The sequence below is a fragment of the Schistocerca nitens genome, chromosome 4 (genome assembly GCF_023898315.1).
Source record: "Schistocerca nitens isolate TAMUIC-IGC-003100 chromosome 4, iqSchNite1.1, whole genome shotgun sequence".
In the NCBI taxonomy this organism is placed as follows: Eukaryota; Metazoa; Arthropoda; class Insecta; order Orthoptera; family Acrididae; genus Schistocerca; species Schistocerca nitens.
The window spans coordinates 921,783,839-921,849,305 of record NC_064617.1 but is presented as its reverse complement, the minus strand read 5'-3'; the positions used below and the strand labels follow the sequence as shown (position 1 = coordinate 921,849,305).

The following is a 65,467-nucleotide window of genomic DNA, read 5'->3' as shown; positions in this document are numbered from 1 at the left end:
CTAAAACCAGTCTCTCTGCAGCAATAGGGATGAACTGCTAGTAATCAGGGACACACAGAAGCCAGAAGCGGCCAAAACATCCAAAAACGTCGTCTGCTTAGACGACCAACCGACCAACCACCGGTCGTTGTGGTGTCACCTGGAAGCCTACCTAACTGACGTGAATGTAATGTAAACAGAGAAAATAATGCCTGTAGTATTATGAGTCATTTTGTCGAGTCTGATAATATTCTGTGACAAATATTGTAAATATTTTCCATTCATCTCAAAGATAAGGAATACGATATTTCAGTAAGTTCCACGAAAGCATGGAGCTTCAAGTGTAATATATACAAACGTCAAAAAAAGTTTTGCATCATCTCAGTTCCGAGAGTTCCGGAACCTGTACAGAAAATTCGAATAGAGGTAAACATAAACATCATTTCCGCCCTTTTTATTGTTAATGAAAATCACACATTGCATGTTGTACTACCATACAGCGTGACCTTTAGTGGCGGTGGTCCAGACTTCTGTACACACCGGTACCTCTAATACCCAGTAGCACGTCCTTTTGCACTGATGCATAACTGTATTCGTCGTGGCATCCTGTCCACAAGTTCGTCAAGGCACTGTTGGGCCAGATTGTCCCACTCCTCGACGGCGATTCGGCTTGCTTAGATCCCTCAGAGTGGTTGGTGGGTCACGTCGCCCATAAATAGCCCTTTTCAACCTATCTTAGACATGTTCGATATGGTTCATATCTGGAGAGCATGCTGGCCTCTAGTCGAGCGATGTCGTTATTCCTGAAGGAAGTCATTCACATGATGTGCACTACGGGGGCGCGAATTGTCATCCATGAAGATGAATGCTTCGCTGATATGGTTGCACTATCGTACAGCCGTTACGGCGCCTTCCATGTCCTTCCCACATAATACCACCGAAAAACGGCAGGGAACCTCCACCTTGTTGCATTCGCTGGACAGTGTGTTTAAGGCGTTCACCCTGATCGGGTTGCCTCCAGAAACGTCTCCGACGATTGTCTGGTTGAAGGCATATGCGACACTCATCGGTGAAGAGAACGTGATGTCAATCCTGATCGGTCCATTCGGCATGTTATTGGGCCCATTTGTACCGCGCTGCATGTGGCGTGGTTGCAAAGATGGACCTCACCGTGGACTCGGGAGTGAACTTGCTCATCATGCAGCCTGTTGCGCTCAGTTTGAGACGTAACACGACGTTCTGTGGCTACACGAAAAGCATTATTCAACATGTTGGCGTTGCTGTCAGGGTTCCTCCGAGCCATAATCCGTAGGTAGCGGTCATCCACTACAGTAGTAGCCCTTGGGCGGCCTGAGCAACGCATGTTATCGACAGTTCCTGTCTCTCTGCATCTCCTCCATGTCCGTGCAACATCTCTTTGGTTTACTCCGAGACGCCTGGACACTTCCCTTGTTGAGAGCCCTTCCTGGCACAAAGTAACAATGCGGACGCTATCGAACCGCGGTATCGACCGTCTAGGCATGGTTGAACTACAGACAACACGAGCCGTGTACCTCCTTCCTGGTGGATGAATGGAAGTGATCGGCTGTCGGACCCCCTCCGTTTAATAGGCGCTGCTCATGCATGGTTGTTTATATCTTTGGGCGGCTTTAGTGACATCTCTGAACAGTCAAAGGGACTGTGTCTGTGATACAATATCCACAGTCAACATCTGTCTTCAGGAGTTTTGGGAAGAGGGGTGATGCAAAACTTTTTTTAATGTGTGTGTATACATAAGATTCATGTTGCTCCCCCTGTTTGTTGTCTGTTTTCCGCCTGGTTGTTCTCTCTCGCCTGTGGGTCGATGTATGTATAACTCGCTGCCTGTATTATTTTATGAACTTCAAAGTTACTATATATTGTTATCTGGAAATATCGTATGTTTCTTTTAAAAATATTTCTCTCTCGACGTGACATTTATTTAAAAATAATAATATTGCTGTCGATTGCCCATCTGGCTTCGACTGTTTCGATGGTGCTGAGTACGCGATTACGTATACTAAAGAATATATCAGTTTCTGCGAGATTCGCTCGCAAGGGAAAATAATCCTGAGTGCTTTTATGAATTTTGACAGTCGGTTTCCAATATTAAAGTCACTTCATATTTCTGATTACGAAACTTACTCAGAGATTTAACAGCACAAGGCTTAGGTGATGCTTTACCTTTGGTTTAAAATATTTTAGTTAATTTATAGGAAAAAAAGTTAACTCAGTTCAGAAAGAGATAAAGTTAAAGCAATTCTTTGCAATTATTTCAACAATACGCAGATGTTTGTACCATTTTTTCTTTCTGTGTAACATTAGATTAATTTGCTGGGAAAAGAAATCATTTCATGCTCTATATTATCGCTGGGTTAGTTGCAGTTTACGTTGGCATCCACTGAAAGAGAGCGTAACATTTGCATTAATAATAAATAACTTTTCGCCAGCGTATTGAGATTTTAAGTTCACACTACATTTATTTAAGACGCTTTCACTCGCGCTCAAAATATACGTGGCAACCCCAAAAGAATAATAAGAATTTAAACATGCAGGTTGCGACTGACACCTGCGCGCGTATTTCAAACCGCACGTAGCAGTCTGCATGGACTTATACGAAATAACTAAATTAATTCAACATCGCAATAATTACGCAGAAAGGAGGTAATGGTACATTGTTCCTGATGAAAAATCAGATACAAAGAAAAAGGTTGCAAGTGAATCGCCAATTGACAGCTTGTTTCTAAGAGGTCAGTTCGGCTGACGGCAACACAATGGGCGGCGGCGGCAACACACTTTCGATGGAAAACCAGCAGCCATCAGCCTCCCGCGGAATGGGGCTTTGGTCACTTCCCGTACAATCAGCCAACCGCAGTCCCGACCGCTTCAGCTCGGAGCCAACTTCTTCACAGCGCTGCGTCGCGGCAGCAGAGCCTCCAGACGACTGGAGGAGAAACCAAACAGAAGAAGTCGCAAGGAAGAGAAGTCGATACAAGCCGACGCGGCTCAATAATATATGCCATCTACATCTATATCTACATGATTACTCTGCAATTCACATTTAAGTGCTTGCCAGAGGGTTCATCGAACCACAATCATACTTTCTCTCTACCATTCCACTCCCGAACAGCGCGCGGGTAAAACAAACACCTAAACCTTTCTGTTAGAGCTCTGATTTCTCTTATTTTATTTTGATGATCATTCCTACCTATGTGGGTTGGGCTCAACAAAATATTTTCGCATTCGGAAGAGAAAGTTGGTGACTGAAATTTCGTAAATAGATCTCACCGCGACGAAAAACGTCTTTGCTTTAATGACTTCCATCCCAACTCGCGTATCATATCTGCCACACTCTTACCCCTACTACGTCATAATACAAAACGAGCTGCCCTTTTTTGCACCCTTTCGATGTCCTCTGTCAATCCCACCTGGTAAGGATCCCACACCGCGCAGCAATATTCTAACAGAGGACGAACGAGTGTAGTGTAAGTTGTCTCTTTAGTGGACTTGTTGCATCTTCTAAGTGTCCTGCCAATGAAACGCAACCTTTGGCTCGCCTTCCCCACAACATTATCTATGTGGTCTTTCAAACTGAAGTTGTTCGTAATTTTAATACCCAGGTACTTAGTTGAATTGACAGCCTTGAGAATTGTACTATTTATCGAGTAATCGAATTCCAACGGATTTGTTTTGGAACTCATGTGGATCACCTCACATTTTTCGTTATTTAGCGTCAACTGCCACCTGCCACACCATACAGCAATCTTTTCTAAATCCATTTGCAACTGATACTGGTCTTCGGATGACCTTACTAGACGGTAAATTACAGCATCATCTGCGAACGACCTAAGAGAACTGCTCAGATTGTCACCCAGGTCATTTATACAGACCAGGAACAGCAGAGGTCCCAGGACGCTTCCCTGGGGAACACCTGATATCACTTCAATTTTACTCGATGATTTGCCGTCTATTACTACGAACTGCGACCTTCCTGACAGGAAATCACGAATCCAGTCGCACAACTGGCCCTCAGCTTGATTAGAAGTCGCTAGTGAGGAACGGTGTCGAAAGCTTTCCGGAAATCTAGAAATACGGAATCAACTTGAGATCCCCTGTCGATAGCGGCCATTACTTCGTGTGAATAAAGAGCTAGCTGCGTTGCACAAGAACGATGTTTTCTGAAACCATGCTGATTACGTATCAATAGATCGTTCCAAAAGGTTCAAATGGCTCTGAGTAGTATGGGACTTAACATCAGTGGTCATCAGTCCCTTGAACTTAGAACTACTTAAACCTAACTAACCTAAGGACATCACACACATCCATGCCCGAAGCAGGATTCGAACCTGCGACCGTAGCAGTCGTACGGTTCCGGACTGCGCGCCTAGAACCGCTAGACCACCATGGCCGGCAATAGATCGTTCCCTTCGAGGTGATTCATAATGTTTGAATACAATATATGCTCCAAAACCCTAGTAAAAACCGACATAAATGATATAAGTCTGTAGTTCGATGAATTACTCCTACTACCCTTCTTAAACACTGGTGCGACCTGCGCAATTTTCCAATCTGTAGGTACAGATCTATCGGTGAGCGAGCGGTTGTATATGATTGCTAAGTAGGGAGCTATTGTATCAGCGTAATCTGAAAGGAACCTAATCGGTATATAATCTGGACCTGAAGACTTGCCCGTATCAAGCGATTTGAGTTGCTTCGCAACCCCTAACGTATCTACGTCTAAGAAACTCATGCTAGGAGCTGTTCATGTTTCAAATTCTGGAATATTCCATTCGTCTTCCCTGGTGAAGGAATTTCGGAAAACTGCGTTCAATAACTCCGCTTTAGCGGCACAGTCGTCAGTAACAGTACCATCGGCACTGCGCAGCGAAGGTATTGACTGCGTCTTGCCGCTTGTGTACTTTACATACGACCAGAATTTCTTCGGATTTTCTACCAAATTTCGAGACAATGTTTCGTTGTGGAACCTATTAAAGGCATCTCGCATTGAAGTCCATGCCAAATTTCGCGCGTCTGTAAATTTTAGCCAATCTTCGGGATTTCGCGTTCTTCTGAACTTCGCATGCTTTTTCCGTTGCCTCTGCAACAGCGTTCGGACCTGTTTTGTATACCATGGGGGATCAGTTCCGTCTCTTACCAATTTATGAGGTATGAATCTCTCAATTGCTGTTGCTACTATATCTTTGAATTTAAGCCACATCTCGTCTACATTTGCATAGTCAGTTCGGAAGGAATGGAGATTGTCTCTTAGGAAGGCCTCCAGTGACACTTTATCCAATTTTTTAAATAAAATTATCTTGCGTTTGTTTCTGGTGGATTTGGAAGAAACGGTATTGAGCCTAGCTACAACGACCTTGTGATCACTAACCCCTGTATCAGTCATGATGCTCTCTATTAGCTATGGATTGTTTGTGGCTAAGAGGTCAAGTGTGTTTTCGCAACCATTTACAATTCGCTTGGGTTCGTGGACTAACTGCTCGAAATAATTTTCGGAGAAAGTATTTAGGACATTCTCGGAAGATGTTTTCTGCCTACCACCGGTTTTGAACAAGTATTTTTGCCAACATATCGAGGGAAGGTTGAAGTCCCCACCAACTATAACCAGTGAGTGGGGTATTTATTTGTTACGAGACTCAAATTTTCTCTGAACTGTTCAGCAACTATATCATCGGAGTCTGGGGGTCGGTAGAAGTAGCCAATTATTAACTTAGTTCGGCTGTTAAGTATAACCTCCACCCATACCAATTCGCACGGAGTATCTGCTTCGACTTCACTACAAGATAAACCACTACTGACAGACACAAACACTCCAACACCAATTCTGCCTAATCTATCTTTCCTGAGCACCGTCTGAGACTTCGTAAAAATTTCTGCAGAACTTATTTCAGGCTTTAGCCAGCTTTCTGTACCTATAACGATTTCAGCTTCTGTGCTTTCCCAAAACATTTCAGCCCCTTAGACTTAATCGCTATTTTCCACAATTGCGTAACGTGGCAGAAAATGTAATACTAAAAAACTCCAGTTCAGATCTCCTATTTGGTCTCTCATTCACTTCAGTGTCTCCTAAATCGTTCCCATGCATCGTCTTATGAGGAATCCTGTTCGTCGTCTTCTCTCATCTGTTTGTGGTACCCACTTGTTGTTCTGATCACTTTTTTACCTTTGACGAGTTAATTCTGATCTTAGCCAACCTCAGACTACGTACCTGCTTACTGTTCTCTCTTTCAACAAATCACAGCAGCTATCTAACTTAGTATCAGTTGAAACAATAATTATCTTTTCCCCCGTTTTCCCTTGTTACGCATAGGATCCTGTATATCGCCTTCATTGCTTCTAGTATTCATATGAAAGGGATCTATGATGTTCGTATGCTTGGACGGGTGTAATGAGGGAAAACGGCCTGTAATTGTTTTTTTTTTTTGTACACAATGTACGTATTTTTAATATGAAAATCGCTAAATTACATATTTTTGACGCCCGTTGATTTACAAATTGTCTCTACATCGCTCTCTTTTACTCACTAGATCGTGTAACATTACATTAGAACCTCACTCGAGATGTGCCATCTGGAGAGGACGGACATTCCAGCGGAGACGTAGCCAGGGCCTTGCAGATTACCAGAGAAGGAGTAAGTGGGTGCTTTTAGTGACCACAATAGTATTTTGGCCGGCTAAGAGGTGCAACGTTGTGTACTGTGAGGAGTACAGGCTGTGCGCTGAGTGTAACAAATGATCAGTAATACTACCCATGTGGTTACAGTATGGCGTGTTATGGTTATTGTGTGAAGGAACGGTGTGTATGCGGAAGTTTTCTCTAAAAGTGAAAGGCATATTGATTTTGATGTTTTTATACTGTAAGCGTGATTGATTTTACGAGAGGCGTTCGAAAAGTAATGCAGCATTTATTTTGAAAGCAGGTTGGTTTTATTCAGGGTTCCAATACACCATATTATTCACCACTCTTTCAGCCACTAAACGCTATATCTTAACATAATCTCTGTTCAGTATGACTGCCTTACGCCTACTTACTGGGAGGCCCTATATGGCTGCATGGTACCACTCTATTGGCCGACGTCGGAGCCAGCCTCCCTCATCATCCATATACTGCTTCTGACAAAGTGCATCCTTCATTGGGCGACACAGATGGAAGCCGCAAGGTGCGAGATCCGGAACGTAGCGAGGATGAGGAAGAACAGTCCAGGGAAGTTTTGTGAGCTCCTCTTGTGTGCGCAGACTTGTGTGAACCCTTGTGCTGTCATGGACAACGAGAAGTTCATTTGTATTTTCTCACAAGGTTCACTCGTGTTTGTATCTTCTTGGCCAAGTTGGAAAGGTGCTTTTTGTATGTTAATGTTCTGTCCAGAGTGACTCCCAGGTATTTTGGGCTTTCGTTGTATCTGACTGTGCCAAGAGGGCCGAACTGTGGACTGATCTTTGCTGATGAAAGGCCATTAGAGAGGTGGAACAGGCTTACATTGGTTTTACATCCATTTGGTCTCAGTCGCCATGTCTCAAAATATTCATAAAGTTTAGTAAGGCTGTTCGTTAGGTGTTCTTCACATTCAGAAAGGTCTTCACTCTGATATGAAATTGCCAGGTCATCTGCATATTGAAGTTTTCGGCAGGTCAAATTCGGCACGTCAGCTGTGTAGAGGTTGAATAACACTGGAACAAGAACAGAGCCATGAGGTAATACGTTATTGAGTGCATACCATCTGCTTTTCTCTTTTCTTGAAGACCAGCATATGAAATGCTATCCACAGGATTCGACCAGGACGCAGAGCGGAAACGTGAGTGGCAAGCTACAAGAACCTGAAACCACGAACTTGTAGACAGTCTGACAGTTTCAGCTCCAGGCTTCCACCAACCGAGGGAGGTTTAGGTGCAGTTAAACAGATATCGGACCGAAGAGGGTAGGTGCAAATACAACATTCACCAGCGGGGCATTTCAAGTAACAGTGTGTGTGACTGTGGTGACACCCAAACAATGAGCCACATTATGAATGACTGTCCGATCAGACGCTTCCCAGGTGGCATTGAGAAGCTCCATCAAGCATCCCACGAGACACTCCGCTGGATCGAGTCCATCAACATCCAAGTGTAGTCTGAGCCATTTTAAAACTTGTGTACTATATATAATTTCATATGTTCATTTTTATATATTTTTCTTTGTTTTGCTAAATGTGTATTACTGTCATTAATGCATACGATAATAATAAATAATAATAATAATTTGTATTTTTGTGACGACGAACACGCTGAAGCCGTTTCTTCAACTACCCGAGGGTAGCACAATACACTTCTGAGTTTATCGTTGCACCTTGAGGGAGGACATCAAGCAAAAGGATCCCTTCAGAGTCCCTGAAGACTGTCGTCATGACTTTACCGGCTGAGGATGCGGCTTTGAACTATTTATCGAGAGTGTGGCGCCATCCACAGACTGCCGTTTTGTTTACCATTTGAAGTGATGAACCACGTTTCATAGCGTGTGATGATGCTCAATAAAAAAATTGTCAACGCCAGCCTCGTAGATCGCAAGCAGTTCCGCACAATTTGTCCTTCATTGCTCTTTGTGGTGTTCTGTTAGGCTGCGAGGAACCTAGAAAGCACACACTTTTGAGTACCCAAACTGGTGGACGAGTGTGTCAGCACTGTAAATAGAGACGTCCTGTTGGGCAGCTATGTGTTCGATTGTGATCTGTCAATCAGCTCGAATGAGAGTGTCCACACGTTCCAACGTTGCATCAGTCACAGCTGGGTGTGGCTGGCCGGCACACAAGAGATCGGACACGTTCGCGCGACTTTGTTGAGATGATGACAGGCTCACAGCACTTTTTTGGACAACATGGTTGTGGAGATGAAGCAGCGATTAGTATGATTAATCAATTATTCAAAAACAGTCTTAATCGCATTTATTATTAGTATACCGCCAACCGGTTTCAACCCGACGTAGGGGTCATCTTCATGGCGTTTACACCACCAGCAGTCGACCAATGGTGTAAACGCCAAGAAGATGACCCCTACGTCGGGTTGAAACCGGTTGGCGGTATAATAATAACAAATGCGAGTAAGACTGTTTTTGAATAACTGATCACCGCACTTTTGTTCACTGCCAGGTCTCTGTAAACATTCAGCAAACACCTATGAATATCTGCAAGACTATGGTTTTCCGCCAAAGGAAACTCAATGACAGATCTCTGCTTGGAACGTTTCTGTGTTACAGACGCCACTTTTAAGGATACGTGTAATACCGCCACCTATCGGCACCTCATGAAAGTAGAGGGGCTGAAGCGGGAATATTACAAGATGCCCCACAACAAATTTCGCATATTTTCAACCGAAAATAGAGAGAAAAAAATGAGTTTCAGTACTTATTAAACGCCTATCGTGTATGTCAATAAGTTTTGAATTCATGCTACAGTCAGCAGCGATCTGTATTATTCTGTTGGAAATAGTCAATCGTGATTGCAAATGGTGTTTTATTTCGCCAGTGGTCACTGCTTTCAGTCTCAGGAGTCCATTGTCAGACCAGTGGGTGACACCACTGGTGACACGTGTAGACGATGAGCAGAGCTTGCCAGAAGGCAACAGTCATCAACTGCAGTTACTAACTTCTAGCACTTATACCGTGTCTTACGTTTCCGTTACCCATATCGCGGGTCAGAATCAAGCACGCGCTGATGTATGTACTTACCTACTCAAGGTTCTCTTCGTTGTGTCCTACTAGATCAGCGACAAAACAGGCTGTAATATACTGGATCAAGGGAGTTAACGGTACCTTTGATCCTTGTCGAGACTTTCCGACAATGCCACGACTTTTACCTTCAGAGACTGTAAGGAGTTTGTTTTTGGATTGGGAATCGGGCCTTCTGCGACCACGGCTTGTTCGATGAAAGAGTGAGCCATAACGTGAAATTGGGCGTTGTTGCTCATCACCGACGACACTACATTGGACGAAACTCTACAATTGTTAACGCATACCTTTGACACAGTTACGTATTAGATGTATAAGGATATACTGGTGTATTAAGTTTGCGTCTAGAACTAACTTCCCAATGGCTTATCTGTGTCAGTCCAGGATTTGGTGCCCAGCAAATCTCCTTAGGAGATAGGGAAGAGAAGTCGTAATGCACGAAAAACTATAGTGGCGACCTATTAGCAAGAAGCACAGACTTACGACCACGGAAGACGTCTGAATCCGACTAGATCTACCTAACGAGATGATATACATAATGTTCCATCTGAATTTCTAAAATTGGTGCAGGAAGTGACAACAAAACGACTATTCACATTTGTGTATGGAATGTATGAGACCTCAGACGAACTATCATCCACACAGCTCCGAAGATTGAAACGACAGATACATGCGAGAATTATTCTACAATCAGCTTAACAGCTCACGTATCCAAGTTACTGACAAGAATAGTTTACAGAAGAATGGAAAAGAAAATTGGGGATGTGTTGGATGCGGTCAGATGGCTTTAGGAAAGGTAAAGGTACCGGAGAGGCAGTTCTGACGTTGATGTTGATAATGAAAACAAAACTGAAAAAAATCAGTACACTTTCATAAGATTTGTCAACCTGGGAAAAACGTTGAAAATATAAGATGGTGTAAAATGTTCAAAATATTGAGAAAAATATGGGTAAGCTAAAGAGAAAGAACGATAGCATACAAACCGAGAGGGAATAACATGAGTGGAAGACCAAGAACGAAGTGCTCGGATTAAAAAGGGTGTAGGACAGGAATGTGGTCTTTCGCCCCTACTATTCAGTCTGTACTTCGAAGAGAGAATGATGGAAATGAAAGGAAGGTTCAAACGTGGGATTAAAATTAAAGGTGAAAGTATATGAATGATAAGATTCGCTGATGATATTGCTCTCGTTATTGAAAATGATGGAGAATTACAGGATCTGTTGAATAGAATGAACAGTCCAGTGAGTTAGGATGTCTGTTGAGAGTAAATCGAAAAAAGACCAAAGTAATGCGAAGTAGCAAGAAACACAAGAACAATAAACTTAACATTGGAATTGGTGATCACGTAGTAGATAAAGTTAAGGAACTCTGCTACCTAGGTAGCAAAATAACCCATAGCGGACGCAGCAAAAGAAACATCAAAAGCAGACAAGCATAGGCAAAATGGGCATTCCTGGCCAAGAGATGCCTACAGATATGAAATATTGGTCTTAACTTGCGGAGGACGTTCTGAGATTGTACATTTGAGGCATAGCATTGAATGGTAGTGCGAATGGTGTGTGGGAAATCTAGAATGTGAAAGAAAGGAATCATTTGAGATGTGGTGCTATAGAAGGGTGTTGAATACCAGGTGGTCTGGTAAGATTCTCCGCAGGATTGGAGAGGAAAGGAACGTATGGAAATCACTGACAAGAAGAAGGGATAGGATGTATGAGCGAATAACTTCCATGGTACTGCTGTGAGCAGTAGAGGGTAAAAACGCTAGAGGAATAGCTACTCTGAGATGAAGAGGTTGGCTCAGGAGAGAAATTCGTGGCTAGAACGGAGGGCAAGCTGATGGAAGAGGTGCTGCCATGTTTTAAGGGGCCTTTTAGGTTGTTTAGTTTGTGATCCCAGTCACGCATGTCCCTCAACGTAAACGAGCATATGGTGAATTAGTGTGTTGGTACATGAGCGTTGTTGGACATTGCCACAAGTTGTTTGTGTAATTTATTTTATTATGGTTTTTGGAACCTTCTTCAGTCAGCTGTTGTGGTGGGAGGACGCAGTGAGTCTGGGGGTGGAGATCATGCTGTGTCGAGCAAACGGCACATTTGCTTCACCTGTGGCAGGTTATGATTTTCAGCTTGGGGCCCTGAACTGACGCATTTCCCATATCTGTGACTGACTGGGACCAAGACGGAAGGGGCTGTGGACGATTGCAGTCAGTTGGTGAAGAACCTAGAACAGGAGGTCTTCTTCAAACTGGTTAGCCAAGGATCCGTCAGTGGTCTCACCAACGGTCAGTGTGGCCCGTATTCGATTTGTGCACGAAGACGACACGTTGGAATGGCTGGTGTCTTGTTCCGGGCGAGAGGATGTCGATTCCAGTGGAGACGCAGGCAGGATCTTCCAGATTACAAGAGAAGGGACGGTGCTTTTAGTGAGCGACAGCAGAACTTTAAGTCGGACGATTGATGCAACATAGCCTACCGAAATAATCATAGACTGTGCACTGTGTGTACCGGGTGATCAGTATAACTAAACGTGAAAGGTCCCTAGGTATATGTTACGTTTAAGTGGTGGCGTGGTGGGTGATTGGATGTTTCCTCTAAAAATCATTGTAAACTATTATTGGCCGGATTCTACTTTATATTGTTGTTTTCTTGCTGAGACCCTCTTTCACGAATGGTATAGAGCTGTAAATTAAGTTTTGTTTTGTTATTTTATTCATAGTTGTAATTTGCAGCAACTGTAGAATATATTTCAGAATAAAAATTCAGTCATCAGGTGCAAATATATTTTTATATCGAATTTCGGATTTCCACAAATTTCTTTGTGATCTTCGGAAGCCTACGAAATTAAGGATAATATAAATGTTTATACCTTAGCTATACACTCACGTGAATTATGAGAACTGCGCTACAAAAACTCACTTAGTATTGGTTTAGCAGTTGTCAATATCTTCTTCATAGAAGCAAAATTGCAATTTACTTACCAATGTACCGATATAAGCAGATGAAATCACAGCGTCGTTTGCGAGAATGAATTAATTTCCACAAGTTTCCTGATGTAAATGCTAAGAGGTAACGTAGAGAAATTTCCACTTTTTTGTAAAATTCCATAATCCATAATCGTTCATACAACAGTAAGCGCTTTTTCAACATTTACACTGCTGTTGTTGTTGTGGTTTTCAGTCCTGAGACTGGTTTGATGCAGCTCTCCATGCTACTCTATCCTGTGCAAGCTTCTTCATCTTCCAGTACCTACTGCAACCTACATCCTTCTGAATCTGCTTAGTGTATTCATCTCTTGGTCTCCCTCTACGATTTTTACCCTCCACGCTGCCCTCCAATACTAAACTGGTGATCCCTTGATGCCTCAGAACATGTCCTACCAACGGATCCCGTCTTCTGGTCAAGTTGTGCCACAAACTTCTCTTCTCCCCAATCCTATTCAATACTTCGTCATTAGTTATGTGATCTACCCATCTAATCTTCAACATTCTTCTGTAGCACCACATTTCGAAAGCTACTATTCTCTTTTTTTCTAAACCATTTATCGTCCATGTTTCACTTCCATACATGACTACACTCAATACATATACTTTCAGAAACAACTTCCCGACACTTAAATCTATACTCGATGTTAACAAACTTCTCTTCTTCAGGAACGCTTTCCTTGCCATTGCCAGTCTACATTTTATATCCTCTCTACTTCGACCATCATCAGTTATTTTGCTCCCAAATAGCAAAACTCCTTTACTACTTTAAGTGTCTCATTTACTAATCTAATTCCCTCAGCATCACCCGACTTAATTCGACTACATTCCATTATCCTCGTTTTGCTTATGTTGATGTTCATCTTATATCCTCCTTTCAAGACACTGTCCATTCCATTAAACTGCTCTTCCAAGTCCTCTGCTGTCTCTGACAAAATTACAATGTCATCGGCGAACCTCAAAGTTTTTATTTCTTCTCCATGGATTTTAATACCTACACCGAATTTTTCTTTTGTTTCCTTTACTGCTTGCTCAATATACAGATTGAACAACATCGGGGAGAGGCTACAACCCTGTCTTACTCCCTTCCCAACCACTGCTTCCCTTTCATGTCCCTCGACTCATAACTGCCATTTGGTTTCTGTACAAATTGTAAATAGCCTTTCGCTCCCTGTATTTTACCCTTGCCACCTTAGAATTTGAAACAGAGTATTCCAGTCAACATTGTCAAAAGCTTTCTCTAAGTCTACAAATGCTAGAAACGTAGGTTTGCCTTTCCTTAATCTTTCTTCTAAGATAAGTCGTAAGGTAAGTATTGCCTCACGTGTTCCAGTGTTTCTACGGAATCCAAACTGATCTTCCCCGAGGTTGGCTTCTATTAGTTTTTCCATTCGTCTGTAAAGAATTCGTGTTAGTATTTTGCAGCTGTGACTTATTAAACTGATAGTTCGGTAATTTTCACATCTGTCAACACCTGCTTTCTTTGGGATTGGAATTATTATATTCTTCTTGAAGACTGAGGGTATTTCGCCTGTTTCATACATCTTGCTCACCAGATGGGAGAGTTTTGTCAGGACTGGCTCTCCCAAGTCCGTCAGTAGTTCCAATGGAATGTTGTCTACTCCGGGGACCTTGTTTCGACTCAGGTCTTTCAGTGCTCTGTCAAACTCTTCACGCAGTATCGTATCTCCCATTTCATCTTCATCTACATCCTCTTTCATTTCCATAATATTGTCCTCAAGTACATCGCCCTTGTATAGACCCTCTATATACTCCTTCCATCTTTCTGCTTTCCCTTCTTTGCTTAGAACTGGATTGCCATCTGAGCTCTTGATATTCATACAAGTCGTTCTCTTATCTCCAAAGGTCTCTTTAATTTTCCTGTAGGCAGTATGTATCTTACCCCTAGTGAGACAAGCCTCTACATCCTTACATTTGTCCTCTAGCCATCTCTGCTTAGCCATTTTGCACTTCCTGTCGATCTCATTTTTGAGACGTTTGTATTCCTTTTTGCCTGCTTCATTCACTGCATTTTTATATTTTCTCCTTTCATCAATTAAATTCAATATTTCTTCTGTTACCCAAGGATTTCTACTAGCCCTCGTCTTTTTACCTACTTGATCCTCTGCTGCCTTCACTACTTCATCCCTCAAAGCTACCCATTCTTCTTCTACTGTATTTCTTTCCCCCATTCCTGTCAATTGTTCCCTTATGCTCTCCCTGAAACTGTGTACAACCTCTGGCTCTTTCAGTTTATCCAGGTCCCATCTCATTAAATTCCCACCTTTTTACAGTTTCTTCAGTTTTAATCTACAGGTCATAACCAATAGATTGTGGTCAGAGACCACATCTGCCCCTGGAAATGTCTTACAATTTAAAACCTGGTTCCTAAATCTCTGTCTTACCATTATATAATCTATCTGATACCTTTTAGTATCTCTAGGGTTCTTTCATGTATACAACCTTCTTTCATGATTCTTAAACCAAGTGTTAGCTATGATTATGTTGTGCTCTGTGCAAAATTCTACCAGGCGGCTTCCTCTTTGATTTCTTAGCCCCAATCCATATTCACCTACTATGTTTCCTTCTCTCCCTTTTCCTACTGACGAATTCCAGTCACCCATGACTATTAAATTTTCGTCTCCCTTCACTATCTGAATAATTTCTTTTATCATACATTTCTTCAATTTGTTCGTCATCTGCAGAGCTAGTTGGCATATAAACTTGTATTACTGTAGTAGGTGTGGGCTTCGTATCTATCTTGGCCACAATAATGCGTTCACTATGCTGTTTGTAGTAGCTTACCCGCATTCCTATTTTCCTATTCATTATTAAACATACTCCTGCATTACCCCTATTTGATTTTGTGTTTATAACCCTGTAGTCACCTGACCAGAAGTCTTGTTCCTCCTGCCACCGAACTTCACCAATTCCCACTATATCTAACTTTAACCTATCCATTTCCCTTTTTAAATTTTCTAACCTACCTGCCCGATTAAGGGATCTGACATTCCATGCTCCGATCCGTAGAACGCCAGTTTTCTTTCTCCTGATAACGACATCCTCTTGAGTAGTCCCCGCCCGGAGATCCGAATGGGGGACTATTTTACCTCCGGAATATTTTACCCAAGAGGACGCCATCATCATTTATATCATACAGTAAAGCTGCATGCCCTCGGGAAAAATTACGGCCGTAGTTTCCCCTTGCTTTCAGCCGTTTGCAGTACCAGCACAGCAAGGCCGTTTTGGTTATTGTTACAAGGCCAGATCAGTCAATCATCCAGACTACTACCCTTGCAACTACTGAAAAGGCTGCTGCCCCTCTTCAGGAACCACACGCTTGGCTGGCCTCTCAACAGATACCCCTCCGTTGTGGTTGCACCTACGGTACGGCTATCTGTATCGCTGAGGCACGCAAGCCTCCCCACCAATGGCAAGGTCCATGGTTCATGGGGGGGCTGCTACCTTTCGTAAAACTGACTTTCTTTTAGTAATAATCCCGGGAGCCCTTAAACTGAATTGGGACTGTTTTTAATATTACACATTCTTTTTAAATTCGTATTTACTAAATTCCCTTCAGGATGAAATGCTGCCTTGGGTGCTAAATTACGTAGATAATACTCCACACTTATACTTGCCTTATTTCGTCAGGCTTTTAATATCTCGAAGTATTAAAAGAACGAATTTTGCGTCAAGGACACTTAAAACGATACGAGATAATAGAGTGATAAGTTGCTTTTAAAAGATGTCGATCCACTTGAGTGTGCCTTCAAGTGTTTGTGCCAGAAGTACGGGTGAAGTACAACAAAACTAGTTTTTCCGGTGCTGTTGACAATGACTAATTAAGTGCAAGTGAATCTCGCGCTTGCATCAGAAAAGCTGCGAGGTGTGTAATGACGTTGGAGGCACTCGATGTTACACCAGGCCAACAAAAATGTGTTTTTAACTCCACCTTACTCTCTATCAACAGCCTGTTAATTTGGCTCCAGAGATCTTATTGGATGTATTCAAATGAGTCTTCTCCAACAGGTTAAACGCTGCAGCTCCGTCTAGCAACAGAGAAGTTATTCCCTGAAGTCTTCATACATGTCCTGTTATACTGTTTCTTCTTCTTTGGAATCATTTCCACCCGTTCTTATCCGCGCCTCAGTTCTTATCTAATCACTCCGCATAATTTTAAACATACTTCTATAGCGCCATGTATCTAACACTTCAATCACTTCTTTTTTTTAGGAGACGGGGTACTGGCAGAGATGAAGCTGCGTGGACGGGTTGTGAGTCGTGCTTCGGTAGCTCTGTTCGTAGAGCACTTGCCCGCGAAAGAGAAATGTCCCCAGTTCGAGTCTCGGTCCGGCACACAGTTTTAATCTGCCACGAAGGTTTTTCTTCTTGTCTTTACCACAGTTCAGGTTTCACTTCCGTAGAACCAAGTTGCATTCATTCTCAGAATTTTTTTCCTCAAATTAAGGACTGAGCGTGGTAATAGAAAGCCTGTTGTAACGAGATTATAAGTTTATCCCTAGTCTCATTTCTGCAATTCCTCAAATCTCGACTTCCTTTGCTTTACTCTCAGTCCATATTCCTTGCTCATTATACTGATCATTCCACCCACCAGGTGCTGTAATTCTTCGTCACTGTCATTGAGGATAAAGTGTTATTAACGGATCTTATGTTTGAAATCCTTTCACCCTGAATTTTAATCCCACCCAAGAAACTTTCTTTTACTTCCGACGTTGCTTCCCCCATGCATATGTTTAACAGCAGGGCAGGACTGCTTCCCTGCCTTGTGCTCTTCTTTATCCGAACTCTTCTGTCTTGGTCTTCCTTTCTTGTTGTTTCTCCTTGGTTCTTTTACATATATGTTATTCGTCGTTCCTTACTGCTTGTATGTGAATTTCTGAGAATTTCAGTGATCGATCTCTTTATCTAGATCAAAAAATCTAATTCCTTGCCACCTTTATCAAATGCAGTCTCGCTACTACCTCTCCACTTCATTTACCTTTCTTAAAGCTAAACTGATGGTTGCATAAGACATCCGAAAATTTCTTTACCAGTCAACTGAATATTATTCCTATCAGTAACTTTAATGCATGATCCAGTAAACTGATCGCGAAATAGTTCTCGCATTTAGCAGCCCTTTCTATCTCTGGGAATGTGTGGATGATGTTTTTACAAAAGTCTAAACTCCAAACTTATAGATCCCCCTACTTAACTTGAGTACTCCTTTGGTTGTCACCTCCTCCAAATATTTTATAAATTACGACGGAATGTTGTCTACCCCATCTGTCTTATTTGATCGCATGTCATCCAAAGCTATATCAAACTCTGCATCTTTATGTCTTCCAAAATGACTTCCAGTTCTTCTTATATCATGTAATCAGACAGTTTCTCTCCTTTGTATAGGCCTATACCGTACTCCTTTCACGTATCCCTCCTATCTACATTAAACATAGGAAATTCCTTTGGATTCTTAATATTTACGCCTAAGCTTTTCCTTTACACCGCAGGTTATTCTGATTTTTCTGTATCCTGAGTCTATACTTTCAATGAGCGTTTCCTTTTGTTTCTTCACATTTTGCAGCAACCATTTCCCTTTAATCCCTCTGCACTTGCTATTTATTTCTGATTGGCTTATATTCGTCTATTTCTGTCTGTTTTTGGATGTTTTTGTATTTTCTTCTTTCGTCGATCAACTGCAGTATTTCGTCTCTTACTTAAGGTACAAATACAGAGATATGTAAACAGGGAGAATACGGCGCGGCGATCGGCAACGCCTATACAGGACAACAAGTGCCTGGCGCAGATGTTAGATCGATTACTGCTGCTATAATGGAGGATCACATGATTTAAATGAGTTTGAACGCGGTGTTACAGTCGGTGCACGAGCGCTGGGACACAGCATCTCCGAGGTGGCTATGAAGTGGGGATTTTCCCTTACGACCATTTTCCGAGTGTGCCCTGAATATCAGGAAACCGATAAAACATCAAATCTCCGACGTCGCTGCCCCCGGAAAAAGATCCTGCAAGATTGGGACCAAGGACGACTGAAGAGAATCGTTGAACGTTATAGAAGTGCAACCCTTCCTCAAATTGCTGCAGATTTCAATGCTAGGCCATCAACATGTGTCAGCGTGCGAATCATTCAACGTAACATCATTGATATGAGCTTTCGGATCCGGAGGCCCACTCGTGTACCCTTGATGACTGCACAACACAAAGCTTTACGCCTCACCTGGGACTGTCAACACAGAGATTGGACTGTTGATGACTATAAACTTGTTGCCTAGTCGGACAAATCTCGTTTCAAATTGTATCGAGCAGATGGACGTGTGCGGGTATGGAGACAACCTCACGAATCTATGGACCCTGCACGTCAGCAGGGACTGTTCAAGCTGATAGAAGCTCTGTAATGGTGTGGGCGTGAGCAGTCGGAGTCATATGGGTCCCCTAATACGTCTAGATACGACTCTGACAGGTGACACTACGTAAGAACCCTGTCTGATCATCTGCATCCATTCATGTCCACTGTGCAATTCGACGGACTTAGGCAATTCCAGCAGGAAAATGCGACATCCCACACGTCCAGAATTGCTACAGAGCGTCTCCAGGAAAACTCTTCTGAGTTTAAACACTTCCGCTTGATATCAAACTCCCCAGACATGAACATTATTGAGCGTATCTGGGATGCGTTGCAACGTGCTGTTTGGAAGAGATCTATACCTCCTTGTACTCTTGCGGATTTATGGACAGCACTGCAGGAATCATGGTGTCAGTTCCCTCCAGTACTACTTCAGAAAGTAGTCGAATCCATGCCACGTCGTGTTGCTGCACTTTTGCGTACTCGCGGGGGCCCTAAACGATATTAGGCAGGTGTATCAGTTTCTTTAGCTCTTCAGTGTATATTTGTTTGGACACACCGGTGACTTGTCTTTTTAGAGATGTCCATTCCTCTTCAACTAAACTGTGTACTCTGGCTTCGTTACCGTAGTAGCGACAGCCTTGGGATAGCTCAAATACATCTTATCAGTATCCCACTTGTTTACATGTTGATTTTCCCTGGATATTCTCTTAAACTTCAGCTTACTCTTCGTGATTAATAAATTTTGAACACTGTATCTGCCTCTGGGTTCGCCTTACAATAAAGTATCTGGTTTTGAAATCTGTCTCACCGTGTTGTCATCCAACTGGTTTTATTCTATATTTTTGAGCCTGTTTCAAACATAAATCGTCCTCTTATGAGTCGTGGGATTACTGTGACCTGCAGAAAATTTTTTACAGATACCTTCTCTCATGCCTATTACTGAGCCATTTTCTCCCGTAACCTTGTATGCCATTACATCGTCGACCACAACAATCGAATCACTCACGGTTACTAGATTTTCGTTGAAATGGTTCAAATGGCTCTGAGCACTATGTGACTTAATATCTGAGGTCATCAGTCCCCTGGAACTTAGAACTACTTAAACGTAATTAACCTAAGGACATCACACACATCCAAGCCCGAGGCAGGATTCGACCCTGCGACCGTAGCGATCTCGCGCTTCCAGACTGAAGCGCCTAGAACCGCTCGGCCACAGCTGCCGGCTTGATTTTCGCCTCCTTTAACATACTGAATTACATGTTCAGGATCCTCATAAATTTCCTCTCTCGTGTTTGCTTGCAATTTTGGCATGTATAACTGAACTATTGTTATCGGTGTTGGTTAGTTGTCGATTCTAATGAGAATAATTCTATCACTGAAGTATTCACAATGACTTAGTCTCTGCCATACCTCCCTACTCCTGATGAATCCTACTCTCAATATAGTGTTTTCTACCACTTCATATTGCCCTTTATTCATCTGACCAAACTTCCTTTCCTTCTTTCCAGTTCACTTCATGCAACCGCACTTCACCTAGACTGTGTCTGTGTATGGTCCTTTTCAGATTTTCTAGCGTCCCTACAATATTTAGACTTTGATAATCCACGTACCGGCTCGTAAAATCTTTCTCGTGGTTATTCAGTCTCTTTATTATGTTCACATCTCCCCTGACAGTCCACTTGCGGTGACCAGTGTCTAGGATTGAGCGGGATATGCATCTTTCCGGCGACCTGGATTCGCGCGTCACTTGCCGGCGCCGGATTTTGGGTTCGCTGATCTGCAGCTAGCCGCAAGGCAGTAACGTGAGCGCCCTCTCTGGCGGACATGTGCTGAAGGCGAGGAGCACCAGTCGGCTCTGTGACTTGGTGCCCGTTGGACCAGCTGGTGTGAAATTCTGCTTGGGTCATCTAAGTTATCAGCCTGAAAGGGCTGTGTTACAATAGCGTGCGGGTACCCAGTTACTGAATGGACACCGTTCCTTTAAGCTAAGTCGGTTTGGTTCGGAGTTATAGCTTAGGTTTTCTATTAAGTTTTTAGTTAGGGTCGTTGACGTAGTTGGTTGTAGTCCTGTTCAGGCACGCTCTTGTGGGCACAATTGTGAGTGGTGTGCAATTGGTTTTTATTCCGTCGTTGCTGTTACCATGAGCTCTTTGTTTTATTATTTTGCAAAGTGTTCACCATTGACTCAGAGAAAGAATCTTGTCATAATGAGACGCACTATTGTGTGTGCAACGATCAGGATTAGAATTTGTGGAAGAAGTCTGACAGCAGACTTCAGCAGAAACTAACTACGGACTTTGTGCGGTGGGTGATGAGCACCATGTACAGACGCGAAACAATGCCAGCGTTGTCTGAGTAGATGTGAAGTGTTTGCACGGAGTGCGGTCCACGTCAGAAGTTCCATCGTTGTAGTAGAGTAATGCTGCCTCTAGGAAGTTGCGGGCTGTTCATTCTCCCTTTCTACGCTGATTTGTTACGTTCCATTTTATCCAAACGCCAGTTTTTCATCTCAACATTTTTGTTGTCACGTTTCTTGAACTATGTGACGTACAATGATATTATATCCAAGGAAAATTCAGTGGTATATACAATCTTCAGAATATATTGCGAATAGAGTTAGATGTAAAGAAATAATAAATTTAAACCTCCATTTTTAAGCAAAAGCTAGTTTTCACGCATCTCAATGTTTATGACGTCATATTTCGTGAACTGTGCGTTGTACAATGATAGAATTTTGCAGGTACATTTAACGATAGGTGTGGATAACGTCTGTGTATTGTGTTGCGAGTAGAGGTAGTAGTAAAAAAGCAATAAATTCAAACGTCATGCATGATGTTCGAGTTTTACTGAGCACCATTTTATACAGACATTAGTTTTTCTCGCATCTAAATGTCTATGACGTCGTATGTCCCAGAAGTATATATTACGAATAGAATCAGTAGTAAGGAAATAATAAATTAAAACCTCATGTCTGACGCTTTAATTTTACTGCATGAACAGGGAAAATTCAGTATGAAAGAAAGTTTTCTCGTTTCGTAGTTTGTGTTTGCGCGTGTCTCTGTGTATGTGTGTGTTTGTGGAAGGTTCTTGGGCTGTTGGCAAGAACTAGTGTCGTAAAGGTTTGACATTATGTGTAAAGTTTATTGGAAGTCGCTAAATGCTCGCATTCTCAAATAATGGATGAATAAAGTCCGCATATCCGCTAGCTGTCAGTTACACAACTTCAAGACAAAATACACAGTTTATAACTGATATACTTATTGTATCAAAGCTTTAAGATAAGGTTATACCTCTTAATGAGTGGATTATGACAGTATTATAAATTTTAAAATCACCAAGCTTAGCCCGGTGATCATGGACGATGAGGTGTTGGGTGAACTGAACTCCCATCCCGACCTGGAAATTCGCTTTGCCTGCCGTTTCTGCAATGCCTCCGGTCCCACCTGTCTTTTCGGGGTATACACCCTCCATTGACCACCTCCTCACCCAGTGTGCCCTGATTTTCCACTGCCGCCACCCTCCAAATGTCCTCCCCAATTCTAATGCTTCCAGTGCCACCTCATGAACAATGATCACCTGACCCCCAGTTTCCCAACACCCCCCCCCCCACCACCTGTCCCCATTGCATGGCTTCCCACTTTCCCAAAAACTACCCTGACCTCGCCACCCTTCCTTCCTGTAACACCTGCAATGGCCACCATTCCCCTACTCCCACAAGTGTAAAGCTAAGCTCCCTCCTGCCACCCCTGAGCTTACTGTCCCTGTCTATCCTATTGATCCCCCTGTGCACCCCAACAACTCCTTCCAACCACCCCAATGGCTGAAGACATAATCCGTTTCCTCACCATAGTCCTCCAAAACATTCACCCTTTCCAACGCCCCTCGTTGCTGATCTTTCACCTCAACACCTTAACCACCTACTCCCACAACCAAGCCCTCCTCATCTTCACCCACCACAACACCCTAGTTTAAGCCTCTTCCCTCCCCTCTCTTCACCATCGTGGCGCAGCATAAGTGTTGTATCCTCTTCCAGAACATCTGCTCCTTTTACACCAACAAATACCTACTCATGAACTCCCTCTCCTACCAGCAGGTCGACACCTTCCTCTTGAACGAAAGCTTTCTCCAGCCCCACCATTCTATCCACACCTCTCCCTATATCCTCCACCAAACTGATGCTCCTGATCCTCAAGCACAGTGTGGAGTCGCTATCAGCCATCTTAAGCACATCCCTGTCTGGCCACAACCCTTCCTCAGTGACTCCACACCTTATCCTTAGCGACTTCTTCCCCTCCTTGTTCCCTTTACCCAGCACACCCATCCTGAAAGTAATACCACCCCCAATGTTTTCATTGCATACACCAACCTCCTTAGGGTATCGCTGTTGACATCCTTGATCCCATAGGTAGCAACCACCTCCCCATTCTTCTCACCATGCCATCTGCTCACCAACACCCTCTGGCTCCCCACCCTGCACCCCCTCCCCAGGCAGTCTATTACTACCATCGCACCAACTGGAGTGCCTACTGGGAATCCATCACCACCCATATCGAAAGCCACCCTCTTACCTATCGCCATCCTTACAACATTGTTCATGACTCGTCCTTCCTTCAGAAGGCCGCTACTGACGCCATGGAGACCCATGTTCAAACTAAAACCACCCACCCCCACCGTCCCACTCTCCGTCCACTGGCTGTCCTCCTCCTCTGCGAATCCCACCACCTCTATCGCTCTTTCCTGCACACTCGTGACAGGGATACACTCCAACGCCACTGGCAAATACAGCGACACAGACAGAACCTCATCACAGCAAAGAAACGCTGGGACTGACGGCAGACCTGTCCTTTTGTTCCCTGGTCCCCCTTCAGCGTGCCCCCCACGTCATCCACGCTTTCTCTCCCCTCTTTCTCGCCACCTTCCCCTTCTCCCTCATGTTCCTCCCCTGGCAGATCCTCCCAGGTTTTTATTCATTATCAAGTGTGCTTTATTAGTGCTGTGTCCAGTGCCGTTCTATAGTGTCATCAGTGATGTGGTTTTAATTGTGTGCTCGCCCTGTATATAGTCCATGATTGTTCTGTGTTACGCCATCTGTCACTTGGCTGTTTTACTCGTTCTGCGACTTTTAATGCTACAGCTGTACTTTGCCTGGTGCCTTTTAATCCTTAGAGTGGGTGTTTTTGTGTGTACAATACTTTTTTTAGATTTTTACCTCCGATTTAGAGTCGCCGCTTTTTGTACACTTTTTGCTCTTACATTCCTCCTTTTTTGTTTCTATGTTCTTTTTATTCATGATATTGTTTTAAATCTCTTCCTGGCTATCTGTAATGTCTTTCAGCTGAAGAGCAGTCAGTGCATATGCTACTGCTGGCCCAGCCCTATATGGGGAACTGGAAATACAGCAAGGAAAAAAATATTACTGTACCTCGAGGGTTGGATCCCCTCACTTCCAAATCGGAGGATTACGCTGCCTGGGCTGTTCTCAGGGTGCAGTCGACTCCTTTGGTAGCGCCCCCTGCTGCCGCCACTGTCGCCGCCACCGCCACCGGCCTGGTGGGGCTCTGCCCCATCCCATTTGCTGCCATCGTCACCGTCCCTTGCTGGGGATACCAAGTCTCCCCTTTGCTGTCACTTCCAGCTGCTGACCAGGGGATTCACCGGACCACCTTCACCACTTGCTAGAAGGACTGCCATCTCGCCTTGGTCGAACTGTCATACCCCCCCTCCCCTCACTGAGGGCTACCTTGTCTCCACTGCTGCTACCACCATTGCTGCTGTCATTGTTGCCGCCGCCTTTTCTCGCCCCTGCCACCATCAACACTGCTGCCGCTGTCACCACCATCGCCATCTTTACCTCCCACTTACTCACCACCAACATGGCCCATTCTACCACATCAATAATTTTCACCTCCCCTTCCACTGCTCCAACCACATCACATGGAGTTCATCAGCAGACCTGATCCTTGTTAGCCCTTCCCTCCTTGTCCGTCCTATTCCTGTGCTGGTTTCAGCCATCACTTCACCTGACTCACCCCCACCCTTTGCTGCTACCACATTGTCATCTCCAGAATTCCCACCAGTCTCTGCACCACCTACATCAGGCTCCCAGCACAAATCTCAGTACACTGCACCACAGTCTCTGCCACACCCACAAACCCACCCCCTGAATCACCTGCTCCTTCCACCTACCCCCAACCCATCCTCCAGGCCACTTCCCACCCTGTCCTATTCAAGAACCCTACCAAACGCCCTAATGTTGGCCCACATTGACTGCACCTTCTCCACTTATGTTATTGCTGCAGACCTCAATATCCACAGCCATGCTCCCACCAACCTCCAGCAGTGGCATCGATTTATCACCACCCTCCAGGGAGACTTCGTTCCCCTCCCCCCCCCCCCACAACTTTGACCTGAATCCAATACCACTGCTGACGTTATCCTAGCCTCTCCCTACCTCCCTGGGTACTTCACTGCGGAAGTCCTTGACCTCATTGGCAGCGACCACGCCCCTGTCCTCCTCACTATCTCTGAGGGACGCCATCCCCACCCTGTGCATCAGTTTGACGTTCCCCTAAACTTGTCCACGATTACTCCCCTGCCAACTGGGATGCCTACCACGACTCCATACACACCCAGATCAAACGCCACAACCTGGCCCTCCAATCTCCCAATTATATCTTCCATACTGCTACCTTCCTTCATAGGCCTTGACTGACGCTGTAGACACTCATATTCCTACCAAGGCCATCCACCCTCACCGTCCAACCGTGCCCCATCGCCTCTACCGATCCTTCCTCCGCACTTGTGACTGGAACACACTCACTCGCCACTGGCAATTACAATGACACATTCACAACGTGCTTACTGCGAAGAAACGCCGTGCCTGGCGACATACATGCACACAACTCAACATCATGTTCCCAATAAACTCTTCCAGCCAGAGGTTGAAAATACGGCTACAGTTGTAAAGTTCTTTTGTTATCACACGACCGTTTTCGGGCTATTATACGTGCATCTTTAGGTGCGCAACTTGGTGCTGTGACACCCGAGTGCCGTGGTGGACATGTACAAGGAATGGTGTGCTACTTATGAGCGCAGAGCATGGAGTATTGGTCTGCTTTCCACCACTTTACTGGAAACCATCCTGCCCCACAATAGCCTCTCCTCCATGATAACCATCACTTTCCTGATAACCTCAGTAAGGCCAACTACTTCGCCTTCCACCTATCTGAAGCCTTTTCCATTCCAAAAGATCCCCAATTTAAGTATTCCCCTTAACCGACATCATCAAATGTACAGATACCTCTGCTCCTCCCCTTGCTCCTAGCTTCCAGTACTTGAGCCACACACCACAATCACAACTTAACACTCCCATCATTACACAGGGCATTACCCTCACACTCCACACTAAATGCAACACTGCCCCACAGCCATGACTGCATTATCTGCTGCCACCTCAAACACTGGCCTCGCTCCTTCCTTGCCGCCCTCTATAATCCAATCCTTTCCATGGGCTTCTACCTCTACCTGTGGAAAACCTCCCATATCCTGATGTTCCCCAAACCTAACAAGCTTCCGTCTGATGTCCCTTCATTTCGCCCTATATGTCTCATCTTGGCGTTCAGCAAGCTCTTAGAATACGTCCTTACCCAGGGGACCCATCAATAGCTCCATCAACACCACCTCCTCCGCAATATCCAATGGCTTTGACCTTCCTTCTCTGACGACCAACTCCTACACCTCACCCATCTCCTTTCCCCCCCCCCCCCCCAGATTAACTCCCATCATTCCGCCATTTTTTATCCCTACACCTCGAAAAGGCCTATCACCACTTTTGGCATCCCGGTCTCCTGTTTAAACTCCAGTCCTATGCTGTTCCTATCAACTATGTTTGTCTGATTGCCTCCTTTCTCTCCTACCGCCCCTTCTACGTCACTGTCCATAATATCGATTTCGACATCTTCTACCCCTCCGCTAGTGCGCCCAAGGGCTCTGTCCTCCCCCTTTCCTCAAGCTCCTGTACTCAGCACATATGCCCCAACCCCCATCCTGTCCACCTCTTGAAGTATGCTGATGACACCGCCTTCCTTGCCCTCGATCATACCCTTCACTGAACCAAACGCCTTATCCAAAATCACCTTGACCTTTTTGCCACATGGTGTAACCAGTGGCTCATAAAAATCAATCATTACAAGGCCCAGACAACCATCATAGGTTGTTCCACTCCCTCCTTCCGTCTCCTTGTTTTTTCCCTTTTCATTTGCGCCAGTCCTGTCTGGCTCTTCCCCACCCTCACCTACATAGGACTAACCATTGACTCTGGACCTCTCAGCTCCACTCTATCCAATCCAAAGGCCACAACTGCCTCCATCTCCTTAAACTCCTCTCCAGCCGGACATGGGGGTTGAACCTATCTACCATCCTCCACACCTACAGTTCCTTGATCCATCCCATCGTCTGTTATGCCAGTCCCACCTGAATAGCGACCTTCCCCACAAGCTTTATTAGTCCCTCCAGCTCCTCGAACACCATGCATTCTGCTGCACCTTCTGTATATGCCTCCCATCCCCCACACAGATCCTCTATACCTGATTACTTTGCCCCATCTGCTCCTTTTCCTTGAACACATCTGAGTCGACTACACCTCCTGCAGGCTTGATCCCCCTCTTCCCCTGGTTGCCCCTCTCCTCTCAAACCCCCACCTACTGCCATGCCTTCACCGCTATGTCCCACCTACCCTCCACCTCTACATCCTTTATCTCCTTTCCCAAGGTGGCTACCGTCAACACCCCCTCCCGACTGATGCCTCCTCTTCCTCCATTTATCCTTCCTATCAACTGTGATCCTCACCTCCCCCTCCCTACCTCTATCCTTTTCCTGGGCTCCCTCTTTCCCTCCAACCTCCTTTTCTGTTTTTCCCTCTTCCCCACCTACCCTATCTTTGACCCTTCTCTCCACCGAGTCCTTTTGAATTCCCCTCCTCTGCCTTTCCCCACTCCCTCTCGTGTCCACCTTGTCCCCCCTATGAGTCCTCTCCCTCGATCGGCTCCTCCCCCCACCTTTTTCCTCTTCTCACCCTTTCTTTCCCCTCATCTTTCTAGGTCCACCCCCTCCCCCATCTGCCCTAGGGTGTGATGCGTCATTTCTGTGCTAACTTTTAAGTACAGTATTTTAAGTGAGTGTTAAGTGATGGGCGTCTTTCTGGGGGTGAAATTTTATCTCTTGTGAACAGAAACCAGGCTGTCACCATGTTTTGTAATTATCTGTCTACTATTGTACCTGTCTGCTTACTGCGTTTTTTAATTGTCATCGCCAACTCTTGATTTATTTTACATTTTAAAAGTTACCTTTTTTAGTTTTTAAAACTTCTGTAGGCTGAAGAGCGAGCTACTAAGCTGCTGCCCGCCCGCCCCCTTCAGTTGTATTATCGTCTATTTTGTTTTAAGCTGTAGACAATCTGCTAGTGTATTTACGTTTTTTCTTATATTTTGCTGCAGATCTCAAGACGGTCATTATAGACCGAAACCGGTAGTCTGATGACAAAAATGTGTGACCATAAACGTAAAGCGTAAGAAATTTATACTTAACACAACATTTCCTTACTACACAGAAATGTAGCAGCTAGATGCAACATTGTGACTTGTGCCACCTTTAGTTCCTTCCCCCAGAACGCGAGTTTCCTGTGGGGCAGTGCCTCTCCTCTACGCTCTCCAGTTCGCCGGTCTACTTGGACTAAACGATATCCCGTTCCCAGCAGATTCATTTTTCTACTAACAGCTCGAAATGTTTCAGCAATATAGAAGGATAACAATTGCTCATTATGTGTAACAGCTGCTGTGGCATGGAACTTTCTCTAGATTCCAACTCACGGTGGCCTCATACGAATACTTGGACTTCCTCACAAATACCGCAACACACAATGTAAACTTCATTATCTCTAATTTCAATCCATTCGACGACATCGCTGGATAACTCATGGAATGAATTGTGGGAAGAAACACGACGTCAACGAGGCTGTGAGGACTGCAATATACAACCCGATCACCCAAAAGCCGTGGTTCAAGGATTAGGTATGGAGCAGACGACATCTAACGTCTTGGGAAATTGACCGGTGCTCTTTTTTTTTTTTTTTACTTTTAAAACTAATGTTTATATTCTCTATTTTTACTTCTTTATTGGCATAGGAAGGAAATGCGTTAAAGATTTCATAAATAGTTCATGCGAGTCAACAACAGTCTTGACGGATTTTCTAAGAGATTGTTACGTATGCATATTGGTACAAATAGCAAGTCTGTGTCCTCTGCCCGCCCTACCAAACAATTTTTGTAGCATCTGCTCTATGTGCAATGTAATGTGTGTAGTGGTGCGTCAAACAAAGCCAATAAAATAAAATGTCTTGTTTATTTTATTTGATTTTGTGATTTAACCAATCACTCTTCTCGCTCTCCCTGAAATAGGAATAAACTCTACAACACAGTACTATTGGAAGTACCCTATTCTCTGCACTTAACTGGTTATGGTAGAGGACATTATTCTGAACATGTGAATTTTTTAACTGCTCTTTTACACTACATTATCTACTAGCTTGTAGCCTGCTGCTTTACAGGCATAGACTGTATGACCTGCTCAGATTTTTCTCTACTAAACCTAAACTTTTCACTCTATTGAGGGCCATAGAAGCATGGCCTTTTCCGAATGTGCTTCTGGCGAAAACGCGATTCTGTTAGCTGGAATCTAAGATTATAATTAGTCATAAATTTTGCGTTCCTAAGGTGATATCTCCATAGACACTCTCAACCATTTGTATCTAACCGAGAAGATAAATACAATAATCATAGATTTAGGTTTGAAGAATTTTTAATACAACTAATTATTTTCTTGAAAATTTTAATCCCCTATTTCATCCCCTTAACTGCGAAATTTCGAAAACTCTCTCTCAAACGACGCCTACAGCATAATATCAACAACATCTGCAAATTTCAAGTTTCTATCCTTAGGTTATGGCTGAGCGATAATAAGTCGTAGAGTCAGTCAGTTAGTCAGGTTATTGCCTTTTATATGTAGATTATTATCACAATATGTGTTTGTAGTTGGTTGTCTTAAATTATCGACTAATCACCACACACTTAGTTATGTAAATTAGGAAGGGAAATACACAAAAGAAATTACAACCAGATTTTGATACCATTTTATTGTGTAAATTTCGTTACATTTTGTTTGCTGCTAGCTTGCAAGCCTGGTTATTGTGTGTGGCACTGCAGCATACAGGGACTCAGACGGTCCCCCATTTCATAGGCGCCATGGTTTTCCTTTGAGCCAGTGAGCTGCATCGCGCCGTGCGGCTACTCCATTGGCGATGATGTCACGGCGCCACTGTGCGGCTCCGACCAGCGACTCGTCCTCCAGGGCGACGGCTGCCTGCTGCACCTGATGAAGGTCACGAGGACAGGATGAAAGCTCAGTGTGGCAAGAGTACAACGGAAAAGGGGGGACGAAATACTTTATCTTAATAAATGCTTATATGATGTCCATGTGTAAATGACTGCATTTATTTCTGCATATTACTGATGGTATGCTACATGACATATAAACATTCAATGTAAATCTCATGTAATCAAAGTAATAATTTCTCGTTACAAGTCAGCGTAGCCCCCCCCCCCTCTGTATCCTCTAGAGTTACACTATCAAAATATATCTGAGTATGATGCATGTTCTTAGAAATCCATGATTATGTATTCAGACTAACTAGCATTTAGACTACTGCAACAATATTTTTATTTTATTAGACTGTTTCGAAATGCAATGACCCCCTTTAATGTGTTATTTGAAGTATAAACAGCCCTGCCCCCCCATTAACCATGGACCTTGCCGTCGGTGGGGAGGCTTGCGTGCCTCAGCGATACAGATGGCCGTACCGTAGGTGCAACCACAATGTAGGGGTATCTGTTCAGAGGCCAGACAAACATGTGGTTCCTGAAGAGGGGCAGCAGCCTTTTCAGTAGTTGCAGGGGCAACGGTCTGGATGATTGACTGATCTGGCTTTGTAACATTAACCAAAACGGCCTTGCCGTGCTGGTACTGCGAACGGCTGAAAGCAAGGGGAAACAACAGCCGTAATTTTCCCCGAGGACATGCAGTTTTACTGTATGATTAAATGATGATGGCGTCCTCTTGGGTAAAATATTCTGGAGGTAAAATAGTCCCCCATTCGGATCTCCGGGCGGGGACTACTCAAGGGGACGTCATTATCAGGAGAAAGAAAACTGGCGTTCTACGAATCGGAGCGTGGAATGTCAGATCCCTTAATCGGGCAGGTAGGTTAGAAAATTTAAAAGGGAAATGGATAGGTTAAAGTTAGATATAGTGGGAATTAGTGAAGTTCGGTGGCAGGAGGACCAAGACTTTTGGTCAGGCGAATACAGGGTTATAAATACAAAATCAAATAGGGGTAATGCAGAAGTAGGTTTAATAATGAATAAAAAAATAGGAGTGCGGGTTAGCTACTACAAACAGCATAGTGAACGCAGTATTGTGGCCAAGATAGACACAAAGCCCATGCCTACTACAGAAGTAGAAGTTTATATGCCAACTAGCTCTGCAGATGATGAAGAAATTGATGAAATGTATGACGAGATAAAAGAAATTATTCAGGTAGTGAAAGGAGACGAAAATTTAATAGTCATGGGTGACTGGAATTCGTCAGTAGGAAAAGGGAGAGAAGGAAACATAGTAAGTGAATATGGATTGGGGGGAAGAAATGAAAGAGGAAGCCGCCTTGTAGAATTTTGCACAGAGCATAACTTAATCATAGCTAACACTTGGTTCAAGAATCATAGAAGAAGGTTGTATACCTGGAAGAATCCTGGAGATACTAAAAGGTATCAGATAGATTATATAATGGTAAGACAGAGATTTAGGAACCAGGTTTTAAATTGTAAGACATTTCCAGGGGCAGATGTGGATTCTGACCACAATTTATTGGTTGTGAACTGCAGATTGAAACTGAAGAAACTGCAAAAAGGTGGGAATTTAAGGAGATGGGACCTGGATAAACTGAAAGAACCAGAGGCTGTAGAGAGTTTCAGGGGGAGCATAAGGGAACAATTGACAGGAATGGGGGAAAGAAATACAGTAGAAGAAGAATGGGTAGCTCTGAGGGATGAAGTAGTGAAGGCAGCAGACGATCAAGTAGGTAAAAAGACGAGGGCTAATAGAAATCCTTGGGTAACACAAGAAATATTGAATTTAATTGATGAAAGGAGAAAATATAAAAATGCAGTGAATGAAGCAGGCAAAAAGGAATACAAACGTCTCAAAAATGAGATCGACAGGAAGTGCAAAATGGCTAAGCAGGGATGGCTAGAGGACAAATGTAAGGATGTAGAGGCTTGTCTCACTAGGGTAAGATAGATACTGCCTACAGGAAAATTAAAGAGGCCTTTGGAGATAAGAGAACGACTTGTATGAATATCAAGAGCTCAGATGGCAACCCAGTTCTAAGCAAAGAAGGGAAGGCAGAAAGGTGGAAGGAGTATATAGAGGGTTTATACAACGTCGATGTACTTGAGGACAATATTATGGAAATGGAAGAGGATGTAGACGAAGACGAAATGGAAGATAAGATACTGCGTGAAGAATTTGACCGAGCACTGAAAGACCTGATTCGAAACAAGGCCCCGGGAGTAGACAACATTCCATTAGAACTACTGATGGCTTTGGGAGAGCCAGTCCTGACAAAACTCGCTTCCTTCCTCACCGAACAGTGGCCATTACCATGCTAGATGCAGTGTTGCACAGTATAAGACTGAAGTCTCCTAGGCCTGACTACTTTTTCATATGGTGTTTGTATTTGATAAGCATCATCCACAACCCTGTTCCCACTTATCCTTAAGCCATAACCTGATCGCTCACTTGTGATCCTCCCTGAGATCCTGTCATCGTATCTAATTTCTCTTGATCGTATTTGGATTTGTTCTATCATTCAGCCTGTAGTAGAATCAACGATCATGACATGATAACTGTAGAGCAAGACTTTCAGTACAATATCTGCAATGTGCTTCATGTAATGTTGCAAATGATGGAGATGAAAAAAATTCCTCATAGAGTTGACCTATGTCCCTCTCACCTTCAGTAATTTGGTCTTGAGCAGGCAAGATGGACAATATGCGCAGCAGTTCGCTTCCCAGTACAGATTTCTGATCACACTGATTAACTTTCCAAGAATAGTGTATAAAAACAGAAGGGATTGATTTCCTAAAACTCTTTCACTGTGACACAACACCAATACAATGAATTTCTACCTACACTAATCATAATTTTCATGAGAAAAGTATTTCTCAACACAGTTGTATGAAATTAAAACTACAAGAAATTAAGTATGAGTCTGGTTGGTTGGTTTGGGGGGATTAAAGGGACCAGACAAGTATGAGTCTGAAAATGATATAATATGGTACAGATTCTACTGGATATGCAGTATAAGGACACAGGTGAAATCAAACAGCAGGGTGGACAATATTCCAATGAACAGATTGTGTAGCTTCCATGTACAATTGTGGGAGGATCTATCTGGAAAAACCTTGGCGTTCCTGAAGAGTGAGATACGTAGCAGCGGAGCTATAACTACAGCAGAGGACATGACGAATAGATTCATCGCAGTTCATGAGACTAATGGCTGAAATTAATGGCAGCAATGTGTACTCTTTATAACCAACCAGTGTAGTTGTCAATGTGATATGCAGACTGAAATCTTCAGATAATGCAGACAAAAGTTAGCACATTGCATAAACAGTATCAATGTACTAAAGAGGTGGGAGTACAAGACACTCACCAGTCACGTTCATGTTGAGGAGTAGCCAGTCATCTGGCTGGGCTACAGCTGGCACCACCAGCTCAGAGTCCAGCAGCCAGAGCCGTGGGGCAGTCGCTGAGTAGTTGGCCTCAGAGCGGGACGTGTAGCTGATGGGCACTGGCCACACGGCGTCCACTTGTGTCAGGTATGGTGACTGCAAAAGCACATGGGAGGTGATATAAGGCTGCAGTGGACCACCATAGGGACAGCTGAGTAGACCTCCGTAGGAGGTGGGAAAGTCAAAGCACCTGTGATATGACAGCTGACCCGTCCGAGTAGTTCCTGGAGACGGAGATGAGCGGGAAGCCGCTCTGCTGTAGCCACGGCTGCACCACAGAGGACAGGGAGCCGCCCTCTGGCAGGGAAGATGCGGGTGACTCTGAGTCCAGGGCCGCCAACAGCAGATCCTCCCACACGTCCATGTATATGCTATGCGAAAGTGATTAACTCTGTCATCCTCAGAAGATAAAATAAAGCTAAAATATGTTCATTTTAGTATTTTTTAACTCTAAACTGAAATGGCCACTCCATCTGAGTTAATTCTCCTTGTCTTACCAACAAGTAAATTGAGCAATGTTCCAGTATTGTGAGATAGACGACCTCTATCTATATTATTTATTGTATTTTTGACAATACAGAACAGTATCATGTCTATTCATTGGTAATAAAATTACAGGTCTACTGCGCAGAAGTGAGGTATTGGGACCAAATAACCACTACTCCATGAATTCTGAGCAGTGGCTTCCACATACCTATGAACCGTGTTTAACATTCTAACAAATGTGCCCACATATGCAAGCATAAAGAACTCTAGTAACAAGCAAACTGAACTGTGATGTAGTTTTTTAGAAGAGGCTATCCAAATTGGATATTTCTGCGTATTGTTATTCCAGATATATCTACTGAACAGAAAATTTGAATGAATGATTGGCAGAAAGTAAACATTAACAGCTAAAAGCTTTAATTAATAGAGTCTGCAAGTAAAAGGTTATCTTTTGAATTCTGACAAATAATACATACTTCTGTGTGAGGTACTTGTTGAGGGCTCTGTAGAATGGTTCTGATCCCATTATATTCTCTATCATCCAGACAATCGATGCACCTGCAACAGAGATACAAATTAGGCGAAATTCAACGAATCGGAAATGTGAAAGCTTCGCCTACATTTCGACCTTACAACCGAGCGAGGTGGCGCAGTGGTTAGCACACTGGACTCGCATTCGGGAGGACGACGGTTCAATCCCGTCTCCGGCCATCCTGATTTAGGTTTTCCGTGATTTCCCTAAATCGTTTCAGGCAAATGCCGGGATGGTTCCTTTGAAAGGGCACGGCCGATTTCCTTCCCAATCCTTCCCTAACCCGAGCTTGCGCTCCGTCTCTAATGACCTCGTTGTCGACGGGACGTTAAACACTAACCACCACCACCACCACCACGACCTTACATCACTGGAGAGATAATAACGGATGACTGGAGTGGGAGGTCACGTTATCTAGGTCCAGAAGGTGTAGTACTCTCTCACAGGACTATCTGATTGATATTTGATCTTCCGAAATGAAACACTTAACAACCATCGTTTTGTAGTCGAAGTAGTGACAGTTGTCAATGAAAAAAGTTTATCGTGAACTCTAGGATCGTTTTCTTAGGCCGGCAGCTGTGACCGATCAGTTCTAGATGCTTCAGTTTGGTACCGCGCTGCTACTACAGTCCCAGGTTCGAATCCTGCCTCGGGCATGGATGTGTGTGATGTCCTTAGGTTAGTTAGGTTTAGTAGTTCTAAGACTAGGGGACTGATAACCTCAGATGTTAAGTCCCATAGTGCTCAGAGCCATTTGAACCATTTGAGCATTTTCTTAGATCAGCCATAAAGCAGAATATCTACGAGCTGCAACGGGAAAAGGGAACATGCATCTCAATTATTTCAATCAATGAAATGTTACCTGTTTTGATATTATTTACCTGCAACTTCAAAGGCAGATAACTTCAGAAAAAAGTACCGTTGTCCATATACCCATATGAGTAAAGACATAATACCTCTATAATTACTCATTTAAACCTTGCACTCTTATTACTTCTTCTCAGTACGTTACGTTTCAGACCTGTTACTTGTCAGTATCAACTGTCTGACCTTACATTGGTGCACAGTCATTAGTTAATCTCACGTATTGTGAAACTTAGCGGGCCGGCCGCGGTAGTCTAGCGGTTCTGGCGCTGCAGTCCGGAACCGCGGGACTGCTACGGTCGCAGGTTCGAATCCTGCCTCGGGCATGGGTGTGTGTGATGTCCTTAGGTTAGTTAGGTTTAAGTATTTCTAAGTTCTAGGGGACTTATGACCTAAGATGTTGAGTCCCATAGTGCTCAGAGCCATTTTTTGAAACTTAGCTGCTCGTTCCTTACTGGCTTTGGCTGTGACATCCATCTGCCATAGTTCTCAGCTTCTTTGAATTTTTGGTAATTGTACACTTGTTAAAGGTTATTGTCAACGCTTCTGCTGGTTTTTATCTGTTGGAAGTAAATCTCAATTTGGGGCAATTGTCTATTTATTAACGGGTTGTCTCCGTTTCTGCTGGTTTGTAGCAGTTAGAAGTACATTTCAGTTGCATTTACTCTCAGCTTATCTTGAATTTAGTGCAATTGTATATTTATTAGTCATTTTCAACGTTCGATTGCAGTGTGCCAGTTCGAATCTATATTTAAACTTTTTACCTTTTCAGTTTGTCCGCCGGAGGTTCGAGTCCTCCCTCGGGCATTGATGTGTGTGTTGTTGCTAGCTGAAGTTACTTTACGTTAGTTTAGTAGTGTGTAAGTCAAGAGACCGATGATCTCAACAGTTTGGTCCCTTAGGAATTCACATACATTTTGAACACAGTTTGTCTGCTTTAAGGGAATGTGTATTTTATTGGTTAAGGAATTTTTTTGTTGAGACTTATGTATTTCTAAGCGGCATTCCAACAACCACATTCAGTGGCGGGACTTGTGATCCTTCCTGTATTTGGATGAATGTTATCCAACTGTGTAACGGTTACCGAAGTGTGGAAATTGTTAGTACATTTTAATGACTGCATTGTAATTCATTTTGTTGATATAACGGATTGTTGAACTCGCTTGCAGCCACGCCCAGTTGCTGTGACGTTTTCTTGTGTTTGGGATCTAAATATTTCCGGTTTCAAGCCCTGCTCTTAGTGGTATAATTATTATATTTTGTTTTTAATTAATTGAGTCTATTCAAGCTTTGACTGCCAGGATTCTGATCCTTTTAATAGGTATTTTTTAAAATTGTAATGATACTATTATCGTTAAGTAATAATGTATGATACATGAGACAACAAATGACGAAACATTTGGGTCCGCCTTTCATATGCTTCCTTAAATCTAGCCCAATCCTGGTTGTGAGGTACCACACTGTAAACGAAATTTTGCTGTCGGCCATGGGGTCTTCGGTTAACTGGCTTCACACAAGAAATTTTCTCTTTAAAATTTAATACATACTATATTCTTGTTCTGTTTCATGGTGTTTTTTTTGTGTAAGCCTTTTGGGAAATCAGTACGTTATCTTTCTTAATATTTTTTGGGGGTCCGTTTAACGTCTCAGACTTGAATTCCCGTGAAAATATTTATCTAGAAGTGAGTTAATTACTTTACCTGGCTGATTTATTTAAAAATTTTTCATCTAAAAGTTTTAAAAACATCACTATTGTTAACGTCTTATTCCTTGAATTGTTTTGAGGTTATTATTACTGAATTTACTGGCTGTCTCATTTTGAACGCCTTTAATGGCAAATTATCTTCTATTCCTCTACCTGTTTTTCAAAGGGGCCTGTTGTTATAAAAATATATATAAATAAATGTTGTTGCCCAAGGATTAATGAAGTTAGTTAGAGGGACCTAGTCCTTCCATGTCATTTCACTGATCCTGTTAATTCCCGATTTAATTCAATTTATTGTTTACTTTCCACATTCAAGTATTCATGAGTCAAAATACCTGGTCCACTGTTCACAACCAGAAGGCTGTCTCCTTGATTGTAATACTGTAAAAGTAAGACATACGATTTGTATCACGCAATGTACAAAACTGTGCACTACCCAGCTGATCAATCTGACCACTATGAACGGATATGTGATGTTGACTGATTGGTGTTGGCAGTAGTCGCTGCTAATGCCGTAGCAGTATTCGTTTTTCGTTGGTCTCTTGCTTAGACTGAATCTCATCTTTTTCATAGAAGTACTCGTCAAAGGCCTGCCGAGCAGAGATGTTGGGGCCCTTGGAGAGTGGGTAGCTACCGGGGGCGACGTCTGCTAGCATGGCGGCCTGCAGCACCGTGTTCACTACGAATACCTCTCGCAGCTGCCACGAGGGCGGCACCTGTTAACACGGGCCGCACGTTACACTGTCGCTGGCTCCCTCTCGGTGGTCAGTGAGAGGCCGTGTGCTGCGAGGACTCGGAACTCACCAGAGCCACGGCGATCCACTGGAAGTAGGAGGTGAAGCCCTCGGTCAGCCAGAGGTCGTTCCACCAGCTGGGGCTGACCAGGCCCCCGAACCACTGGTGGGCCGCCTCGCATTGGATTACGCCCAGCACTCGCTCCTTGGTCGCCTCCGATGTGTAGTCGTCGTCCACCAGCACACTGCTCTCCCTGCAGACATCACCACAACATCATGCAACGTACCACTTCTAAAGGATGGTTTAATTAACACAAGGCAGTCCTGGAATCAGTAGAAAGTCATAACGAAATGATAATTGCGTATTTAATAATTTCGGGAACAAATACGATTCACGATTCAAGCTACGACGTCCGACATCTTCATGAGATGTGAACGCCCACGTCTGGACGTGGTTTCAGCTTGTTTCCGCTATGTGTTGAAGACACTCACCACAGCACTCCGCGAACACCCAGCAAGTCGCGTCGTTTCCGAAATGGTCGTGCAATACAATGTTGTGCTCCAAACGTATATTGTCAGAAATTTCTTCTTTAAACGAAGTGCTGCTATTAGACTTCTCGTGGCCGACAATGTCCTATTTGCCAGTGATAGTCTATTTTTATGTCCTCCTTGTTCCGTTTGTCATGAGTTATTTTACTCCCAGAGATCCTTAACTTCATCACCGATCCAGATGTTAAGTTTCTCGATGTCCTCTTTTCTGCTACTTCTCAATACTTTCGTCTTCCTTCGATTTTCTCTCAGCCCGTATTCTGTACTCATTAGACCTTTCATTCCATTCAGCAGATCCTGTAATTCTTCTTCTTCACTGAGAATAACAACGTTAGCTGCAAATCTTGTCTTTAATTTTAATTTCACTATTGAACCTTTCTTTTATTTACATCGTTGCTTTTTTTATGTATAGAGTGGACAGTAGGGGCAAAGGCTACGTCCCTGCCTTACACCCTTTTTAATCTGGCCACTTCGTTTTTGGTCTTTCACTCTTATCTTCCCCTCTTAGTTCTTGTACATATACTCTACTACCCGTCTTTCCTTATGGCTTACTCATACTTTTTTCAGAATTTCTTATAACTTGCACCATTTCGTATTGTCGAACACTATGAACGTGTCTTGATTTTTCTTTAGTCTTGCTTCCATTATTTATTAACCACACCTTTGGTGGCACCTTTAACTTTCCTGAAACCAAAGTGATCGTCATCTAACACATCTTCAATTTTCTTTTCCATTCTGTATATTATTCATGTCAGCAACTCGGATACATGAACTGTTAAGTTGATAGTGCGATAGTTCTCGCACTTGTTTGTTCTTGCAGTCTTCAGAATTGTGTGGATGGTGCTTAAGCTGATAGTGCGATAATTCTCGCACTTGTTTGTTCTTGCAGTCTTCAGAATTGTGTGGATGATGGTTTTCCGAAAGTCAAATAGTACATTGCCAGACTCATGTATTCTACACACCAACGTAAACATTCGTTTTGTTGCTACTTCCCGCAATGATCTTAAGTGTTCCAAAGCTCTTTTAAATTCTGATTGTAATAGTAGATCCCCTATCGCTTCTACACTCCTGGAAATTGAAATAAGAACACCGTGAATTCATTGTCCCAGGAAGGGGAAACTTTATTGACACATTCCTGGGGTCAGATACATCACATGATCACACTGACAGAACCACAGGCACATAGACACAGGCAACAGAGCATGCACAATGTCGGCACTAGTACAGTGTATATCCACCTCTCGCAGCAATGCAGGCTGCTATTCTCCCATGGAGACGATCGTAGAGATGCTGGATGTAGTCCTGTGGAACGGCTTGCCATGCCATTTCCACCTGGCGCCTCAGTTGGACCAGCGTTCGTGCTGGACGTGCATACCGCGTGAGACGACGCTTCATCCAGTCCCAAACATGCTCAATGGGGGACAGATCCGGAGATCTTGCTGGCCAGGGTAGTTGACTTACACCTTCTAGAGCACGTTGGGTGGCACGGGATACATGCGGACGTGCATTGTCCTGTTGGAACAGCAAGTTCCCTTGCCGGTCTAGGAATGGTAGAACGATGGGTTCGATGACGGTTTGGATGTACCGTGCACTATTCAGTGTCCCCTCGACGATCACCAGTGGTGTACGGCCAGTGTAGGAGATCGCTCCCCACACCATGATGCCGGGTGTTGGCCCTGTGTGCCTCGGTCGTATGCAGTCCTGATTGTGGCGCTCACCTGCACGGCGCCAAACACGCATACGACCATCATTGGCACCAAGGCAGAAGCGACTCTCATCGCTGAAGACGACACGTCTCCATTCGTCCCTCCATTCACGCCTGTCGCGACACCACTGGAGGCGGGCTGCACGATGTTGGGGCGTGAGCGGAAGACGGCCTAACGGTGTGCGGGACCGTAGCCCAGCTTCATGGAGACGGTTGCGAATGGTCCTCGCCGATACCCCACGAGCAACAGTGTCCCTAATTTGCTGGGAAGTGGCGGTGCGGTCCCCTACGGCACTGCGTAGGATCCTACGGTCTTGGCGTGCATCCGTGCGTCGCTGCGGTCCGGTCCCAGGTCGACGGGCACGTGCACCTTCCGCCGACCACTGGCGACAACATCGATGTACTGTGGAGACCTCACGCCCCACGTGTTGAGCAATTCGGCGGTACGTCCACCCGGCCTCCCGCATGCCCACTATACGCCCTCGCTCAAAGTCCGTCAACTGCACATACGGTTCACGTCCACGCTGTCGCGGCATGCTACCAGTGTTAAAGACTGCGATGGAGCTCCGTATGCCACGGCAAACTGGCTGACACTGACGGCGGCGGTGCACAAATGCTGCGCAGCTAGCGCCATTCGACGGCCAACACCGCGGTTCCTGGTGTGTCCGCTGTGCCGTGCGTGTAATCATTGCTTGTACAGCTCTCTCGCAGTGTCCGGAGCAAGTATGGTGGGTCTGACACACCGGTGTCAATGTGTTCTTTTTTCCATTTCCAGGAGTGTATATCGACTCTTGTTTCTACTTCTAAAGCGTTGTCAGACAAGTCTTCTCGCTCATAGAGGCTTTCAATGCACTCTTTCCGACTACCAGCTCTCTCTTCTGCATTTAACAGTGGAATTCACATGGCGCTCTTAATGTTACAACCCCTCCTGTTTTAACTTTTCTATATACCGAGTGTGTCCTCCCGAAAATCATTTCTTTTTCAATTTCTTCACATTTTTCATGTAGCCGTTTTCCCTTAGCTTCCGCTCACTTTCTGTTCATTTGATTCCTAAGTGAGTTGTATTTCTGTATTCCTGGATTTCCTTGAACATTTTTGTACTCTTTCATCGATCAACTGAAGTATTTCTTCTCTTATCCATGATTTGTTCGCGTATACCTTCTTGGTACCAACGTTTGTCTACCCAAAATTTGTGATTTTCCTTTTCAGAGATGTCCATTCTTCCTCAACTGAAAACCTTACTGAGCTATTTCTTACTGCAGTGTCTATAGCCTCAGAGAACTTCAAGCATATCTCTTCATTCCTTAGTACTTTCATATCCCACTTCTTTGAGCACTGATTCTTCCTGACTATTCTCTTAAACTTAAGCCTACTCTACACTACACGTAACTTATGATCTGTGTCAATGTCTGCTCCTGGGTACGCCTTACGTTCCAGTATCTGATTTCGGAATCTCTGCCTGACCATGATGTAATCTAACAGAAATCTTATAGTGTCTCCCTGTCATTTCCCAGTATACTTCTTCCTCTTGTGCTTCGTGAACAGAGTAGTCGCTATTACTAACTTATATTTATTGCATAACTCAATTAGTCTTACTCCTCTCTCATTCCTACTTTTTCTTTGAGTCTTAAGTCTTCTGACTGGCTTGATGCAGCTCTCCACGAATTCCTCTCCTGTGTCAACCTCTTCATCTCAGAGTACCACTTGCAACCTACGTCCCCAATTATTGTTGGATGTATTCCAGTCTCTGTCTTCCTCTACACTTTTTGCCCTCTACAGCTCCCACCAGTTTTGTGAAAGTCATTCCCTGATGTCTTAACAGGCGTCCTATCGTCCTGTCGTTTCTCCTCGCCACTGTTTTCACATATTCCTTTTCTCTCCGATTCTGCATTGAATCTCCTCATTCCTTACCTTACCAGTCACCTATTTTCAACATTCGTCTGTAGCATCACATTTCGAATGCTTCGATTCTCCAACTGCCAAGCCCAGTTGTCCCGCAATCCTTTCTTCTACTCCTTCCCTACAACTGCATTGCAGTCCCCCACGCCTATTAGATTTTCATCTCCATTTACATACTGAATTACCCGTTCAATATCCTCGTAAACTGATCATCCAGAACATTATGACCATCTACCCAACAACCGGATGTCCACCTTTTCCACGGATAACAGCGGCGACGCGTCGTCGCATAGAAACAATTAAGCCTTAGTAGATTGCTGGAGGGAATTGTCGCCACATCTACACACACTAGTCACACTAATTCCCGAAAATTGTGGAGAGGGTGGGGATGAGCTCTAACGCCACGTTCAACACATCCGAGATGTGTTTGATCGGGTTCAGATCTGGTGAGTTGGGGGACTAGCAAATTAACTGAAACCCGCCACTGTGATCCTCTAACAACACCATGACACTCCTGCCCTTGTGACGTGACGGATCATCTAGCTCAAACATGTCACTGTCATTGGGAAACATGATCGTCATGTACAACACTTCTTGGCCGTCATGATGCCTTGCACGAGCATCACTGGGACCATGGATGCCTCCAGAGCATAATGGAGCCGCCACCAGTTAGTCTCAATCCTGCAATACAGGTGTCATGGAGCTGTTCCCCTGGAAGACAAAGGGTTCGCGTCCTCCCATGGGCATGATGAAGAACGTATCGGGATCATCAGACCACGCAACGCTCTGCCAATGCACCAACGTCCAGTGCCGATGATGGTGTATTGTAGTTGTCGACATGGTGGTGTCAGCATTGGCATGTGGATGGGTCATCAGCTGCGGAGGGCCATCGTTTGGAGTGATCAGTGCACTGCGTGTACAGACACACTTTACTCCATCCAGCATTAAAGTCTTTTAAAAGTCTGCCCAGCCTACGACGTCCGAAATCTTTATGAGATATGATAGCCCAACCCCACTACGTCTGGACGTGGTTTGAGCTTGGTTTCGCCATGTGTTGAGACACTCACCACACCACTCCGCGAACACCCAGCAAGTCGTGCCGTTTGCGAAATGGTCGTGCCGAGCCTCCGCGCCCTCATATGGCGCGTCTTCCTCATTCTACACACGGAAGGCACTCTCACTGATACTACATGTGTCTGACTAGCAGTCATTCATCGCCAGGTGACGCTGCCGCTATCTGGACGTATTTATATCGATGGTAGGTCGGTCATCATAATGTTCTGGATGCTCAGTGTATGCTTTCTCTCTCTGTTTATTTTCCACTTGCGACATCGGCATGCTGTCGATTCTAGTGAGAACACCCCATCACTCAACTGTTCACACAAACTCGCCCTCTGCCCTACCTTCCTGTTCATAACGAATCCTATTCCCGTTATACAATCTTCTGTTACTGTTGATTTTACCCTATACTCATCAGACTGGAAATCTTTCTCTTCTTTCCATTTCACTTCACTGATCCCCACAATATCGAGGTTGAGCCTTATGCACTACACGGTCATATTGCTGCGTACTTATTCTAAATCTGTTCATAACTGTTCACGATCTTCCATGTACGTAATTATGTTTACCACTCTCTCCTAGGACAACGATTAGCCTGTACTACGTTCCACTGGGAATAGGATTTGTGGCTCCGTGTCCGACAAGGACGATGAACTACGTGGCTTGACACCTTTCAGTGTCACTTTCACTTGTTCAGTGCAGATCGCCATCGTTATACTTCTCATGTGCCTCGTGGAATGACCGCTCGGTTTGAGGCGCCATGTCACGAATTGCGCCGCCCCTCCCGCCGGAGGTTCGAGTCCTGCCTCGGGCATAGGTGTGTGTACTGTAAGTCTAGGGATCGATGACCTCGGCACAAATTTGAACATTTGAACTCCTCATGCACACTGTCCACACTTTCGAGCGTATACGGCACCACATTGCACTGACTCAAGTTGCAGAAGCGTTAAAACTTCATCCGCCACGTCTTTATAACTCTGCCAAATTCCTTGGGTTGCTTTGGCAACTGATGTGGTACAAATAATACAATGGCGGTTTCGTTTATCTTTGCCATTGTCCTGCATTGTATCAACACCACTAGCACTGCCTGTTGTTACTCGTAGAATAAACAGTTCAGCTACGCTCCGTAGCCTCATGCTATGCTCACCAATGGCTATCTCCAGTTAAGGTGCCTAGTACCATTACCAGCCAATATTATTGTGGCATGGTAGACAATATGTAGGGCGTCGAATGCTGTAAACATCATTGGCCTTCTGCAACCTCGCACTCAAGAGGTTCCTTGTAAGAATCTTCATTATACCTCAGAAAGAGGCTTAAAGTACAGAAAGGAACTATCTTGGTGTAAAACAAAATATAAATAAACATTTTAAAGTGGGAAACTTTTAAAGTTGCTGAATTTATTTTCGTAACTATACTAATACCTTTTGTTTACTTTATATTTATAAGAATTTAGCAGCCATAAAATATATATTTTCTCTTCATTTTGTCATTGCCCCAAAAAAAGAAATTGTACGACTTACTAAAATGACGTACTGAAATTTCTAGATTATTCTGGAAGCAATACTATTTTACATACACATCGAAACGTGCGCCAAAACACTCACTTCTCGTTATCTCTCAGTGTTGTGTCAGTCAGGCTACGACCTCTAAGAACTATTACTGCACATGTAGAATGCATTTTGTTTTGTATCTCCTGTGAGGAAAAACTGTATCTTTTATTTTTGTGAACAAGTCCTCCTGTAATCACACCGTGTGATAAGAACTCGTCGAAATAAAAAGGTCAAAGTTAAAGCACAATAAAATGCTTTAGTTATTAAGATAAACTGTCTCGATGAATTTTAATATGGTGGTGTTTGTTACCTGTAATTTTCTCCTAGACTCTGACGCCATATGGAGGTAAATATTAACATAAAATCTTCTCTTAGAACAGTAAACAATGAATGGAGTATTAGCGACACTCACGAGAAGTGCATGCATGAAGTTTTTGTAGTCTAACCAAGAGGGAGCAGTTGTAACTTGCAAAGCTGTGAGTTTTATTAAGAACAGTTAGAAAGGACTTTCTGAAGTTAAGCCAGTTATCATATGGTCGTAACCAGTAGAATTTATAATTTCAGACACAAATGATGCAGAAATGTGTCTGGCATGAGAGATGGCTCAGTAGGTATGACAAAGTATTGTCTGCACTGCCCGTGCTTTAGACAAGATTAATGTTGTCCTTACGTGTATGTGATGATACCCAAACCGCTCACGCTTTCCTCTATATATCCACGTACGGCCATATGATCCATCTCGTTGGTATCATAATATGAAAGGGGCACGCCCAGCAGCTGCTCCATAGCTTCCACAGAAGGAGGTCCCGTGTAGCTCGCGTAACCGTTCTGGTCGCTTCTGGAGGTCACTTGCCAGACGGCAGTGCTGACGTCCCCAGACGGCACCCTACCAACCATATCGTGCAGTACCCAGGACATCTGGTAGGCGCTGATCGGGGGCGTCTGTTCGAAGTAGTAGCCACGGAAACCCTCAGCGTCCAATCTGCAAATGACAAGTGCTCCACGTCACATTCTGTGAGATTCTGGAAGTACATATATTTAAAATGCTACACCATTACTATGCAGCTGACAGAACGTTGTGTACATCTACATCTATACTCTCATTAGCATTGTGATGTGCGTGGCCAACATTCTCACCACTTTGAAATCTTATCAAGTGTATCGTCTGTAAAAAGTATTAGGTAACTGTTGTCTGCAAGCTCATTAATGTGCAACATGACGGCTCCGGTCCCAACATATTTCCATGGGCCACGCCTGCAGGTAAATCTACATCCAAGATTACATGCTGTGACCTTTCTAAAAAGGAATCATCGTTTTTCACAAATTTTGGTTGATGCAGCATACGATCGTATTTTTGTTAATAATTGTTAATATGCCACTGATTGTGAGACGAATGATTTTTGTAAGTCAAGAAATATTGCTGCAACATGACTGCCTTCAACCTTGAATTCTGAATGTCACGTGTCAAAAGCCCCAGTTGAGTTTCGCAAGAGCAATGTTTTCGGAATCCATTCCGGCTGTCAAGCACTAGGTCACCCTGTTCGAGATATTAAACGCATTGAATGAGAGAAAGATCTTCGAATGCCTGTACTTGTTTTGGTTCCTTCAGTGGACCTTACGACAGCAAAATATTTATCAGTTTCTCCCTTCCTTTGCTTCCACACATTTTATTTAAATGTCGGCCATCACTATCCACGAAACTGCTGTCGTGGAAAGTGAAATATTTGCATTGGTGCTTCTTACTGACCGTATACTATTACGTCAGACTCAAACTACATAGCGCACATGTGATAGTGGGAGGCAATCACTTTTGCTTAGTCATCGTCGCAACTGGCCCGAGCGTTGGACTCGTAACCCTGGTAAGTCTTGGGCCGCAGTCGCATGTTGAGCTGGTAGCGCGCGTTCAATGCTTGTTCGTCGTAGCACGGCAGTGCTCGCCGCGCGTAGTTCGGCATGAACTGCGTCGCATATACGGCCCTGTGGACAGAAGAGCGTAACGTGGCAGTTATGTTGTAGCTGAGGCGCTGCGTGTATATTTTACTCATGTCATCGTACAGTGGAACCAATTTATCAACAACATAGGGGGGGGGGGGGGGCATCATAATCAAACAGAGTGAAATCAGAGCAGACACCCTTTTACTTAAACGTAACACTAGGTGTAAGTTTCCTGGAAACAAGGTGAGCGACAGCTGCAGAAGATGTATTTCAACAGCTACAAAAGATGAACAAAAATGAAAATTAGTCTCTAAGAGGCACGGTTACAGCAAATGTGTGGAACTATAAGAGAAATGAATCAAAAAATCCAAAAAGAAAACTCTATGACATACGATTTACAACAAACTCTGCAACGTACGAGTGGAGATCAAGTACTGGGAACGCAGTCAACTCTCTAGCATCTATAGGAGCTGTCCTATGACCAAATCTTATAGCTGAATTTTCGACAAGCACCACCCATATTTCATTGGAAGGAGATTCCAGTCAGAAGCTGCCACGAGCATGACAAAAGGACATAGAAATTCGATTGAGAAAGTATCTGATAATTTGTTCTGTCGGGTTAGATAACTATTCTCTGCAATGTATCGTTTTTAATCTTGCCATTGGTACTCTACTCTATGTCACCTTCTTCCCTGATAAAGTTGTGTTACTGCCCATAAATGCGACAGTGAAGAGAGAAATGAAAGACAATATTACACGTCGCAATCATACCGAATAACGAACTCGTCCTGTTACACGTCATACTGAGAAGCACAAAGCGCAAACTTCCTACTGATGAGTAAACAACGAGAAGAAATTCCAACTTTTTAAAAATGCCTGAAGCATTTTGTGAGTTTTTTCTGGTGGGGAGATTTCACCGTTCTTCATTGATTTATGTTTTACAAGCTCCAAGTAATGATAATAATATACTGCTACATTTGAACATAACACGATTTCATAAGGAAGTGCTGGGGATATAGCCAAAGGAACGTATCACTTTATGTCCGAGTTAGGATGTGTAATATCCGTAATGTCTGAGGACAGATTGAAGGCGAGATATTTTCGTACACTGTGGACGAGAGAATGAAGTGTTGATTGAACTGATGACACATGTTTCCGGATAGTACGACTGCATCTCCCCCTGCCATTCTCCCTCCCCCCTCCCCCCTCCCCACCACTCTCCACCTGTAGTCGCCAGTAAGACAACATGCACAATATCAACCCATCCTATCACTACTATGCTTCAAATGAAATGGTAGTCTCAATAATTATTATTAGTTGAAGCATGCTAATAATGAGTAACAAATAATAGTCAACACCTTAGAAAAGAAAGTAGATTAACATATTTAGCTAAGATCAAAACAGAAACTAGTTTGAAGGAATTGGTTGGAACAAATACAACTAGAAAACTTTTGTACAAGAATTGTACAGGGCTGTGAAAGCTTTATCAACTGGTTGTGAGAGGAGTAAACGTATCTTTGAAAAGTGTGCACTAGAACCACCACATCACTTTACATGTAGCTGAAATTAGTAAGGATGCAGTATATATGAGAATACATGTAAGGTTTTATTAGTGACCACTGATTTCCACGAGTTGTCACCAGCTCGCACGCTGCTACTCAACTAAAATAACGGCAATCGTTGATGTAGCTGCTAGTACCCTCTCTGCCTGACTATCCTATGGCCCCCAAGTTAGGGAAGTCTCCAATTATTGCTCGTCTACAACAACCAAATGTGTACACATCGAACAAGTATCTAAACATGCATTTGGGTAGTGTTAGAAAATAGATTGCATGAGGATATTTTGTAGCTGGCAAGTAGCGTTATAGGTTACTGCGGTTTCTAAGGGTCAAGAGCAGTGTCTACCAATGTGTGTCTGATGGTGACAGCACTGTGACCTGTACGATACTCACGCCTGCCCGTCCCGCCCTTGATAGTCATAGCGAGAAGAGCCGGGCTCCCTGTCGCCGATGTTGGCACAGAAGACGATATCCAGCACCAAAAGGCAGCCCTCTGCTACCTGCAACATGGAGACGTGAATGAGCCACGAAGCAGCACCATGGTACACTTTGTTAGTACTGAGGATAGACGTTAGTTCAACTGGAAAATTGCGGGAGAAAGAATTTGATTGCATCTAACTACACAAATCACTTCCACTACCTGGTCTGTTCTCTCAGTGAACGACTCAAATGTTTTTATTCCCTTCATTTAGTAACGAAGTTTAGTAACGAAGTAACTCAACCATTAGAGATTAGAAACTCGCTTTAAACTCGTCAGCGTATCCTGTGAAGTCATCTCGGAACTCGCTGTCCCCGTGGGTCCGTAGACCAGACTCGTGAACCGTTTCCACAGCCCACACATCATCTGAGTCTGTTGCTGGGCACAAGTTCACTCGATTCGCTTACAAAGGACAGTAAGTACACGGGATCGCAGGTATAACGGCCGACTCGCGCCATTCCCGCTACATACAAAACCGTTTTGAAATAAATTTCCACCATTGAACTGTAAATTACTATTCATTTATTTCATACAGTCATGATTTCGGCTTTGAAAGTATTCTCAAGAGCAAGTTGAAATGTCACAAAACGTCCGTCTTGCCTTAAATGGCAAAACCAACCATTGGGCATGACGTTTGGTATATACCAGTATAATGACCGTTCGGTGAGCAGTAAATATAGTTCTGTTTATACAAACATTAATATATATAAAACTTTTTCGAAGACTGCTGCAAATTTAATATTTAATACCTATTCCGAAATTGTCTAACGATTACATTGGCAGATGAAGACTTTCCAGGTGTTAACGAGTCTTAAACGACGGTATCAGAAAACATGACATGAGGATTACGTGCAGTCACAGAATGATCATTGATTATTAAAATAAATTATAGAAATGAATTATAAGCCTCATAATTCGCCGTTAGCCCACAAACGCAAGTTGCCACGAGCAAATGAATACAGAAATAGAGAGCTTTTTTGTCACAGGGCTATAAGAGTGACTTTGCTTTGCGCCCAGTTTGCGTTTGTCACAGCGCAATTGTTTTCTCATGGTGGAGGTGGAATAAAGAATAGAACAATTTTGTTTGCATTGGACGAAATTTGTATGCTTTTCATCTGAACTTATTCCAGATATCACTCCTCCTCTAGTGGAACGCATCTGCAACTGTGTCTTTTGCAACAGGTAATTTTCGTCGCACCCCCTCTAGTCTTATAGAACACAGCTTCGATATTTCGCCTTGTCACTGCTACATTACAGCAGTAAGATTGTGTACTCATCTTCTGTGCTAACAACAAGTCACAACTAGCCTTACGCTCCAGCATGCTTGAGTAAGAGAGAACGTGTCGACGAGTGCGAAGCGACCGCAGCGCCACAGGTCTGGCTCGTCATGTTCGATTAACTGCAGCGAGAACGGTGGAACCCGTTACCCCTGATCTAGCATCAATTACTTGATTTGTGGAGTATGCAACCCGTAACTTTATAATCGTAACCGCCACTATTTTGTCTGTAACCAGCTCTCTCTTCATCCTCCATTACCTTTTAACCAAAAAATATACTTTTTAAAATATGTGTCAGAAACAAATGAACATTGTAAAACTGTCTGTTCAACAGGTATTTGTAGATTTGCAACTGGAATTTTAATAATATCTGATAAACTACACTACTGGCCATTAAAATTGCTACACCACAAAGATGACGTGCTACAGACTCGAAATTTAACCGACAGGAAGAAGATGCTGTGATATGCAAATGATTAGCTTTTCAGAGCATTCACACAAGGTTGGCGTCGGTGGCGACACCTACAACGTGCTGACATGAGGAAAGTTTCCAACCGATTTCAGATGTGTTACGACCCGTGGCTCTACCCTTCATTCGATCCCTGCGAAATCCAACATTTCAGCAGGATAATGCACGACCGCATGTTGCAGGTCCTGTATGGGCCTTTCTGGATACAGAAAATGTTCGACTGCTGCCCTGGTCAGCACATTCTCCAGATCTCTCACCAGTTGAAAACGTCTGGTCAATGGTGGCCTAGCAACTGGCTCGTCACAATACGCCAGTCACTACTCTTGATGAACTGTGGTATCGTGTTGAAGCTGCATGGACAGTTGTACCTGTACACGCCATCCAAGTTCAGTTTGACTCAATGCCCAGAGATATCAAGGCCGTTATTACGGCCAGAGGTGGTTGTTCTGAGTATTGATTTCACAGGATCTATACATCCAAATTGCTTGAAAATGTAATCACATGTCAGTTCTAGTATAATATATTTGTCCAATGAATACCCGTTTATCATCTGCATTTCTTCTTGTTGGAGCAGTTTTAATGGCCAGTAGTGTACATAATACGAGCTAGTGCTATTAAAAATTTGTGAGAGCAAATAGTAAAATGCAGAAACAGCTAATTCGGAGAGTCAATGTACACACTTTATGAAACTCAATTAAATGTACCTTTTCAGTGAATATTTCCCTGAAGGTTAAACGGAAGAAACAGAATATATCAACTGTTGTCATTCTTATTATTTTGAGCTAAAAGTCTAGAATATTTTTTAATTGAAACCGGAGAAAAATTTGTGTTTCTTAATATAAGTTCCTCAATGTCCACATTTGCTTACACGATTAAATGATGATACATACTACCTTCTTGTGTGATGGTCTCACTTCTTTCATAGCAGTTCAGATATGCGGCTACCAAGAATTTATTCTGGCGTAGAATGTGGATGAACTCTGCTGCAGAAATTTTATGATTTCTCACCTGCTCTTGTAGCGACACCACCAAGAAGTCCCAGCCGTCTTGAGGCTGCTCGTAGCTGGAGGCGATGACGCCGCCGCCTTGGTACCGAACTGTGAGGGAGGAGATGCTGACTGCGGCGTGCAGCACCAGCTGCGACGTGTCACGCACCACCTCTACCGTCACGCTCCTCTGGCCCTCGAAGGTGAAGCTGCGCTCCCTGCCAGGGCAGCCAACACAGCAGTCGTTAAAGCAGTGAGTGACAAACACAGGGAGACAGACATTATCTGCTCTTGGGTGCATGACAAAGAGCTAACTTCTCTTATCACTTTCATCACTTGCTCTCATTTCTTCATCAATTCGGACTTGCTCTAACTTTCCTTTCCTGTTATTTTCACCATATCTCTTATTTTTCTCTGCCCTCCTCTCGTCCCTAATAAATTTCTTCATATTTTAATTTTATGTATATCAAACCTGAAGACTTGACATAATGATGAAGGAGTTTTAAGAATTTAGTGTTTATACTTCGTGCAGTATTGATCGTCAAGTATGGCATTGTTGGTGCATTTCTGGCGGCTGTTCAGTCCTGTACTATTCTTCTACTATTTGAATGGGATGAAATTTGGTGAGATGCCTAGATTCAAGTCAATGATTCAGAAAATTCCTTTACTTTCAGTGTAGCTGTTGAAGCATCATATGAGATATTTGATCATGTTATGCCAGGTAAACTATGATTATTTCTAAAATATGGGAGATTCATTGTTGGTGTAATAACAATAGAATGAATCAAGAGCGAAGTGTGTCCATTATTTCCAGTGACGCCAGTAGAATTATGTCATCAATAACGAACTAGTTATCGATATATCGGTTTGTGGCCTGTAGCTTATACTGTAAAATCTAGTGTTAAAACTTGTAAGAGGGAGAAACGTTGTTTCGATATGGCATTGACAAAGCGAAACGACGAGAGAAGCACTAGTGTACCAAATTGGCTCGGTAGTCATTACACAAATAACAGCAACTATGATGCTGACATTTGTGGTAGAAGGAGATGTAGATCACACTCTAATTTTTTACTCTGATCTGTGAATTTTTAGACAGTGTTCAAAACTTGATCAAGCCAAGTTATAAAATTTCTGTTCATCCTGTTATGTAAGTTTTTCTCCTTTTAAACATCTATTAGTGAAAACGTTGCCCATCTGACATGTGTTATAGCCATTTAGCAGAAATGAAGTGAAATTTATTTAAATAACACTACGAACCTTTCTGCTGGATCTGTGGAAATCCCGTTGTTTAATGTTAGGATGACGATGAACATAAATAAGATATAATACAGTGAATGGTAACTAGTGAATTTCTTTGAGAAACTCGGCGATGTTAAGTGCTTGCTCCAATTCTGACTAAATATAGTGGTGACATACAAAAGTTACGAGACGGATCCCAGGTAACTCAATGTTTTCTGTCAAAATAGCAATTTCATTCACAAACTGCAATACTACAGTGCCAATGGCCTTGGCTCGTGGAACACACAGGTTCCCGTCACATCACCGAAATTAATGAACTATGGTTAACGGCAGAGATTGCATAGGTGAATGCCGTGTGCTGTTGCCTGCTTTTCCTTTACCTTTAGAGTAAAGGGAAGGAGAGGTAGTTACGAAATACATTTAAATACATAACTCTCACGCTTTGCAAAGGGAAGATGCCAACGGACATGAAGGATGGGGAAAACCTTTCCAATTAGGTGGCTTGAAGCTGCCTATCGACGCCTCTTACGAATAATGCCGTACGACTTTACTCTAGTGATACAAAATAGTGTTTAAATGTTTCATGCGACCCACAGTAGTAGGACATGTTTTCGCATGTACACTGTTATGAATTCCTTAACTACGAGCAAACCTCTCTCACACAGTTCTTTAATGACTCGAGCTCCCGTGTACAGAGCATCTTCAAACGTGTGATTACTTTACAAATATGTTAATGTGCTACATGTTTACATGAAGCATATGGGCAACTAAGTGCTCTCATTATAGAATCCTGAATATGAGTAAATTCTGGATAATTTGCAATCCGTTAAAAACAATAGCCATTTATTCACCAGTCTCGATGTCTGTGACGTTAAATTTCCTAAACCATTTGTCGTATAATGATATAACTTTGCAGGCATATTGAGTTATATAGATATGTACACAGAGGTAATAGTAAATGAGTAATGAATTAAAACAATGTAGTAAGGGGTAAAGTTTTTTCTTTTAAAGATCTTGTTGGGGGGGGGGGGGGGGCGGCAGAGTGAAATAGGTTTCATAAATGCCTGAAATTACATGTCAAGTTCATTGGAAGTCGCTAAGTGCTCTTACTCTCAAAAACTGTATAAATATCGTCCAGGTTAATTTGCTCTCTGTGAGCCACACTACCTGAAGAAATATACACAGTTTGTACTCTACTAGATTCACAAAAGACACAATTATCTGGAAGTGCTCCATCGCCTTCACCTGTATCTTTCAAGATTTACATCTGCCTTATTAACTCACTAACTGATTGTGCTACTGTTTAGTCACTTGAAATCCAGAAACCAGAGGAAATGATTCTTCACTGTGGAAGACGGGTGTGACATGTACAGCAAACTGAGTATCAATAGTCATCGAGATCGGCTGTGCAGCAGAAGTATGTGTAGCTTAGACTAGTAGCGAGGAAGGAGGTGGGTGACTCACCCCTCGTTGTCCTGGTAGACCGTGATGTCGACCCTCTGGGAACTGGGTCGGCTCTCCCCCGGCAGGCGGTCGTCTTGTCCGTGGGTCACCACCTTCACCAGCTGCGCCAGGGCCACCAAACACCACACAACCCTCATGCTGGAACACCTGGGGATATAAGTCGCGTTGTGGGCTTCAAATGGTGTAATAGTTGCCAAAGGCAAACGAAAAGTATTTGTGCTGCGAGTTGTTGAGCTTCCTATCACTGATATAAGACTGGTTGTGGAAGAAATGAACAGATTTTAACATGGAAAGGAAAAGTGGTGTACAGTGATTCCTAACCACAACGATGTGCATAAAGCCCAGATCTCTCCACAGTTTTGTAGTGTCAGACCCTAAGCCATGGTTGATGACGGACATTTTGTGGGGTACAGAAGCGTCATTTGATAGCTTAAACGGTGTTGCTAGAGAGGAGTAAATTTTAAGGGGATACTTGTATTCTTTTTTGTATTTCAAAATCACATTCAGAACATAACATTGCGCTCGAGAGTAACACACATGGCCATTTACCGGATTATCACAGAGTGTATGTTTCCATATAGTATAGAAGACGTATTAGAGAAGAGTAAATTTTTAGGGGGATACATATACTACTTTTTGTATTTCAAAATCACTTCACACACACACACACACACACCCATATACACTCCTGGAAATGGAAAAAAGAACACATTGACACCGGTGTGTCAGACCCACCATACTTGCTCCGGACACTGCGAGAGGGCTGTACAAGCAATGATCACACGCACGGCACAGCGGACACACCAGGAACCGCGGTGTTGACCGTCGAATGGCGCTAGCTGCGCAGCATTTGTGCACCGCCGCCGTCAGTGTCAGCCAGTTTGCCGTGGCATACGGAGCTCCATCGCAGTCTTTAACACTGGTAGCATGCCGCGACAGCGTGGACGTGAACCGTATGTGCAGTTGACGGACTTTGAGCGAGGGCGTATAGTGGGCATGCGGGAGGCCGGGTGGACGTACCGCCGAATTGCTCAACACGTGGGGCGTGAGGTCTCCACAGTACATCGATGTTGTCGCCAGTGGTCGGCGGAAGGTGCACGTGCCCGTAGACCTGGGACCGGACCGCAGCGACGCACGAATGCACGCCAAGACCGTAGGATCCTACGCAGTGCCGTAGGGGACCGCACCGCCACTTCCCAGCAAATTAGGGACACTGTTGCTCCTGGGGTATCGGCGAGGACCATTCGCAACCGTCTCCATGAAGCTGGGCTACGGTCCCGCACACAGTTAGGCCGTCTTCCGCTCACGCCCCAACATCGTGCAGCCCGCCTCCAGTGGTGTCGCGACAGGCGTGAATGGAGGGACGAATGGAGACGTGTCGTCTTCAGCGATGAGAGTCGCTTCTGCCTTGGTGCCAATGATGGTCGTATGCGTGTTTGGCGCCGTGCAGGTGAGCGCCACAATCAGGACTGCATACGACCGAGGCACACAGGGCCAACACCCGGCATCATGGTGTGGGGAGCGATCTCCTACACTGGCCGTACACCACTGGTGATCGTCGAGGGGACACTGAATAGTGCACGGTACATCCAAACCGTCATCGAACCCATCGTTCTACCATTCCTAGACCGGCAAGGGAACTTGCTGTTCCAACAGGACAATGCGCGTCCGCATGTATCCCGTGCCACCCAACGTGCTCTAGAAGGTGTAAGTCAACTACCTTGGCCAGCAAGATCTCCGGATCTGTCCCCCATTGAGCATGTTTGGGACTGGATGAAGCGTCGTCTCACGCGGTCTGCACGTCCAGCACGAACGCTGGTCCAACTGAGGCGCCAGGTGGAAATGGCATGGCAAGCCGTTCCACAGGACTACATCCAGCATCTCTACGATCGTCTCCATGGGAGAATAGCAGCCTGCATTGCTGCGAAAGGTGGATATACACTGTACTAGTGCCGACATTGTGCATGCTCTGTTGCCTGTGTCTATGTGCCTGTGGTTCTGTCAGTGTGATCATGTGCTGTATCTGACCCCAGGAATGTGTCAATAAAGTTTCCCCTTCCTGGGACAATGAATTCACGGTGTTCTTATTTCCAGGAGTATATATATATATATATATATATATATATATATATATATATATGTGTGTGTGTGTGTGTGTGTGTGTGTGTGTGTGTGTGTGTGTGTGTGTGTGTGTGTGTGTGTGTGTGTGTGAATGAATGACGATGGAAGTACTGGAGGTATCATAGCTTTCTGTTTCAGTCTTGAGAGTTGTCCCTCTCTGAGTGCATCGTATGGTATATGTTGTGTGTTATCTGTGCCTGCCTGAAATGAATTAAGGGCGTTCTATGATCTCGTTTCACTGATGCTCGTATTACACTGATTAAAGCACCAGGTGTACTGATTTATCTCCTCTATAATGATAAAGGCAAGTTACTGACAAGAAGCGTGTCGTTAGTCTGTCACCCACTTTGGTACTACTTCTTGCTATGCCTTGTATCAGGGGAACTGGACGATATTCTGTGGTCTGATCGCTTGCAGAACAGCAGCTGCATTTCGAATTTTAGGGACAGCTGCTGAGACACCAATATGTGTTACTAAGCCCTTGAAGATCTCCATAAGCAATTCTGATGTCCCTCGATTATCGACTATTGATTCAAGATGATATTTTGACTAGCGAATCGTGTCGATGTTGTGCTTTTCCCCAGTCTCATGTTTGAAAACAGTGTGCGTTGTGTGCAATACAGTTTCTAAAGCATTACTATCACAATCACAGTTTTAACTACTGTTCCCATTTTCGCAGCCACTATGGATATATTCACTATAAATGCTTGTATGTAACTATAGAGAAGATAGTAGTTGCGATATTCCATTGGTGTAAAAGTATAATATGTCTAGATACTTATCCAATGAAAGGGGAAGTTTAGAGACTTTACATAAATTAACAAACCACACCAACGGAATACATTGCTATTTTCGTGTCGGAAAAATTTATAGGTGCACAGTTCCCACGTCATACAGTATTTGACCAAAATTTGGCCACTTGCAGACCATTTTATGTCGCTTGGTGGAGGTTTTCTGCAATACAGGAGGCTGGACACAATCGGCACTGAAGCATGTGCTGGACAGTCTGGACTTCCCCACAATCATACCTGATATTGTTTTCTGTACTGAACTTCAATCTTGCCACTCCTGATCTCCGCCTAATCAACGGTTTCCAGGTCATCCACTCCTCGTCATGTCCTGGTGGCCGAGGTTCAGAAACTCTTTTCCAACCAATGGGAAGGGAAGTCTTATCCCTACATAGTTGCACCCCGATATTTTCAGCAGTGCTATTAAGTGCCTTTGATGTTCTAAGGAAACTTTTCTACATCTACGTCTACATCTTACTCCGCAAGCCACCTAATGGTGTGTGAAGGAGGGTACTTTCGGTGCCACCATCTGATCCCTCCAACTCTTATCCACTAGCGAATAGTGCATGGAAAGAATGATTGCTGATAAGCCTCTGTATTGGCTCTACTTTCTCGAATTTTCTCCGCTTGGTCAATACGCAAGATGTATATTGGAGGAAGTAATATGTTGTCTGAATCCTCCTGAAAAGTGCCGTCCCGAAATTCCAATAATAAATCTCTCCGTGTTGCACAACGCCTCTCCTGTAACGTTTGACAGTGGAGTTTGTTTAGCAGCTCCGTAACGCTCTCTCACCAGCTAAACAATCCCGTGATGGAACGAGACGCTCTTAGTTGGATATTCTCTACCTCCTCTATCAGTCCTACCTGATAGGGATTCCAGATAGGTGAACAATACTCAAGAATCGGGCGAACAAGCGCCTTATTAGACACTTCTTTCGTGGATGAGTTACATTTCCTTAAGATTCTTCCGATGAATCTGAGTCTGGTGTCCGCTTTTCCCACTTTCTGTTTTATATTTTCATTCCACTTAAGATCGCTCTGGATAGTTATGCGTGGATATTTTACGGCAGACGCTGTCTACAGCTGTTTTTCATCAATAGTGCAGCTGTACAGTAGTGGATTTCTTTTCCTATGTATGCACAATATGTTACATTTATTTACATTCAGGGTCAACTGCCAGAGTCTGCATCATTCATTAGTTCTCTGCAGGTCGTTCTGCAAATTCTTACTATCTTCTGGCGTTGCTACTTTGGTATAAACAACTGCATCATCTCTGTATGGCCTTAAAGAGCATCCGCCACTTTCTACTAGATCATTTATATAAATTGTAAACAGCAACGGTCCTATCACACTTCCCTGTGGTGCTCCAGATATTACCTTTACATCTGTCGATTTAGTTCCGTTAAGAGCGGCCTGTTAAGTTCTGTCTGCAAGAAAGTCTTGAATCCGATCGCAGGTCTGCTCCGATACTCCGTAAGCTAGTATTTTGTTCATTAAACGGCAATGCGGGACGGTGTCAAATGCCTCACTGAATTCAAGGAACACGGCATCAGCCCGAGCGCCGTTGTCCACTGCGCTGTGGATCTCATGGAAGAACAGAGCGAGCTGGGTATCGGAGGAACTCTGCGGAATCCATGTTGATTTTTGTAGAGGAGCTGTTCATTTTCCAAGAACATCATAATTATTGAGCATAGAACATGTCCCATAATTCTACAACAGATTGACGTCAACGATGTAGTTCTATAATTGTGTGGATCTGTCTTACGCCTTTCTTAAAAACGGGAATGACCTGCGCTTTTTTCCAGTCATATGGTTGCTCAAGCGATCTACGATAAATTACTGTTAATGTTAATTTAGATATCACATTTGTAGATGTGGTTGGGTAGATGATTCTTGCATGCTGTGGCAACAGATATGGTGACAGTCTGTAGCATTATAATCCTGGAGATATTACCTACTGACACATTGGATGTACGGGTCAAAATAGTGGTATTTAATATTTCTTTTTAATGTGTAAAAAAATTCCAGCGTTAACATTTTATTCATTTGATTTTCAGTGTAAAATAGTATGTGCTCAAAATGTTCATCATCCATCAATGACATCCAGCTAAAGCACTTCAGATTCGATGAACATGCGAAAATTCCTCATTGTTCTACTCAAAGAGTATATTCAATGTAGACCCGTTTACTGGGTAGGCTACCATCGCAATGCTAACAGACGGACAACTGGTGTCACTGCGAAAATCCTTATGGCCTTAGTGACTAAGCAGTCTTCTAAGTCGGTTGTTTCAGCATAACAACCGTAGGCGTCATATTAGGTCACACAACACGCACAACTGTCGTATGGTTTGCGTAACATCCAGACGAAGGCCTATATCACTTCCACTTGAAACAACGTGATTTCTGGAGTAGTTGTGGGTATTAGTGCGTACGATTAAGGTAACTTTCTATATTGCTTGTTGACTTCTATTTCCTAACACGTTGCATAAACATGTGTTACAATGTTGTAATTTCAGGGTGCGAAACCTCACCCGTTTTAGATTCTGTATTACACTGAGGTGACAAGTCAAGGGGCAGCAATATGCACTTATGCAGGTGGCAGTAGTATCGAGTACACAAGATATAAAACTGTAGTGCACTGGCGGAGCTGATATTTCTAATTAGGCGATTCACGTGAATTGACTTTCGACTCGATTGTGGCCGCAGTACGGGAATTAACAGACTTTCGAACTAACTTCGCTGTGGCTAACTTGTGGTCGGTCGAGGATTTGTTGTCCAGCAAGATACCTCCTTAGGAGATAGGGAGGAGGAGTCGTAATGCCAGGAAAAGTATAGTGGCGACCTGTTAGCAAGAAGCTCAGACTTACGAGCAGGAAAGGCTCTCGAATCCAATTGGGTCTGCATAAGGAGAAGGGATAGATAATATTCCACTGGAATTTCTAAAATTGTTGGGGGAAGTAATAACAAAAGGAGTATTCACATTGGTGTGTAGAATGTATCAGACTGCCAACGTACCCTGAAAAAGGAGAAAAAAACCGTGCACACAATTCGGAAGACTGGAAGGGCAGATACGTGCGAGAACTATTGCACAGTCTGTTTAACGTCTCATGTATCCAAGTTGCTGACAAGAATAATACACAGAAGAATGGAAAAAAAGATTTATTATGTGTTAGATGACGGTTAGTTTGTCTTTAGGAGAGATAAAGGCTCCAGAGAGGCAGTCTAACATTGAGGTCGATAATGGAAGCAAGACTGAAGAAAAATCAAGTCACTTTCATAGGATTTGTCAACATGGGAAAAGCGTTCCAGAATGTCAAACGGCATGTGGGTAAGCTATAGGGAAAGAATGATAGTATACACTACAATTTGTACAAGAACTAAGAGGGAATAATGTGGGTGGAAGACCAAAAACGAAGTGCTCGGATTAGAAATGGGTAGAAGATAGGAATGCAGAGTTTCGCCCCTACTGTTTAATCTGTTCATCGAAGAGGGACTGATGGGAATAAAAGACTGGTTTAAGAGTTGGATTAAAATTCAATGCAAATGTATATGAATGATAAGATTCGCTGACGATAGAACTATCCTTATTGAAAATGAAGGAGAATTAAAGCATATGTTGAAAAGAATGGACAGCCCAGTGAGTGCGGGATATCTATTGAGAGCAAATCAAAGAAAGACGAAAGTAATGAGAAGTAGCAGGAAACAGAAGAACGAGAAACTTAATATTAGAAGTGGTGATGACAAAGTAGATGAAGTTAAGGAACTCTGTTACCTACATATCAAAATAACCCATGGCGGACATAGCAAGAATGACGTAAAAAGCAGACAAACACTGACAAAATGGGCATTCCTGGCCAAGAGAAGTCTACTAGTATCAAAGATAATATTAATTTGAGGAGGACATTTCTGGGATTGTACCTCTGGAGCATAGCGTTGTATGGAAGTGAGGTGTGGATTGTGGGAAAACCAGAACACAAAAGAGTCGCAGGATTTGAGATGTGGTGCTACAGACGAACGTTGAAAATTAGGTGGACTGATAAGATTCTCGAGAAAATTGGGCAGAGAAGGAATATATATAAATAATTGATAAGAAAAATAGGCACGATGCATCACGGGATAACTTCCACAGAATTAGAGTAAGCTGTAGAGGGTAAGAGCTGTAGAGGAAGAGATAGGACTAAATACAGCAAACAGTTGAGGACTTAGGCATCAAGCGCTAGTCTGAGATGAAAGGACGGTAGAGGAGAGGAATTCGTGGTGGGCTGCATCAAACCAGTAAAATGACTGATGGATCCCCCATTCCAAAAAGCTATGTTATAAAATTCAGGAAGCTAAGAACAACGGAGGCCAAGCTGACGGGCCGCACGGGGTAGCCGCTCGGTCTCAGGCGCCTTGCCACGGTTCGCGCGGCTCACCCCGCCGGAGGTTCGAGTCCTCCCTCGGGCATACGTGTGGGTGATGTCCTTAGAGTAAATTAGTTTACGTTAGATTAAGTAGTAGTGAGTAAACCTAGAGACCGATGACCTCAGCGGTTTAGGCCCATAGGAACTTACCACAAATTTCCAAAATTTGCAAGCTGACGGCCAAGCAATGGCATTATTTCCAGGATCCTTTTAGATTGTTCTTTTTGTGATCCAGGTCACTGTTATAACCAGGAATCTTTCTGCAGCAAGGAAATGAAGGGCGCACGTCTCTGAACATAAACCAGCGTATGGCCCATTAAAGTGTTGTTTTGTGTGCGACGTTGAATGTTGCTACAAGTTATTGATATAATTTACTGTATTACGGTTTGTGGTGCCTCCTTCTGTCAGCTGTTGTGAGAGGTTCAATTGGCTCTAAACACTATGGGACTTAACAAAAAAAAAATGGCTCGAATGGCTCTGAGCACTATGGGACTTAACATCTGAGGTCATCAGTCCCCCAGAACTTAGAACTACTTAAACCTAACTAACCTAAGGACATCACACACATCCATGCTCAAGGCAGAATTCGAACCTGCGACCGCAGCAGCAGCGCGGATCGGGACTGAAGCGCCTAGAACCGCTCGGCCACAACGGCCTGCTTATTGTGAGATGAGGCAGGAGTTTCGTTGTGGGGGGTGAGAGGGTGAGGGGATGTTGGTGGAGATTATGCTGTGTCGAGCAAACGGCACATTTGCTTCACCTGTGGCCAGTGTTATGCTTGGCTGCTCGAGGCCCTGAATTGACGCATTGCCCATGCCTGTGTCTGACGCTAGAGCAGCTGGGTGCAAGCCGGAAGGGGCTGTCGACGATTGCAGTCAGTTTGTGAAGAACCTAGAACAGGAATTCTTCAAACTGGTAAGCCAGGGATCTGTCAGTGCTCTCACCAGAGGTCAGTGTGGCCCGTATCCGATGAGTGCAAGCAAACGACACGGTGGGGCGGTTGGTGTCTTGTCCCGGGCGGAAGGATGGCGATTCCAGTGGAGGTGCAGGCACGAACTTCCAAACTACAAGAGGAGGAATAACTGGTTGCTTTTATTGAGCCACAGTAGGAATTTGGTCTGACGAGTGATACAGCTTAGTGCAACGAGAAGACTACAGACTGTGCATTGAGTGTACCGGGTGATCAGTATTACCACACAACAAAGGTTCCTGGGTATAGTGTGGCGATGTCATGGTTATTATGTTGTGGCATGGTGGGTGGCTGGATGTTTTCTCTAAAAAAGAGAGCCATATTTATTTTGTTTTTATATGCTGTGAGCGTGATTGATTTTGTATGTATCATTGTATAGAAGCTTATCTTGTTATTATGCCGTGAGCGTGATTATTTTTGTCGATGCCTTTGTATCAAAGATTATGTTGTTATTATGCCCAGAAGTGATCCGTTTTATATGCCATATTACACAGAAAGTTGTATTGAGAAATTTGCATAGGCAGTCCTGTAGATGGTTGACACTAGTGACTGGTTGGTGATGGGAGTGGTGGTACATCAGTATTTAGTTGAGTGCCAATGTAAGTGCCATTATATAAACAGGAATTTGTCCTCTAGTTTCTTGTCCTTCAGGTAATTACAAAAGTTAATTGCAATGTCACCTTTTGCCTGTGGCCAGGGGCCAGACACTGTAAACTATCATTGTAAACTATTATTGGCCCGATTCTACCTGGTTGGGAGGAGTCGATTTGATATTTGTTTTCATTTTATATTGCTATTTTCTTATTGAACCCCTTTTTCAAGAATGGTATAGAGCTTTAAATTAAGTCCTCTCTTGTCATGTTATTCATGGTTGTAATTTTCAGCAGATGTACTATATATTTCAGAATAAATATTCAGTCGTCAGATGAAAATATATTTTTATTTCGTTTTACTGGTTTCCCCAAATTAATTAGTGATCTTCAAGAGCCTACAAAGTTTAGGATATTGCAAATGTTTAGATCGTGGCTATACACTTAAGTAAAGTATAAGAACTGTATTATAAAAATTTACTTAGTATTGGTTTAACAGATGTCAATACTTTATAAATAAAAGCAAAATGCTATGATGTGTCCCAAAATGTACGTATCGTATGTGATAATTGACAATTTACAGTAACTGAATCATATCTATTTACATGTCAAGCTGTTGTACTAGCAGCAGAGGAACATGTATAAGACATATAAAAAGTATAGCTAAGTTATATATAAAACTAAACTCCTCCCGAACAGGCCATGAAGGTCCAACGATACCGACCGGCTGCCATTTCATCCTTCACCCATAGGCGTCGCTGTATGCGGATATGGAGGGGCATGTGGTCAGCACACCGCTCTCCCGGCCGTGTGTCAGTTTCCGAGACCGGAGCCGCTACTTCTCAATCAAATAGCGCCTCAATCAATTTTTTAATGCGTGTTGATCATGCACCAAATCTTTTGAATTTAACTGGGAATGTTTATATATTTCAAATTCTTCTAAAAGGTTCATTTTATAGCCCTTAACCACAGGCAAAATTTCGATCATGAAGAAGAATATCTTATGTTTAACAAATTCTTTGTAAAATTGAGCCCATTTTTGCACAGCCCGAATCTCTATCCACCGAAAACCTACTCAACAGTGTGAGTCATACAGCTATTTTCATCCTGTTAGGAGTCGGATGAGAAAGCAGTGAGATCGAGCTTTCTCCATCTTACACAGCAGATTTCAGAACTCATTAAGTTCTGTGTCAATAATGCAGGTGATACCAGTAATCTAAACAGTGCAAAACGATACTTCTCATTTGGAAACAGTTTCCTGAAACTGTCTCATTGCCTCATAATCCGATGACTTTTAAACTTCTCCCTGTTTTCGTATTTACATTGTGCTCTGACAACATCCGTTACTACCTTCACATCTGTTCCATCAACTTCTTCTGAATTATTATTTCTCAAGACGTTTTCTGAAGACTGAAATGTGTGTCGGAGATTTTGCGGAAGGGCGTGTGAAATGAAGAAGAGGGTGGAAAAGAATAATAAGAGTACGATGGTTCCAAGCAGACGACGTGGAACCAATTAAGAAAAAAATTAATTAATCAATAGAAAACGGAAGACGAAGATAAAAAGACGGCGATCAAATATTGTACGAGCTTCAGACACGTTCAGTCGTATGTTACCGTCATAATTTCAGTCAGATGCCTTTTGGTAACAAACATATCTTACGCACAAAAAACCATCAGGAGCCGAAGAAAAGAAAGCAAAAAATACGAGGTTGCCCAGAAAGTAATGCACTGCATTTTTTTCTCAGTCGAAAACAATGCTACGAATGCGAAACGTTACGTATGTATTATCTGAAGTCTCCTGAGTGAGCACGCCAAGTTTTCGTCACCTTCGACATACAGCGTAGCTGCAGGACATTTTCAAAATGGCGTCTGTTTCAAAATGGCGTGTCACACCTGACACATCTGACCTAGCCCTGTCTGACTTCCACTTGGTTCAAAATGGTCCAAATGGCTCTGAGCACTATGGGACTTAACAGCTATGGTCATCAGTCCCCTAGAACTTAGAACTACTTAAACCTAACTAACCTAAGGACAGCACACAACACCCAGTCATCACGAGGCAGAGAAAATCCCTGACCCCACCGGGAATTGAACCCGGGAACCCGGGTGTGTGAGTTCCACTTGTTTGGGCCATTAAAGGATGTCATTCGT

The 65,467-nt window shown here is 43.5% G+C and overlaps 1 protein-coding gene across 1 annotated transcript; it reads right to left on the bottom strand.

Annotated features, from left to right (window-relative positions):
* Window positions 1-24,714: 24,714 nt before the first annotated feature.
* LOC126252664 (aminopeptidase N-like) lies at window positions 24,715-54,579 on the bottom strand. Its single transcript, XM_049953565.1, has 9 exons — window positions 54,443-54,579; window positions 51,762-51,957; window positions 48,923-49,029; window positions 45,706-46,017; window positions 38,344-38,527; window positions 38,086-38,255; window positions 34,143-34,323; window positions 33,874-34,048; window positions 24,715-24,965 (listed from the first exon to the last, which is right to left on the bottom strand). The coding sequence occupies exons 1-9, from the start codon at window positions 54,577-54,579 to the stop codon at window positions 24,715-24,717; spliced, it is 1,713 nt and encodes a 570-aa protein (XP_049809522.1).
* Between the last annotated feature and the right edge of the window lie 10,888 nt (window positions 54,580-65,467).

What these genes read in the sequence shown, in the direction of transcription:
- LOC126252664 (XM_049953565.1), bottom strand. Translation starts at nt 54,579, where the DNA reads ATGAGGGTTGTGTGGTGTTTGGTGGCCCTGGCGCAGCTGGTGAAGGTG. An exon ending in TGGTGTCGCTACAAGAGCAG is followed by an intron (nt 49,030 to 51,761) that starts GTGAGAAATCAT and finishes TCCATGTTGCAG; the next exon opens with GTAGCAGAGGGCTGCCTTTT. An exon ending in GGTCAGCTGTCATATCACAG is followed by an intron (nt 34,049 to 34,142) that starts GTGCTTTGACTT and finishes GTGCTTTTGCAG; the next exon opens with TCACCATACCTGACACAAGT.